Source organism: Triticum urartu, chromosome 3A, assembly GCF_056163025.1.
Source record: "Triticum urartu cultivar PI428250 chromosome 3A, HENAU_Tu73, whole genome shotgun sequence".
NCBI lineage: Eukaryota > Viridiplantae > Streptophyta > Magnoliopsida > Poales > Poaceae > Triticum > Triticum urartu.
In genome coordinates this window covers 280,891,530-280,963,618 of record NC_141875.1, presented here as the reverse complement: position 1 = coordinate 280,963,618, position 72,089 = coordinate 280,891,530, and the positions used below count along the sequence as shown (strand labels likewise).

The following is a 72,089-nucleotide window of genomic DNA, read 5'->3' as shown; positions in this document are numbered from 1 at the left end:
GACTCCGGATGTCACCGCGTGACATTTCCTCGAAGGGACAGACACAGGAACGAAGTGAATCACATGCCGGCCAGTCAAGTGTTCCGGATCAGTAGTGCTGGGCTAGCAGGACTCCAGTGAACCGGGCTGTAGCGGACTATTATGGCTCATGGAAGCACAAGACTACATTTCTCCATAAGAGAGGCTACCAAGGATAAACAACTAGGTTGTCGGATCCCACACATATCAAGCATTTCAATCATACACACAATATGCTTGATATGTGTAAATACAACATGGCATCACAACATAACTCTATGACTCAAAGTATTTATTCATTAGGCTCCGAGGAGCCAAGTATTACAAGCATGGTCTCATGACCCAACATACAGAGCATACAAGCAACAAGCACATGCGGAAGCTTAAGTTGTCTGAGTACAAATAACTACAAAAGAAGAAGGCTAAGAAGCCTGACTATCTACAAGACCCTGCCAAGGGCACAAGATCGTAGCTGAGGTAACAAGCTAAATGTCGAAGTCCAGGTGGAACTACTAGCGAGACTGAAGTCTCTCTGCAAAACATAAATTAAGCAAACATGAGTACAAATGTACCCAGCAAGACTTACATCAGAACTAGCTATATATGCATCGGTATCAACAAAGGGGGGTGGTGGAGTTTGACTGCAGCAAGCCAGCTTTGACTCAGTGGCTAACCTGAACTACGACTGCAAGCAACTCTTTTGAGGTGGCGCACACGAGTCCACATATTCACCATATCAATAAACCACTATGGATCCGCTCCCGTCTCCCTACAAGAACGCCATCCATTGCACTCACGCCTATCTTGCGCATTTTAGAGTATCCACTTTCACTTGTCTATGAACTGTTATAGGAAACCCAGAAGTCCTTTACCACAGACACGGCTATTCGAATAGATGATGTTAACCCTGCAGGGGTGTACTTCTTCACACATGCTCTTGCCACTTACCACCATGTACACGTCGTGTATCTCGGCAACCTTCAAGCGGGAGCCTGGCGAGGGAGTCGGCCAGGACCTGACTAACCACACAAGTCTCTAGTCCAGGTTTATCACCTATTCGGGTTCCATCCGCGAGGAGATCCGGCCGGAGTTTCGCTCACATCCCCAAACGATGTGTGCAAGGTTCCTGAGACACCAAACGGGAACCTGGTACACCATGCCACGGTGTATCTACCGCATCATAGCCCACCCCTAGGGTCAGCTGTCACGCCCTCGATGCGGCTATATCTCCCACGTGTCGAAGCACGACTTAGAGGCATAACCGCATTGAAAGCAATGTCGCAAGTGAGGTAATCTTCACACAACCCATGTAATACATAAGGGGCAGAGATACATAGTTGGCTTACACTCGCCACTTCACACAATTACATGAATAAAGCATTACAACATCCAAATACAATCAAGGTCCGACTACGGAACCAAAATAAAAGAAGAACCCCAAATGCGACAAAGGTCCCCGATCGACCCCAACTGGGCTCCACTACTGATCAACTAGAACGAAACAACACAAAGGACAAGGTCTTCATCGAGCTCCTCCTGAGCTTGGTTGCGTCATCTGCACGGACTCATCGGCACCTGCAAGCTGGTTTTGGAAGTATCTGTGAGCCACAGGGACTCAGCAATCTCGCACCCTCGCGATCAAGACTATTTAAGCTTATGGGTAAGGTAAAAGGTATGAGGTGGAGCTGCAGCAAGCGACTAGCATATATGGTGGCTAACATATGCAAATGAGAGCGAGAAGAGAAGGCAAAGCACGGTCGATACAACTATGATCAAGAAGTGATCCTAAAACAACCTACGTCAAGCATAACTCCAACACCGTGTTCACTTCCCGGACTCCGCCGGAAAGAGACCATCACGGTAACACACGCGGTTGATTCATTTTAATTAAGGTCAACTTCAGGTTTTTACAACCGGACATTAACAAATTCCCATCTGCCCATAACCACGAGCACAGCTTTCGAAAGTTCAAATCCCTGCAGGGGTGTCCCAACTTAGCCCATCGCAAGCTCTCACGATCTACGAAGGAATAGACCTCCTCCCGAGACATTCCGATCAGACTCGCTATCCCGGTACAACAAGACATTTCGACAGGGTAAAACTAAACCAGCAACACCGCCCGAATGTGCCGACAAATCCCGATAGGAGCTGCACATATCTCTTTCTCAGGGCACACCGGATCGTCCAAACTTCCGGTAGGTCAGCCCAGAGTTGCCCCTGGTGGCCACCGGCGGCTGACAAGTTGGACCAACACTCAGAGGAGCACTGGCCCGGGGGGGTAAAATAATGATGACCCTTGGGCGCGCGACCCCCAAGGGAAAAGAAAAAGGCTGGGTGGCGAATGGTAAAACCAATGTTGGGCATTGCTGGAAGAGTTTTACTCAAGGCGAACTGTCAAGGGGTTCCCATTATAGCCCAACCGCGTAAGGGACGCAAAATCTGGGAACATAACACCGATATGACGGAAACTAGGGCGGCAAGAGTGGAACAAAACACCAGGCATAAGGCCGAGCCTTCCACCCTTTACCAAGTATATAGATGCATTAATTAAATAAGATATATTGTGATATCCCAACAAGTAAACATGTTCCAACCAGGAACAACATCTCCATGTTCCAACAAGGAACAAAACTTCAATATTCACCTGCAACTAACAACGCTGTAAGAGGGGCTGAGCAAAGCAGTAACATAGCCAATCAACGGTTTGCTAGGACAAGGTGGGTTAGAGGCTTGACATGGCAATTTGGGAGGCTTGAAAGCAAGTGGTAGGCATCGTAGCATTGGCATAGCAAAAGAGCGAGCAAAACTAGCATAGCAAATATAGTAGTGATTTCGAGGGTATGATCATCTTGCCTGAAATCCCGCAAGGAAGAAGAACGAGTCAATGAAGAAGACAAACGGATGTAGACGAACGGGTCCTCACAAACGCGACATTATCGGAACCAACCCGAAGAAGCAACATCGGAAAGAAGCACACAACATAGTAAACAACCACCACAAAATCATGGCATGATGCACAACCAAGTATGATGCATGACCGGTTTAAAGAAGCATGGCATGGCAAAGTGCACAAACAATCCTACAAATTAAGTGGAGCACAATATGCAACGGAGTTGCATATTGAAGAAAACACCACATGACTTATTTAGTTCTCTCTCGTTTAGGTAACCAACAAGATTAAATGTTGTTAACATGGCAAGAGGGTGAAGCAAAGTAAAACTACCTATCTAGTCAAGTTTAAATGAGGCCGGAAGCAACGAACAACAATTCCGGTAAATCCCCATAGCATATTTTTGATTTGGTGCGGTTCTGCCCTAAATGCAATTTTAGAGTTAATAAACATGCAAAACAAGTAGACCATGTTAAACTAGGCAAAATTCCACCCCATTTACATATAAAGTTTGTTACAAACGGAGCTACGGTTATATAGTTATGAATTAAACCATTTTAGCATGGCATAGGAGCAAATTTAAACAAACATCATTTTAGACATTTTAAACATGGATGAAAGTGACATATTATTAAACTAGACAAAATTCTGAGCAAGTTTCATATATAAATTATTTACATGCGATGCACGGATTGTGAGTTGTTATATGCATGAACATGAGGGTCTTTTCTGTAAAACTGCAGTCTCAGGATAAATAACTAAATTCGCAGAGAGGGAAAAAGATAAACATGGGCTGAAACGGAACCGAGTTGGGCTGGGGAAGTTCCTCACATTGGGCCTCGGCCCGGAACTGTGGAGAGGGGAGGCCTGCAGGGGCGCGCAACTGGGCCTGGAAGAGGAGACCGGTGGAGGCAGACCCAGGCCTTGAGGTGCTGCAGTGGCCACGCGGTCAACGCGACCGTGACGAGCAGCGCTCGTCTCGGTTGCAGAGGCGGGTCAATGAATTCCCCCAGAGCAGGAGCAGCGGCGAGGCTCTCGCCGGGAAGAATCAGGGCGGCGGCAGCGGGCGTGCAGGGAAAGGCCGGCGAGGACCAGACTCCGGTGGAGGCGCGAGGGACTTGGCGTGCGGGCACCACGATGGAGAAGGGAACATGCCTCCTGTCCTCACCGTTCGAAGCAGAGGAGGCGCTCGGAGGAGCTCTGGTGGCCGACCGGTGCTCGTCTGCAGGAGGTGGACGAGGCCGGGACCTGGACAAGGGCGTCGTGGATGTGGCGGCCGGTGGCAGAGATCCATGCGACAGCAGCAGTAGTGGAGAAGCTTCGGGCGGCCATGGCGTCGAGGTGAAGTAGGCCATGGCGACGGCGGCAGTCGCTGCGAGGGGCGGCACCATTACTGGAGTTCGAGAGGGGCTCATCTCCCTGCGCCGACGAGGAGAGCAAGGAGGCTACGAGGACAAGGACGACGGCGCGAGGCTTGATGCGGGACTGCTGCGGGATGCGTCCGGTGAGGCGTCCGTGCTCAGGCACGAGCAGAGGCGTATGGGAGGCGGCGAAGGGCACGGGGCTCATGCGGGGATGGATGGATCCACCTGTTTCCAGGCCGGATCCGGCCAACGGGGCGTCGACGGAGCTCTGGCGAGGGTCGGCCAAGGCGGCAGCGACCCGCAGCTGATGAAAAACAGAGAGAGAGGGAGATCATGAGAGAGAGATCGAGAGGAACGACGGAGCACCGGGAAAGAGAAGAAGAAGGGAGGCGGTGGTGCTCATCTCAGATGACTTCGAATCCAAGGGCTCGGGCTCGAGTTCTGGTTGGTGGGAGGAGGAATGGGAGGATCCCGATGAGCGAAGGGAGTTGGTCTGGTGGCGGCGGGGGAAAGGAAGGATGGGACATGGCGCCTAGGATCTAGGGTTGGATAATGTATATATATACATCACGTGGGTAAGGTTAGGGGCTATCTGGCCCCTCCGATCATAACCGGACGGACGAGAAAAATATGCTAAAGAGTCCAATAAATAAAACGAGGATATTTTGCAGATGTTTGGGGATGTTCCGGACCCAACGGTGACGACTATCCGGGTCGGGTCCGGTACAGCTTTCGGACGCGGCGAGGGGGGCCGCGGGCTGACGAGAGAGGTTAGGAAGGGCCTGGCGGTGAGTAGTGGACTGTATAGAGGGTCTCGAGCTGAGAGAAGAGAAGAGAGAGAGAGAGAGAGAGAGAGAGAGAGAGAGAGAGAGAGATAGAGAGAGAGAGAGAGAGAGGCCTGACGACTGTTTCCGGAGACCGAAAACATCCGACGTTAGACCGACTATATCGTCACTATAGTTTAACGGTTGGGCTATCAAACGAACTCTGAATGCGATGAAACTTGACAGGCGGTCTATCTACACTATAATAAGACCACAGGCCAACTTTCATCCCATTCTGAGAACATTTTCCGGCCACTTATAAAATAATATTTCGGACATGCCGCGGGCGCGTGCAAGTGTGTCTGGGCTCAGAACGGACAACGGAGAGAACGAGGAGGCCGGGACGGATGCAAGTTTTGAAAACATGATGATGCAATGCACATGATGACATGATAAGATGCAACACGCAAGCAAATGACATGGCAACGACGGCGAATAACTGGAAGACACCTGGCACATCGGTCTCGGGGCGTCACAACACTCCACCACTACGAGAGGATCTCGTCCCGAGATCTAGAATGGCACCAGAGGGAAAAACGGAAGATAAAGAGAAGAGGTAAAACTAATTTGCTTCTTTGACAAACGAGTGAAACCAAGGAACCTTGCAAGATAGAACAAATTCGAGAAAGAACACATCGAAGGTGAATAAGGTCGAAAACACTCCTTTAGAAAAGAGAAACAAAGAACATTGCGAAAAACCTTGAGGTTGAAGGGCAAGATAAATATTGAAACCACTCCGGTTAAAACAAGATAGAATAGGACTAAGAATGATATAATTTGGACAGCACTCCGACTGCAAATGAAAACCAACAACGAAAAAGAATAATCTTAATATGGTCTTATGAAATACATCTCAAAATTATGAGGTGACAACCTGCCACTCACGGGAAAGAATTGTATTGATATGAACAAGGAGATAAGAAAGTATTTCACCGGGAGGATAAAGAAGAACTTGGGTCCTTTATGAGCACCCTAAATAGCATGATCCTTAGGGAAGAGCTTTAGGTGAAATATAACCCAAGGTAACTCCAATGACGAGATTGATGGATTTAAAATACCTCATTCTTAATAACATGTGAATTATGAAACATGAACTCAAATTATCAAGAATGGCATAATACCACCTCCAAAGATACGGTAGAAAGAAATGCACTCCGGATTACAAGAAGAAGAATGCTTGAACTCCACTGAAAAGAATGTTGATGAACGCTTCGAGAAAGAAATAAAACCTCGATGAACCATCATGTAGGACATCCATGAGGAACTCCGGTAAACAAAATGACGATAAATGCAAAAGAAGTTGAAAACACAAGGTGAAACCTTGTAATGATTTAGAAGGATCTTCGTGGTGAAATAAATGAGAGAACTTGGAACTCCAGGAAAAGAAAGATGAACCAAGTGAAACCGCGAATTTGATGAACCTCCGGAATAAGGAATTGAATTCGCTCGATGAAATAAGAATAAGAATTACATTATGCTTATCCTTCACCAATTAAATTGATGACAATCAACGGATTTGACATATTACTTATTCTCGTAAAAAAAGATTAAGAGAGATATAGCGTCAAACTTGGGAAGGTCTTTAACGAACCACCTGTAGAATTGAAACAACCAATAAATTGATATGATACACGAAGGAAGAAGAATCTTGAACAAACCACCATAGGAATTGCAAATGAACGAATAAAAGATAACGAATCACCGGAAAGGAATTAGAGAACGAATGAAAATACTTGATGGAAATTAGATCCACGAGAACAAAAGATCATGAGATGATTAGAGAATATCGAATGATGCACCGGTGAGATTTGGGGAACGAGAGCTGAAAGCTGAGAATAAACAAGTCCTATGAAATGATGGACTCCGGATAATCGAACTGAAAATACCCTTGAAATGCTCCGGATGGGTGAAAAGAATTCTCACGATCAAAACAATTACGAGAGGATGGCAACAAGCTAGAATCACGAATCTTGAAGAGAATGGAGCAAGATTGAGAGAAAATCTTCTTCGGTCTCCAAAATCTGAGAATTACGATGAGAAACACCACCATGAATTGTTGAGGCACCGGAATAAAGAAGAATATAAAAGTTGAATCAACGATGAAATGAATTTGAAAGATCTTGGAGAAGGACATTTGACTTATGATAATTCATTCTTGCGTCAAACTTTAAAAGGAATTTAGGATATCTCCGGGAAATAAGAAGAGTCAGGTAAGATCCTGGGAATAGACCTGTGGGTTAGGGCCCACTCAAAAGAAACACCGTTGAACGATTTAAAAGAGAGGTTGCACCGGTTGAATTAAATGACTTGAATGAGATAACAACCTGGAAAGATCTTGAACGAATGCAGAGTGGAAAACACGAATCTTCGAGATATCTTTAGCACTGCAGAACAAATGAATAACGAAAAGTTAATGATTGAGAGGTGCACCGGCAAGAGAAGACATTTGAAAAAAGGAAAAGAATATGATCAAATACCGAGAGCTTGAATAGAATCCACCGGAGAAGAAAACGAGTGAAAAGTGACAAACTTGAAGCTCCGTTAGAATTTTCATGAGAATCACCGGATAAGAACATGAAGGGAGAAGAATGGAGAGACTTCCATAATAAAATGGATACTTGATTAAAACATCTGAGTCCTCGAAGAAACAAGGGAGGGAGGGTGGGAAAAACAAAGGCAACTTGGTATGGAAGAAAACGACACCGTTGAGAAGACTTGAGTTGATCTTGCGAATGTTGAAGTGATCGGGTCCACTTGAAGAGAAGCACACCGATTAAAAGGATTGACAAAAACAATCTTGATGATCAAGAAGGATTGGTATTCACATAGAAATATGAGAACAACATTTAGGAAAAGGTATGGAATCAACATTTGACTTTGAAGCAACTCGAATACCACAACTCAAAACAAAACAAGGATTGGCTTGCAGAATAAGCCAGAACAAACATATGATAGAGAATTCGTCCGAAGTTTTCGTGGTGGGGCCTACACGGGCTCGATCGTACAGCACCATCATGTACAAGGCAGTGCACATGACATACGAAGCGTCCCCGAGTCGGCATAGCCAAGGACTCTTTAAGACACAACGAGACCACTGTAAAACCGACAGTGAATAGGCGGACCACTAGACGTCGAACCCCAATTTCATATCATACATCTGTCGGAAAGATATCCTAAGAACTACTTGAATTCCCACCTATGAAACTCCCGAACCTTTCCAGTTATGCAATCAGGTGTTGGGGATACAGGGGAAGCATAATATCTCACCCAAACTAACAAATCCTACATCCAGCTGTATCCATCCTTCAACACATAACCAAGAAACCTTCGGAAATCATCTACCTCAACCTTCGAAAAGCATCCGTTATACAAGTTATGGCGATGCTCCCGAACTCCCGCCCCAGTACTGGGTGGCGTTGAGGTTATCTCACCAACGAACTGCATAAAAGAGATTTTCGATGTCGGCGTACTAAACTCAGGTATTCCAGAACTGCAACGATAAAATTATGACGACAACACCTCAGAGCTCAACTCCCCGGGACACTTCCACAAAACACCTGACAGGAGGCACCAAGACAATGTTCTCATCATAAAACCATCGGAACGATTCCAAGATACCCGCGTGATCCTAAAAAAATTTAGTGAAATTTGAGAAGAGAAAAGTCAAAACTCTACGTCAGGATGCCTTACCAGAGCGATGAGGAGACTGGGAAGTAAAAGAATTCCTAAACTCTCCGATATATAATTCCTAAATGACTCAAAACATTTTTCTAGACACAACTCGGCCGCTAAAAACGATCAAGCAATGGGGCTCCTAAGGTCGGGGAAGGCTCTGATTACCAACTTGTCACGCCCTCGATGCGGCTATATCTCCCATGTGTCGAAGCACGACTTAGAGGCATAACCGCATTGAAAGCAATGTCGCAAGTGAGGTAATCTTCACACAACCCATGTAATACATAAGGGGCAGAGATACATAGTTGGCTTACACTTGCCACTTCACACAATTACATGAATAAAGCATTGCAACATCCAAATACAATCAAGGTCCGACTACGGAACCAAAATAAAAGAAGAACCCCAAATGCGACAAAGGTCCCCGATCGACCCCAATTGGGCTCCACTACTAATCAACTAGAACAAAACAACACAAAGGACAAGGTCTTCATCGAGCTCCTCCTGAGCTTGGTTGCGTCATCTGCACGGACTCATCGGCACCTGCAAGCTGGTTTTGGAAGTATCTGTGAGCCACAGGGACTCAGCAATCTCGCACCCTCGCGATCAAGACTATTTAAGCTTATGGGTAAGGTAAAAGGTATGAGATGGAGCTGCAGCAAGCGACTAGCATATATGGTGGCTAACATACACAAATGAGAGCGAGAAGAGAAGGCAAAGCACGGTCGATACAAGTATGATCAAGAAGTGATCCTAAAACAACCTAAGTCAAGCATAACTCCAACACCGTGTTCACTTCCCGGACTCCGCCGGAAAGAGACCATCACGGTAACACACGCGGTTGATTCATTTTAATTAAGGTCAACTTCAGGTTTTCTACAACCGGACATTAACAAATTCCCATCTGCCCATAACCGTGGGCACGGCTTTCGAAAGTTCAAATCCCTGCAGGGGTGTCCCAACTTAGCCCATCACAAGCCCTCATGGTCAACGAAGGAATAGACCTCCTCCCGAGACATTTCGATCAGACTCGGTATCCCGGTACAACAAGACATTTCGACATGGTAAAACTAAACCAGCAACACCGCCCGAATGTGCCGACAAATCCCGATAGGAGCTGCACATATCTCTTTCTCAGGGCACACCGGATCGTCCAAACTTCCGGTAGGCCAGCCCAGAGTTGCCCCTGGTGGCCACCGGCGGCTGACAAGTTGGACCAACACTCAGAGGAGCACTGGCCCGGGGGGGTAAAATAATGATGACCCTTGGGCGCGCGACCCCCAAGGGAAAAGAAAAAGGCTGGGTGGCGAATGGTAAAACCAATGTTGGGCGTTGCTGGAAGAGTTTTACTCAAGGCGAACTGTCAAGGGGTTCCCATTATAGCCCAACCGCGTAAGGGACGCAAAATCCGGGAACATAACACCGATATGACGGAAACTAGGACGGCAAGAGTGGAACAAAACACCAGGCATAAGGCCGACCCTTCCACCCTTTACCAAGTATATAGATGCATTAATTAAATAAGATATATTGTGATATCCCAACAAGTAAACATGTTCCAACCAGGAACAACATCTCCATGTTCCAACAAGGAACAAAACTTCAGTCTTCACCTGCAACTAACAATGCTATAAGAAGGGCTGAGCAAAGCGGTAACATAGCCAATCAACGGTTTGCTAGGACAAGGTGGGTTAGAGGCTTGACATGGCAATTTGGGAGGCTTGAAAGCAAGTGGTAGGCATTGTAGCATTGGCATAGCAAAAGAGCGAGCAAAACTAGCATAGCAAAGATAGTAGTGATTTCGAGGGTATGATCATCTTGCCTGAAATCCCGCAAGGAAGAAGAACGAGTCCATGAAGAAGACAAACGGATGTAGACGAACGGGTCCTCACAAACGCGACGTTATCGGAACCAACCCGAAGAAGCAACACCAGAAAGAAGCACACAACATAGTAAACAACCACCACAAAATCATGGCATGATGCACAACCAAGTATGATGCATGACCGGTTTAAAGAAGCATGGCATGGCAAAGTGCACAAACAATCCTACAAATTAAGTGGAGCACAATATGCAACGGAGTTGCATATTGAAGAAAACACCACATGACTTATTTAGTTCTCTCTCGTTTAGGTAACCAACAAGATTAAATGTTGTTAACATGGCAATAGGGTGAAGCAAAGTAAAACTACCTATCTAGTCAAGTTTAAATGAGGCCAGAAGCAACGAACAACAATTCTGGTAAATCCCCATAGCATATTTTTGATTTGGTGCGGTTCTGCCCTAAATGAAATTTTAGAGTTAATAAACATGCAAAACAAGTAGACCATGTTAAACTAGGCAAAATTCCACCCCATTTACATATAAAGTTTGTTAAAAACGGAGCTACGGTTATATAGTTATGAATTAAACCATTTTAGCATGGCATAGGAGCAAATTTAAACAAACATCATTTTAGACATTTTAAACATGGATGAAAGTGACATATTATTAAACTAGACAAAATTCTGAGCAAGTTTCATATATAAATTATTTACATGCGATGCACGGATTGTGAGTTATTATATGCATGAACATGAGGGTCTTTTCTGTAAAACTGCAGTCTCAGGATAAATAACTAAATTCGCAGAGAGGGAAAAAAATAAACATGGGCTGAAACGGAACTTAGTTGGGCTAGGGAAGTTCCTCACATTGGGCCTCGGCCCGGAACTGTGGAGAGGGGAGGCCTGCAGGGGCGCGCAACTGGGCCTGGAAGAGGAGACCGGTGGAGGCAGACCCAGGCCTTGAGGTGCTGCGGTGGCCACGCGGTCAACGCGACCATGACGAGCAGCGCTCGTCTCGGTTGCAGAGGCGGGTCAATGAATTCCCCTAGAGCAGAAGCAGCGGCGAGGCTCTCGCCAGGAAGAATCAGGGCGGCGGCAGCGGGCGTGCAGGGAAAGTCCGGTGAGGACCAGACTCCGGTGGAGGCGCGAGGGACTTGGCGTGCGGGCACCGCGATGGAGAAGGGAACATGCCTCTCGTCCTCGCCGTTCGAAGCAGAGGAGGCGCTCGGAGGAGCTCTGGTGGCCGACCAGTGCTCGTCTGCAGGAGGTGGACGAGGCCAGGACCTGGACAAGAGCGTCGTGGATGTGGCGGCCAGTGGCAGAGATCCATGCGACAGCAGCAGTAGTGGAGAAGCTTCGGGCGGCCATGGCGTCGAGGCGAAGTAGGCCATGGCGACGGCGGCAGTCGCTGCGAGGGGCGGCGCCGTTGCTGGAGTTCGAGAGGGGCTCATCTCCCTGCGCCGACGAGGAGAGCGGGGAGGCTACGAGGACAAGGACGACGGCGCGAGGCTTGATGCGGGACTGCTGCGGGATGTGTCCGGTGAGGCGTCCGTGCTCAGGCACGAGCAGAGGCGTATGGGAGGTGGCGAAGGGCACGGGGCTCGGGCGGGGATGGATGGATCCACCTGTTTCTGGGCCGGATCCGGCCAACGGGGCGTCGACGGAGCTCCGGCGAGGGTCGACCAAGGCGGCGGCGACCTGCAGCTGATGAAAAACAGAGAGAGAGGGAGATCGTGAGAGAGATCGAGAGGAATGATAGAGCACCGGGAAAGAGAAGAAGAAGGGAGGCGGCGGTGCTCATCTCAGATGACTTCGAATCCAAGGGCTCGGGCTCGAGTTCTGGTTGGTGGGAGGAGGAATGGGAGGATCCCGATGAGCGAAGGGAGTTGGTCTGGTGGCGGCGGGGGAAAGGAATGATGGGACAAGGCGCCTAGGATCTAGGGTTGGATAATGTATATATATACATCACGTGGGTAAGGTTAGGGGCTATCTGGCCCCTCCGATCATAACCGGACGGACGAGAAAAATATGCTAAAGAGTCCAATAAATAAAACGAGGATATTTTGCAGATGTTTGGGGATGTTCCGGACCCAACGCTGACGACTATCCGGGTCGGGTCCGGTATAGCTTTCGGACGCGGCGAGGGGGGCCGCGGGCTGACGAGAGACGTTGGGAAGGCCTGGCGGTGAGTAGTGGACTGTATAGACGGTCTCGAGCTGAGAGAAGAGAGAGAGAGAGAGAGAGAGAGAGAGAGAGAGGCCCGGCGACTGTTTCCGGAGACCGAAAACATCCGACGTTAGACCAACTATATCGTCGCTATAGTTTAACGGTTGGGCTATCAAACGAACTCTGAATGCGATGAAACTTGACAGGCGGTCTATCTACACTATAATAAGACCACACGCCAACTTTCATCCCATTCCGAGAACATTTTCCGGCCACTTATAAAATAATATTTCGGACATGCCGCGGGCGCGTGCAAGTGTGTCTGGGCTCAGAACGGACAACGGAGAGAACGGGGAGGCCGGGACGGATTCAAGTTTTGAAAACATGATGATGCAATGCACATGATGACATGATAATATGCAACACGCAAGCAAATGACATGGCAACGACGGTGAATAACTGGAAGACACCTGGCACATCGGTCTCGGGGCGTCACATCAGCGCTATGCACGGCCGCCAACACATATCCTATAAACACGAGAAACTAGTTGCAACTCCTAGGCAGAGGACTAGGGCAGTTAATAACTCGAGAGGGTCAATTAAGGATCCCAATGAGTGGTAGTAGCTGTTCATGGATCACAAACACAGAACTCAGTTCCTGAGAACGGTTTCAATGAGACAACCCACCATGTACTCATACATGGCCTCTCACCGATACCTTTACCAAATCGTGTTCACACACTTAGCTCACACACAGTAGGACATGTTCATCACCGTTCCAATTCATCCCCGATGAATCAGACCTGACTCAACTCTAAGCAGTAGAAGGCATGACAAACAAACATGAATGAGTAGGCACATATGGGCTCAAACAACTCCTACTCATGCTAGTGGGTTTCATCTATTTACTGTGGCAATGACAGGTCATGCAGAGGAAAGGGGTCCAACTACCGCAGCATGTAACAGTTGAATCGTTGTTGTCCTAATGCAGTAAAAGAGACCAGGAGCGAGAGAGTGGGATTGTATCAAAATGAACAAGGGGGTTTTGCTTGCCTGGCACTTCTGAAGATAATATAGCTCTTCATCAGTGTCATCGATCACGTCATCGGAAACACCGTCTATTGAGAGGGGATGGTTACCGGCAAACAGAGAAGGACACAATCAATGCAATGCAACAATATGATCCATGATCATGACATGGCAATATGCTTGTGTTTGAGCTAATGCAACTAGAGTCCAGATTAGATGAAGTTGGTTTGAACCCAAGGTTCAAATTCAAACTTCATATGTGAATAAACAAATCCCACTTACATTGTTTGTCCTACACAATGATGTTAACTTGCTCAAACATGCATGAACATGGCATAAACAGATTCTTCATATTTTTCTGATCATTTTTCATATATAACTTATTTCCATTGGAGTTATAGATTATTTTATATGATTTTTCAAAGTTTTTGATATTTTCTGAAATAAATAAATCATTTAAGATTTATTTAAATTCCAGAAAAGGATTACTGCGTCAGCCTGACATCGTCATGACGTCAGCAGGTCAACAGGGCATGGTCCAGGTCAAACCTGACCAGTGGGTCCCGCGTGTCGGTGTCTTACTAAACTAACCTAGTTTAATTAGCACTAACCTAGGTTAAACTAATTAAATTTAAACCTAGAGTAGATTAATTAGCCAGGCGGGGCCCGCATGTCATAGACCCAGGGGGGTCAAATCCCCTGGTCAACCGGGGCTAAACCACCAGCGGTCAAAGCGGTCAACCCGCCGGGATTTAGCCGACGGCGACCAACCAGAGCGGCGGCGGCTCGCCGGAGTGGTGCTAGGGGCAGCAGTTGGGAGCTCGTGCTCCCGCGCATCCAGGGGAGGCAGCAGCAGGTCGTGGGGAGCCTGGAGTCGACAACGGCGAGCACTTGGGCGGCGGTCGGAGCTCGGCTGTGCACGGGGGCGCGGCTGCAACGGGCAAAAGCGCGAACTAAAGCGCGGGCAAGGCACTACACGGTGCGGCGGGCGTGTTTGGCACATTGGTGCAACCAAATGGTCGCCGGAGCAACGCTAGCGACGAGCTCTTGCGGCGGAGCGTCTCGGCTCCGGTGGAGGAGGCTGTTGGAGGGTGCAAACAAAGCACAGAAGAGGGGGAGGCGGTGTAGAAGCTCACGGCGGTTGCGACGGCCATCGAAGCGGGCTCGGGGGAGGTCGGAGCTGAGCAGGGCAGCGAGGTCGATCTCGGCGGACCGAGGTTGAAGAAGACGGCATGGTCGGCGTTCGAGGGCGTCCGGCGGGGCATGGCTCGGTGAGCGGGTCTAGGACGACGTCGCGGAGCTCGTGGACCAGTCGGGGAAGCGAGGGAGGGCCGGTGGCTACGAGTGCGACGAAGGGCAGCTACGGTGCCGCTCGGCCAGTGAGAGAGAGGGAGCCAGGGGAGGGGAGAGGTTGCGGTGCGAGAGAGAGAGAGAGAGAGAGAGAGAGAGAGGTCAGGGGGGTGCATGGCGTCGTCTAGACCTGTGCAGAGCGAGCAGGCAGGCTGGAGGTGGCATGCGGTGGCTGTGCACGCGTCGGGCACGTGCTGTGCGTGCGACTGGCGGGAGGAAGAAGACCTCCCTGCCCCTGGTGGGCTGGGCCAGCCAGATGGGCTGCCAGGTGAGCGCCAGGTAAGTGCGTGTAGGTATTCTGTCCTTTTTCTTTTGTTTCAGTTTTCTATTTATTTCTTCTCTGTTTTGATTTAGTTTTAGAACTAAATCATTTTATTAAATTCTGAACATGAATATGGGCACTAACTGAATTAATCCAGAGGCCCTCAAGTGATTTCAGAATATTTGGAGCATTTAAAATGTTTATAAAATTCAAATGCCCCAATTCAAATATAATATGGGTTAATTCAAAAATCCCTAAATGGCCAACAATTATGCTCATGATTTTTGGTAGAGGTTTTCACCTTTAAAGAAAATCATGAACATTTTTAAAGGGCATTTTGGGTTCTTGAAAAAGATTTTATTTCATCCTATTGAATTCTTTCTGGTGCTAGGGTTTAATCGATCCCCATTTCAAGGTTTCATAAAATTTAAACATCATGCATGGATGCTTATGCAAAGACAAACAAGGTCTAAGCTAGGGCTGTGACATCTGGGCCACTTCATCCAACAATACCGCCGAATCAAAATAAGACGTTGGTGGTAAGCAGTATGACTATCATCGCCCAAAACACTTTGTGTTCCACTCGTGCGTATCATCTACGGATAGACCTGGCTCGGACGCCACTGTTGGAGACGTAGCATGCAATTTCAAAAAAAATTCCTACGATCACGCAAGATCTATCTAGGAGATGCATAGCAACGAGAGGGGGAGAGTGTGTCCATGTACCCTCGTAGACCGAAAGCAGAAGCGTTACGTTAACGTGGTTGATGTAGTCGAACATCTTCATGATCCAACCGATCTAGTACCGAACGTACAGCACCTGCAATTTCAGCTCACGTTCAGCTCGATGACGTCCCTCGAACTCTTGATCTAGCAGAGGCTCGAGGGAGAGTTTCGTTAGCATGACGGCGTGGTGATGGTGATGGTGATGTGATCCACGCAGGGCACCCCTTGTTGACACGCCAACTGTTCCAAGCCATCTGCGGTGTCTCCCTCCACGGTTTACTCCTCCGGTCATATTCACGTCCTAGTAGCTCCACCAGGGGCGCACCAGGGGCGCACCAAGGTGAGGGGAGTCCTACTAGGACTCCAAGTCCTAGTAGCATTCGGCCCCCCCTCTTTTACTTCTCATGGAGGGGGGAAGGGGAAGGGAGAGTGTCGTGGAATTGTCACGGCAGATATCCTTAGTGTCAGGACTTAGTCGTGAGGCCAACGCATCTATGTGGTAGCTTGAGAGGGGTTGAGCGGGACGAGAGACGCGATGTTTTACCCAGGTTCGGCCCCTCACGGTGGAGGTAAAAGCCTACATCCTGCTTCATTGATATTGATGATGATGATCACGATTACAAAAGTGCTCTATCTCAAGAGCTATTGTCTAAACCTAACTTGTCCCACTTGTGGAACTTGTGAATCTTGTCCCTTTTGGGGAGCCCTGCCCCTCCTTATATATGTTGGAGGGGCGGATTACATGTAGAGTCCTATTAGGATTAGGACTAGTCTATCTTAATACAAACCGGATACAAGTCCAGGTCTTAGCTCCTTGTAAGATAATGTTCCCCATGCCTTTCCTCTTAAACCGGCCCACCATTAAACGTGAACCGGCCTTCTAGGCCTTGGGCCTTGTCATCCGTCTGTCCCACACACCGGATCACCAGTGAGTCATAAGACCAGGTGGGTTGCTTGTAAACCGCCAGGTCAGGGCGGGTCGCCGGTAACTCGCCAAGTGTCAGCGGGGTCTTCAGATAAACCGCCAAGTCTTGGCCGGGTTAACTTCCAGCCGGTTTACACCGCGGGGTATATCCCCGACATTAGCCCCCAAGTTTAGCTTGGATTTATTCATGGTAAACTTATGCTGCAAAATAAACACAAGAACAAATTTGACAGGTTATGCTCTGGGTTAAGAATTTTTGTAAACCGGTATCTGATCATCCTTAAGTCCTTGCTATTTCCTCCTTCTAAGAAATCCGGGTCAACAGATCAGCTTCATAATCAATTTGCCGACCTTGATTTGTCAGCGAGAAATATCGTGAAGAATAACTCCTTTGACTCAGCTCCCAAAGCGCCGGTTTAAGAAACATGGGTCTGAAAATACTTATATGATATTCAACCGGTTTGAAGATGTAAAACTTGCCGGTTTAATATTACCAAAATAGCCGGTTTATAAATATTGATGGCGCCGGGTCATAATTGTTGTCGACACCGGGTCATGTAATTGATCTTCCTGATTTACTCAAACCTGATAAAATGAAGATGTTCCTCCTTTATATGCATAATACCTGTAGCCCCCAAGTCTTAAGAGGAGAACATAGTGATAAGTTAAGACTTGCTCCAATAAGTGTTTCAACCTTGAAGAAATCTGGTTTGTTTATCTCAAAACTGAATACTCCATATATGTAGCCCCCAAGTGTCGGGTTGTCATGTTTGCAGCAACCTGGGACTTGTAATTGCTTGATGCTCATAAAAACTTCAACCAGTGTAGCCCCCAAGGGCCGGGTCATTATGCAATAATGAGCAGGGACTTTGTAAATATAATCTTGTAAACTTTGAACAGCAACGTGTAGCCCCCAAGGGTCGGCTTAGTAAGATAATACTGAACAGGGACTTGATATATATACTTTAATGAAAATAACATATTATAATGTAGCTTCCATCGTAGGGCTTGAACCCACGTCCACAAGGTTAAGAGCTTTGTGCTTTACCAACTAAGCGGTGGATCCTTCAATAATAGATGAAAACGTGTGTACCTTGAATTGTTGACAGGAGCAATTGGTAGCCCCCAAGGGCCGACTCATTATAATATGATGAGTCGGGTCTTCAATAAGGTGAGAAAAAAATGTCTTCGCATTAGCCCCCAAGTGTCATGGTGCATGCTTGCAGCGACATGAGACTTGTGTATTTGATGTAACTTCAACTGAAATAGTATAGCCCTCAAGTGCCGGGTCGTAAGCCTGCAACAACTCGGGACTATTCCTTCAATTGTAGAATAAATCATATCTATTGATAATATGATAGCCATTGCGCTAAAGCGACTTTTGAAAACCTTAATCATAATACTGGTTATTGATAACCATAATAAAAAATCCAGCCATGTTGGCTATTTGAATAATATACCCAATGATTTATAAGCGCATAATTCCAATGGCGCAATCCAAATATATACTGGCGACTTATAGTCCAAAGCCAGCCGGTTTAATAAACACCGGATAATTTCTCATCATACTGGCGACTTATAGTCAAAAGCCAGGCCGGTTTAACAAACATGTTTCTACATACAACAAGTTTAAAGTGTCCTAGCGGTTTACCGCCGGACGGGTCATAATGCCCAACACATAACCCGGGTTTATAACCAAGGCTGCACTTAAGAATAATCAAATATGAAATATATCATACCTGTGACATTGAATCATATTGTTGGTTTTACCAACTTTTTGTAGTAAGGGTGATAACCAAAATCTTGAGTACTGATAACTCCTTCCATATTGTGCCGGTTTATGATAAAACCGTGCCGGGTTGTGATAAACACCGTGCTACTCCATAAGAGGATGTTAACAGCAAGGATCAAACCGGGCAAATAGTCTTCGGATTGACGTGAACTGTGTTCCGTCAATTGATTGGTTGAAAACTTTGTCAGTTTAGAAAGAACGCAATAAAAAGGAAAAAGTATCTCGCAAAGAAAAGTGCGAAGCAAAAGCAATGAGAAAACCGTTTGCAAAAAAGATTTATTTTAGCTGATCAAATGGTGTTACCATGGCCGAACACGACCAAGCTCCCGTTAGGTGTAACTATGGTTCTAGTCAGCCAGGTCCCCAAATGAAACCGTGGCATTTATGCCGACCAAGTGGCATGGCGATGGTTCGGGTTCGACCAAGCCCCCAAGTGATTCTGTGGCCTTCGGTCGATCAAGAGGCATGAGTGGTTCAGACATGACCAAGTCCCCAAGTGATCTGGTGGCTCTCGCCTATCAAGAGGTATGGTATTGGTTCGGACACGACCAATCCTCCAAGTGATATAACACGATGCTTTTAGCAAAGCGAACTCAAGGGGTAAACTGGAAGCCGCTTTAGAACAACTCCGTGTAACCACACATGATGTAAAAGAACAGAGACCCCGCTTTATGAAGCAGAAGCCCCCATGTGATCAATAATATGTCAGGCTAATAAGGCGGGATACCCATGTTTGAACCGCACATCATGGCAGTAAGTCCTCTTCGACAACTTTTAACTTTTTGCAAGAGATAAATTCTTCTTGAACCGGATATTGAGAGCTTCAAAGCTTTGTGGGAAACATCTTTCCCTTGAACCGGATTTTAAACCGGAATCTTCATTTTCAACCGGAAAATTTTCTGATGGCCTTTAAACTTGAACTTGCGAGAAATTAATTCCTTTTTGAACCGGACATTGTTAAACCAGATTTGAGCGCTTCAGAGCTTTGTGGGAGAACAGATTTCCCTTGAACCGGACTGTAAACCGGATATTTGAGAGCTTCAGTCAGACTGACTTCCCTTGAGCCGGATTTTAACCCGGAATCCTTTCTGATGACCCGGATCTTCTTCATCAAGCCGGGATCTTATAATTGTCATATACTTTCTAAGCCAGAAATTTTCTGACGGCCTTTAAACTTTCATCAATATAATAGTAGCCTCCGGGACCGGGTTATCCTTCCCTCCATCGTCCTGGGGTTCTTAAACCGGCTGAAACTGGCAAGATTTGTTGAGTCATGTCATCGTAGCCCCCGAGTCTCAGAGGTGACTCAAGGAGTTGGCTTGAGACTCTCCATATTTGACCGTGATATAAACCGGCATAATTTCTATATCATTGGCGTTGATAGCACGATGTAAAACCATAGAAGGTTGAGGTGACTGCAGCGGGTTGTAAATGATCCCATATGAGCTGTGTCAGCAACTCGGCCAATGGTTCCTTCCAACTGGCAATTTGAAGTTAATCAAAACTGTAGTGGCAGCGACTTGTGCGCCTGCCCATTGAACCATCCGGTGCAAATGGCGGTTGATGGTAATTTGTCTCCAATTTGAAAGAAAACCGGGCTACCCAAGCTGTGACTTGCTCATACCAAATAAACAGCTAATGCAGACAGGTGCGGCCCGGTATGTTGATGTAGACCAGGCCGCGAGAGATGGATGACAAAAGTGACCGCAACATCAGAGGCAGCTCGGATAGATGAACCGACCGTGGCTTTGTAAACCGGTGCGGACGGGGAAGATCGGCACCAGTGTCGTAAACCGGCGCGGACGAGCGAGTCAACCACGTCGTGTTGATGTAGTGAACAATTGTCCTGCATCAAAAACATCGCAAGCCGGAGTAATTTGTTCTTTGACAAAAACAATATGTGTCAAAAATAGACTTAGATAGATTTCACCTGATATGTTAGGCCGGAAATTATCCACCGCTGAATTGATGATCACCTCGGTGACGGTTTTAAGCCTGGTGCGGATGGGCAAGTTGTCCTCCTTGTTGTAAGCCGGTGCAGACGCCTGAACCGGGCGCGAGAGCGGACGGGCGTGTCGTCCGTGGCGTTGTAAGGCGGTGTGGACGGGGAGAATCGGCCGCAAGTGCGGATGGATGTAAACCGGCAGCGTGGGCGGTGGTTTGTGCGCGTCTGTCCGCAGTGCATAAGAGCAGGCGCGGCACCAGCGTGTTGAGGTAGTCCTCCGTTGATTCAGGGGTGCGGCGGCTCAGCGCAGCTTCAAAGGCAAAGGTGTTGCCGCTGGGCCACTCAGGGATGCAGATACAGCCCAGAGCAGAGGCCGGCGCGGGCGACGGTACTGGAGGGCCGCTGCATGGATGGCGGTTTTGAAGTGGATGTAGCACACGAAGTAGATCTGAAGCGCGAGCCGGGGCGGCTGCATGCGGAGTGGAGAAGAAGCGCAACTGAGACGTCAGCGAGTTGGAGAGGTGCTGGTCCAGTAGGGCCACGCGGACATGCGGCAGTCAGACACGCCCGGCGATGGCGGTTTAGAGATAAAATGGAAACCGAGCTTCAGCCCGTGGCCTCGTCCAAACTTGATGTTTGACTTTGTCAATCCGTCCCGGTGTTGGAATCCTGTATCTTCACGTAAGGCAAATCATGCTATTTTTCTTCTCTTAATTCTCGACTGAACCTCCTGGTAGATTCCTTGTAGCAATCAGAATTGACTAATAGAAAACTGATTTGGTTTCAGGTGATATACTAGTCAAGAAGTACACCACACTTTGAAACCATTAGGCTGTGACGCTTGATGTGATGGAAACAATTTGGCCGTGTCGGCGAATCTTGTACGCGGCGCCGGCGGTGACATCCTGGCGAATCAGACCAAAAACAAACACAACTTAATGATTTTCCATCCGTACGGATCGACTTCCTTTTTGCACCTTGGCCTCTTGCAGCGGTACTCTCAAAATTTGGCTCCGGACTGACGGAACGCCAGGTCGCATGCGGGGACGCACAGATTCAAACCTAATTTTTAACTCAAATCTTATGGATTATCAATCTGAACCGATGAACTTGAAGTTGGTACAGATTATTCCAATCAGGCTCTTCTTTATCCAGAAAATCACAAACTCCCGATCTCTAGGAGAGATCCCTTCAAGAACTCAACACCACCGTGCGCAGGCCCCACGGTGGGCGCCAACTGTCGTGGAATTGTCACGGCAGATGTCCTTAGTGTCAGGACTTAGTCGTGAGGCCAACGCATCTATGTGGTAGCTTGAGAGGGGTTGAGCGGGACGAGAGACGCGATGTTTTACCCAGGTTCGGCCCCTCACGGTGGAGGTAAAAGCCTACATCCTGCTTCATTGATATTGATGATGATGATCACGATTACAAGAGTGCTCTATCTCGAGAGCTATTGTCTAAACCTAACTTGTCCCACTTGTGGAACTTGTGAATCTTGTCCCTTTTGGGGAGCCCTACCCCTCCTTATATATGTTGGAGGGGCTGATTACATGTGGAGTCCTATTAGGATTAGGACTAGTCTATCTTAATACAAACCGGATACAAGTCCAGGTCTTAGCTCCTTGTAAGATAATGTTCCCCATGCCTTTCCTATTAAACCGGCCCACCATTAAACGTGAACCAGCAGTCTAGGCCTTGGGCCTTGTCATCCGTCTGTCCCGCACGCCGGATCACCAGTGAGTCATAAGACCAGGTGGGTTGCTTGTAAACTGCCAGGTCAGGGCGGGTCGCCAGTAACTCGCCAAGTGTCAGCGGGGTCTTCAGATAAACCGCCAAGTCCTGGCCGGGTTAACTTCCGGCCGGTTTACACCGCGGGGTATATCCCCGACAGAGAGGGAAGAGGAGAAGGAAAGGGGGGCGCCCCCCTCCCCTTAGTCCAATTCGGACTCCCCATGGGAGGGGGGCGCGACCACCCCTTGTGGGCTGCCTCCCCTCTCCCCTATGGCCCATGTAGGCCCAATGTTTCCCCGAGGGGTCCGGTAACCCCTCGATACTCCGATAAATATTCGAAACATCCCAAAACCATTCCGGTGTCCGAATACCTTCGTACAATATATCACTCGTCACCTCTCGACCATTTCGAGACTCCTCGTCATGTCCGTGATCTCATCCGGGACTCCGAACAAACTTCGGTCACCAAAACACATAACTCATAATACAAATCGTCATCGAACGTTAAGCATGCTGACCCTACGGGTTCGAGAACTATGTAGACAAGACCGAGACACATCTCCAATCAATAACCAACAGCGGAGCCTGGATGCTCATATTGGTTCCTACATACTCTACGAAGATCTTTATCAGTCAAACCGTAATGACAACATACGCCATTCTCTTTGTCATCGGTATGTTACTTGCCCGAGATTGGATCATCGGTATCCTCATACCTAGTTCAATCTTGTTACCGGTAAGTATCTTTACTCGTTCCATAATGCATAATCCCGCAACTAACTCATTAGTCACATTACTTGCAAGGCTTTATCGTGATGTGCATTACCGAGAGGTCCCAGAGATACCTCTCCGATACTCGGAGTGAAAAATCCTAATCTCGATCTATGCCAACCCAACAAACACCTTCGGAGACACCTGTAGAGCATCTTTAAAATCACCCAGTTATGTTGTGACGTTTGATAGAACACAAGGTGTTCCTATGGTATTCGGGAGTTGCATAATCTCATAGTCAAAGGAATATGTATAAGTCACGAAGAAAGCAATAGCAATAAAACTTAATGATCATTATGCTAAGCTAACGGATGGGTCTTGTCCATCACATCATTCTCCTAATGATTTGATCCCGTTCATCAAATGACAACACATGTCTATGGTCAGGAAACTTAACCATCTTTGATTAACGAGCTAGTCAAGTAGAGGCATACTAGGGACACTTTGTTTTGTCTATGTATTCACACATGTATCAAGTTTCCTGTTAAGACAATTCGAGCATGAATAATAAACATTTATTATAATATAAGGAAATATAAATAACAACTTTATTATTGCCTCTAGGGCATATTTCCTTCATATGATCATTGCAGCTGGATTTTCTCCCAGTGATCATGATCCCAACGTTGTTTGTCCACATTTCTACTCATGGTCGCACTCTTCTTCTATATGTTGGTGACATGAACATCACTGGCGACGATGCTTAGTACATTGCCTTTGTCAAGGATCGTCTTAATGAGAAGTTCATTATGTTTGATCTTGGTCCTTTCCGTTACTTTCTTGGGATTGAGGTTTCCTCCACCTATATGATGGCTTTTCTATTTCTCAAAAAAAGTATATTCATGATCTTCTTGCTCGTGCGACTCTTAGTGATGAGCGCACTGTTGAGACTACTGTGGTGATCAATGTCCACCTTCGCGATTTTGATGGTAAGCCCTTATCTAATCTAATGTGTTACCGTCATCTTGTTGGGATTCTTGTCTATCTTGCTGTCACTCGTCCAGATATCTCCTATCATGTCCATATTCTGAGTTAGTTTGTTTTTGCACCCACTTTAGTTCACTATGGTCATCTTCTTCGTGTTCTATGATATCTTCGTGGCACGATCTCTCATCGTCTATTTTTTCCCATTCTAGCTCATTACAGCTCCAGGACTATTTGGATACTACTTGGGCTAGTGATCCTATGGATCGCTGTGCACTTTTTGCTTACTGTGGTTTTTTGGGTGGTTCGCTCATTGCGTGGAAAACAAAGAAACAGACTGCAATTTCCCGTCCGAATGTAGAGGCTAAGTTGTGAGCTATGACTCTTGCGACGGCAGAGGCAGGGGTGCGAGCAGGGGTCAGACACCCCCAGCGCTTCGCCCCCCCCCTATGGATTTACAGCAGCGAATACTGTGCGTACAAATTGGCAGCGCACATATAATTAGCACTAATTAGGGATTTAGCCCAATAGATTTACATGGCCCAACGAAAAGCGAAGACCAATTTGGCCATCTAGCCATGTACATACCTACGAGGCCCTAGGCCATCTGGATTGGATGAGGGTACAAGGATGATTTCTATCTTCTCTTCGTTCCCATCTACTGAAAGATAATCTTCTCTTAGTTCCCTAGCGTCGCCATTGTCTCGCTGCCGCTAGTCCACGAAGAAAGGAAAACTACCGCGTGAATTCGATCGCTGGTTCGTTCCAGTCTGAAACTTGAAGGTACGAAATATACAACACCTGAAGCCTAAAAGGTAGTCTAATGCAACTATCTCTTCTCAATTTCAGTGGCCCTTCAAAGAATGATGGTTGCGACTTGCCATGACGGATTTCATACTAACTGGCTTGTTGACGCTCTTGAAGCAACACTCTGCCGTCCCACGGCATCTGGGCATCTTATTGTTGTTTGTTAATTGAGCCTACTCATCTTGACCTAATCAAAGTAAAGTTGTATACAATCTCTACTTTTTAGATTGATTACTGGTTACTACATTTACATTTTTTGATAAGACATGCACAATTTACTTATGTAAAGATCATATATTTATCAAAAGAGGCAAGATTAACAACATGGTGATTCGGTGCTCGAGCTCATATGCTCCTGAAATCGCTGGCGTCCATTTCTGGCTCGGGATGTGAACAAATAATTCCGACGCGTTTGAGCAGAAATAGAAGAAAAGAGGTGAACGGCGCTATACAGTATCGTTTTCGTGGGCCCATATCGTATGGGAGAAACGGCCACGCGCGGCGACCTGGTCTGTGGACCAGAACGTTGTATTTTAGGCTGAGCCACGGATCAGATAAGTGGCAACAGCATACCCTACCCCCAACTCCCTTCTGATCTAAAAAAACCAACTCCCTTCCCCTCCTTCTCCGATACTGCAGTGGCTTTCGGTCTGCGCCGGTGACTATGGAATGGAAGATGCTGGGTTGGAGTTTTTGCTCGGTGCCATCGACAGCTTGGTCAACCGTTCATTGCTAGAGATCAATTAGTTCCTGCAATTTGTTTGGCCAGTGGGAGGTTCAGGAGAAGAAAGAAGGTTGACGCCAAGTTTGGATGTCTACCATTGTCGTGTGTTACGGGTTCCCCACTTCGGCAGGAGTTTGCTGACAGCCTTGAGCACCCAGATCCGGGTCCTTTGGCCCTATTGCCGGCTAGGCAAGCCAGCCTTGCCTTCCCGGCGGACTGAAACGCTAGGTCTGGGTGCGGGCAACAAGTTGGCTGCGGTGCCCGGAGATACCACAGGGAGGGTGGGGGGTTACTCCGGCGTCTGGATGCATCCCCGACTAGGTCTGCCCTGTCAATCGAGGCCCGGGGATGGTCAAAGAGGTATGCACCAAATTCCTTTTTCAGTGTCTTACTGTATTTGTTCAAAGTGACTACACGTTTATCTGTTTAGTAGTGTTTGATATAATGTAGTCTTAGTATGAAACGGTTGCAACCTAACTGTAATTTTTTGATACATAGTGTCTAGAGATGCAACTTGATGACTAGTAGGCATGTTTGCAAAATTCAGGTTGTTCGTAAGCGCTGCTAGTTTTAACAGATTGGCCGTCATTTTTTTTATTACTGGTTATCTTGAGCCGAAAGTTGATGACTAATATATACATTTGGAAAATTCAAGTTGCCCCTTGGGAGTGCACCACCCAACCGGACGCCATGTCCCTCTAGTCTGGGTGCACTAGGGCAGTTGATTCACAATTACGCAGAGGAACCTACAAAAAGTGTAATAAGACCTGAACTTGGCCTAAGTTTCAATTCACTAGGCAAGGCTATATTGAAGGAAATATGCCCTAGAGGCAATAATAAAGTTGTTATTTATATTTCCCTATATCATGATAAATGTGTATTATTCATGCTAGAATTGTATTAACCAGAAACTTGGTACATGTGTGAATACATAGACAAAACAAAGTGTCCCTAGTATGCCTCTACTAGAATAGCTCGTTAATCAAAGATGGTTAAGTTTCCTAACCATAGACATGTGTTGTCATTTGATGATTGGGATCACATCATTAGGAGAATGATGTGATGGACACGACCCATCCGTTAGCTTAGCATAATGATCGTTAATTTTTATTGCTATTGCTTTCTTCATGACTTATACATATTCCTTTGACTATGAGATTATGCAACTCCCGAATCCCGGAGGAATACCGTGTGTTCTATCAAATGTCACAATGTAATTGGGTGATTATAAAGATGCTCTACAGGTATCTCCAAAGGTGTTTGTTGGGTTGGCATAGATCAAGATTAGGATTTGTCACTCTAAGTATCGGAGAGGTATCTCTGGGCCCTCTCGGTAATGCACATCATGATAAGCCTTGCAAGCAATGTGACTAATGAGTTAGTTACGGGGATGATGCATTACAGAACGAGTAAAGATACTTTCCTGTAACGAGATTGAACTAGGTATGAACATACCGACAATCGAATCTCGGGCAAGTAACATACCGATGACAAAGGGAATGACGTATATTATCATTATGGTTTGACCGATAAAGATCTTCATAGAATGTGTAGGAACCAATATGAGCATCCAGGTTCCGCTATTGGTTATTGACCGGAGAGGTGTCTCAGTCATGTCTACATAGTTCTTGAACCCGTAGGGTCTGCATGCTTAACATTCGATGACGATTTGTATTATGAGTTATGTGTTTTGGTGACTGAAGATTGTTCGGAGTCCCGGATGAGATCACGGACATGACGATGATTATTGAAATGGTCGAGAGGTAAAGATTGATATATTGGACGATAGTATTCGGACACCGGAAGTGTTTCGGAAAGTATCGGGTATGTATCAGAGTACCGGGTGGGTTACCGGAACCCCCGGGGAAAGATATGTGTAACACCCTCGATGCGACTATATCTCCCACGTGTCGAGGCACGACTTAGAGGCATAATCGCATTGAAGGCATATGTCGCAAGTTAGGCAATCTTCACAACATCCCATGTAATATGATAATAAAAGGGGAGATAACATAGTTGGCTTACACTCGCCACGTCAATCAAGTACATAAATAACATTACATCATCCAAACACTCATGGCCCGACTACGGCGCCAAAATAAAAGAGAACCCAACATGCGACACGGTCCCAATCACCCCCAACTAGGCACCACTACTGATCATCGGGAAAGGAAACATAGTAACGTTGAGAGTCTTCGTCAAACTCCCACTTGAGCTCGTACGCGTCTCCTGGAGCGGAATCATCAGGCCCTGCATCTGGTGTAATAGTAATCTGTGAGCCACAGGGACTCAGCAATCTCGCACCCTCACGATCAAGACTATTTAAGCTTATAGGTAAGGCAAGGTAAAATATGACTGGAGCTGTAGCAAGCGACTAGCAATTATGGTGGCTAACTTATTCGCAAAAGAGAGCGAGAAGAGGAGGCAAAGCGCGAGCGAGAAACTAGAGAACAACCTACGCAAACATTACTCCAACACCGTGTCCACTTCCCGGACTCCGCCGAGAAGAGGCCATCACGGTAACACACTCGGTTGATTCATTTTAATTAAGTTAAGGTTCAAGTTATCTACAACCGGACATTAACAAATTCCCATCTGCTCATAACTGCGGGCACGGCTTTCGAAAGTTCAAATCCCTGCAGGGGAGTCCCAACTTAGCCCATGACAAGCTCTCATGGTCAACGAAGGAATAGACCTCCACCCAAGACGTTCCGATCAGACTCGGTATCTCGGTAATTCAAGACACTTCGACAGGTTAAAACAAGACCAGCAACACCGCCCGAATGTGCCGACAAATCCCGATAGGAGCTGCACATATCTCGTTCTCAGGGCACACTCAGATGAGACATCCTACGAGTAAAACCAACCCTCAAGTTGCCCCGAGGTGGCCCCGCGGTCTACTCGGTCGGACCAACACTCAGAGGAGCACTGGCCCGGGGGGGTTTAAAATAAGATGACCCTCGGGCTCCGGAAACCCAAGGGAAAAAGAGGCTAGGTGGCAAATGGTAAAACCAAGGTTGGGCATTGCTGGAAAATCTTTAATCAAGGCGAACTATCAAGGGGTTCCCATTATAACCCAACCGCGTAAGGAACGAAAAATCCGGGAACATAACACCGATATGACGGAAACTAGGGCGGCAAGAGTGGAACAAAACACTAGGCGAGAGGCCGAGCCTTCCACCCTTTACCAAGTATATAGATGCATTAAGATAACAAGATAATATAATGATATCCCAACAAGTAAATAAATGTTCCAACAAGGAACGGACTTCAATCTTCACCTGCAACTAGCAACGCTATAAGAGGGGCTAAGCATAGTGGTAACATAGCCAATCAACGGTTTGCTAGGACAATGGTGGGTTAGAGGTTTGACATGGCAATTTGGGATGCTTGAAAGCAAATGGTAGGCATCGTAGCATTGGCATAGCAAAAGAGCGAGCAAACTAGCATAGCAAAGATAGTAGTGATTTCAAGGGTATGATCATCTTGCCTGCACAGTTGTCAGAATTGACTGGATCCTCGAAAGCAAACTCAACGGGCTCCTCGTTAGTGGACTCGTCTCCCGTCTCTACCCAAACAAGACAAACAAGAAACAAGGATACATTCAACCACATGCAAACTCAAACAAGACGATGCAAAGATGGTATGCTATGCGGGATGCGATGCGGGATGCATAATGCAAGATATGACAGGAAATGCAAGAACCTGGCCTCAACTTGGAAATCCAAGTGTGCCACTGGAAAGATGAGATGAAATCGCTTGAAAACGATATAAAGAACGCCGGAATCGGAGTTACGGTTTGGAAATGGCAAGCGTTTCAAAAATGACACCGGTCTGCGATTTACAGCAAGTAGCCATCTAAATGCAATGAGATGAACATGCTACAGCAACCAAACATGACAATAAAATACATGGCAGGGATGCACACAAGATTCTTAACAAAAGTCTAGCACTGAGCTATGGCCAATTCATCCATTAACAGGTTCAAACAAGCATGGCAAAAATGCATATGGAAAACAGATCTCAGACTTGGTGAAATTATCACTTGTCTAGAATTTCAGATCAGGTAGCCCTCTTCGGAGCAACAAAACTACATGCTACAGGACCTGAACATGGTAAAGTAAAGCATGGCATGGAGCTACTCAAAGAGCTTAACAAAAGTCCCTTAGTGACCTTGAGCCAAAAGGGATCAGAAAATACAATTGCAAGCATGTGAACATAGCAAAAACATAATCAGTTTTCAGACTTAGTGAAAACTGGCACATGCTGAAATATAACTCAAGTAGGCATGTTTACGAGCTTGATGCACTCACTACGGTGCAAGTCATGGCAAGTCAAGCATACATCCAACAAGAAGGCACAAAATTCAAGCTATACATGGCAATAAAAATAACATAGCATGCACGGATCAACTACAACAACACCGGCAAAATTGCAAACAAGTTGACAATCTGCCCAGATTCACAAAGTAGTAAAAGTAGAGCTCGATTGATTCAAGCTAGTGTGCTCCATAATTGCAAACAAAGACATGGATGGATAGAGCACTACAATATTAACAAAACATCCTTACTGATCATCCTCAAAAGAGGCACGGATCACTAGGAAACAACAAGAACATATGGCATCATGAGATAAACAGCTCCAGGACTTAGTGAAATTACTAAGTCCCTGAAAACAGAATTAGCAAGTGCACCACTTTGCAAGCTTGCACAAGTCACCACACACATCACAAAAATACATGGGTTGCACCTCTGGAAAGATGACAAAACCCTTAACAAAACACATGTAGAGCACATGGGCATAGCATGCACACAATAATCATGGCAAAAATGACAAAAAGCTAAATGGAGTAGCAGATCTGATAATTAACTCAAGTAGCCCTCTTCTAACAGCATTCGGGCATCAAGATGAGCTCAAATGAAAATGATGCAATGGAATGAAATGATGTACTCTCTGAGATGAACATTTTTATATGCTATATGCATGAATCGGAGCTACGGATGCAAAGTTACGGAGCTAGGAAGAAGGGCACATGGATCTGGAATTCTGGGACTTAGAAGAAAAAAACAACCTCTAGGGTTACTGTTCACGGATCTTAGATCTGCACGCAAAACGAGGTCGGCCGGTTCCCTCGCCGGAGTCTTTGCCGGAGTTCGTCGGAGAGGGAGAAGATGGCAGGGGGCGGCCGGATCCGTACGGGAGGCGAGGCCGGGAGGAGGCGGAGGAGCTGGCCGGCTCGGGGCGGCGCTTTGCCCGGCGGCGGCGGGGGGACCCGCGGGCGAGGCGGCGGCGGCGGACGGCGGGCGGGGCGGCGGCGGCCGGCGCGCGCGGCGGGCGAGGCGAAGGGCGGCGGCGCGTGGGGCGGCCCGGTGAGGCGCGGGAGAGGGCCCGCCTCGGGCTTGGGCGGGCCGCGGCGGCGGCGGTGGCCGGGTGCCACGTGGCGGGGCGTGGGTGGCTGGAGGCGGCGGGGCGGACACGTCCGTCGGCAGGGAAAAATTTCCGGCGGGCGCGATGATGAGATCTAGGGTTTCGGGGGGAAGAAGAAGAAGAAAACGGAGGGGTCTTTAAATAGACATAGAGGGAGCTAGGAGAGTCCAAATGAGGTGCAGTTTTCGGCCACGCGATCGTGATCGAACGCTCTAGATGATGGAGCAGAGTTAGGTGGGTTTTGGGCCAAATTGGTGGGGTGTTGGGCTGCAACACACACAAGGCCTTTTCGGTCCCTCGGTTAACCGTTGGAGTATAAAACGAAGTCCAAATGATACGAAACTTGACAGGCGGTCTACCGGTAGTAAACCAAGGCCGCTTGGCAAGTCTCGGTCCAATCCGGAAATGTTTAATCCCCACACACGAAAGAAAGCTAGATCTGACCACCGGAGGAGAACGAAGCGCCGGAATGCAAAACGGACAACGGGGAAAATGCTCGAATGCATGAGACGAACACGTATGCAAATGCAATGCACATGATGACATGATATGAGATGCATGACAACGATAACAACACACGGCGACAAAGACCCGAACCCGAGAAAATAAAATAACTTAACGCCGGAAACGGCAAGAGTTGAAGTACAAATTGGGAAAGTTACATCCGGGGTGTTACAACACTCCACCACTACGAAAGGATCTCGTCCCGAGATCTAGGACTGAAAGAACGCCGGGTACTCAGAATGGAGGTGATCCTCGCGTTCCCAGGTAGCTTCACGGTCGGAATGGTGTGACCACTTGACTTTGAGAAATTTAATTGACTTGTTACGAGTCTTGCGTTCAGTCTCTTCAAGAATAGCAACTGGGTGCTCACGATAGGAGAGATCTTCTTGGAGCTCAATGTCCTCGAAGTTGACGGTGCGGTCAGGAGTCTTGAAGCACATTCGAAGCTGAGAGACATGGAAGACATCATGAACATTTGCAAAGTTTGACGGAAGCTCGAGTTGATAGGCGAGGTCGCCTCTCTTGCTGACAATCTTGAAAGGTCCCACGTATCTGGGAGAAACCTTCCCTTTGATACCGAAGCGACGAGTACCTTTCATAGGAGAGACGCGGAGGTAAACATGATCTCCGATCTCGAAAGCCAAATCATGGTGCTTACTATCATAGTAGCTCTTCTGACGGGATTGGGCTGCTTTGAGGTTATCTCGAATGACTTTGCACATTTCCTCTGCCTCTGTGATTAAGTCATTACCCAAAAGCTGACGTTCACCAGTTTCAGACCAGTTGAGAGGGGTACAACACTTCCTGCCATACAGAATTTCAAAAGGGGCCTTGCCCGAACTTGCTTGAAAACTGTTGTTGTAGGAGAACTCAGCATAAGGAAGACAATCCTCCCACTTCATGCCGAAGGAGATCACACAAGCCCTGAGCATATCTTTAAGAATCTGGTTGACACGCTCGACTTGACCGCTAGTTTGAGGATGGAAAGTTGTGCTGAAGCGGATGTTCGTGCCCACGGCCTTCTGAAAAGAATCCCAAAACTTGGATGTAAAGATGCTGCCACGGTCTGAAGAGATCACTTGAGGAATACCGTGCAGAGAGACAATCCAAGAGGTATAGAGTTCCGCCAATTGAGCTGCAGTGATCGACTCTTTGATAGGCAGAAAGTGAGCCACTTTGGTGAGTTTGTCGATGACAATGGATATAGCATCATTGCCACGCTTGGACTTTGGAAACCCAGTCACAAAGTCCATTTCAATGTGGTCAAACTTCCATTCTGGAATGGCAAGAGGTTGGAGGAGACCAGCTGGTCTTTGGTGTTCTGCCTTCACTCTTCTGCAGACATCACATTCATTCACGAATTGAGCGATCTCGCGCTTCATTCGAGTCCACCAATAAGCTTGCTTGAGGTCCTGCTACATCTTCGTGCTCCCAGGGTGGATGGAGAGGAGAGAATTGTGAGCCTCATTCATGATCACTTTACGAAGTTCACCTTTAGGCACAACAATACGATCCTCGAAGAAGAGAGTGTCCTTGTCATCAAGGCGGTAGCACTTGTACTTTGATTGACTCTTGGCAATCCCAATCTTCACCTTTTTCACCATAGCATCAAGAAGCTGGGCTTGGCGAATCTGGTCTTCCAAGGTAGGAGAGACTAGAAGGTTGGCGAGGAAACCTTGAGGAACAACTTGCAGATTAAGTTTGCGGAAAGCTTCACAAAGCTCGGGTTGATAAGGCTTGAGAATCAGACTGTTACAATAAGCTTTCCTGCTCAAAGCGTCAGCAATCACATTGGCCTTGCCTAGAGTATACTCAATACTCGGATTATACTCTTGAATCATTTCGACCCATCGAGTTTGCCTGAGGTTGAGATTAGGCTGAGTGAAGATGTACTTGAGACTCTTGTGATCAGTGAAAATGTCCACTTTTCTTCCCAATAGAAGATGTCTCCAAGTCAAAAAAGCATGCACAACTGCCGCCAACTCGAGATCATGAGTGGGGTAGTTCTTCTCATTAGGCTTCAACTGGCGAGATGTATAAGCAACAACTTTCTTCTCTTGCATCAAAACTGCGCCAAGACCTTGGAGAGAGGCATCACAAAAGACCTCGTACGGCTTGGATTCATCAGGCGGAGTCAGAACTGGAGCAGTGATCAATTTCTCTTTCAAAGTGTTGAAAGCAATGTCACACTCCGGAGACCAAACGTACTTGACGTGCTTCTGGAGAAGATTTGAGAGAGGCTTCGCGATCTTAGAAAAGTTTTCAATGAATTTTCGGCAATAGCTTGCGAGACCGAGAAAACTGCGGAGTTGCTTCACGTTCTGAGGAGGTTCCCAATTCACAATTGCAGACACCTTCTCAGGATTCACGGCAATGCCCTTGGCAAAGATTATATGACCAAGATAAAGAACCTCATCGAGCCAAAATTCACACTTGGAGAACTTGGCATAGAACTGATGTTCTCTGAGCTTATCAAGAACCAAACGCAAGTGCTTGGCATGATCTTCCTTGTTCTTCGAGAAAACCAGAATGTCGTCGAGATAGACCAAAACGAAGTCATTGGTGTAGGCGTTGAAGATGAAGTTCATCATGCGAGAGAACGTCGGAGGAGCGTTGACGAGGCCAAAAGACATGACAGTGTATTCATATGAACCAAAGCTTGTCCTGAAAGCCGTCTTGGGAATATCTTGCTCACGGATTCGAATCTGATGATAACCCATACGGAGATCAAGCTTGGAGAATACTTGGGCACCTTTGAGTTGTTCGAACAGCTCATTGATGTTAGGAAGTGGGTATTTGTTCTTGATGGTCTTCTTGTTCACTGGACGGTAATCAACACAAAGTCGGTCCGTTCCATCCATCTTCTTCACAAAAAGAACACCACAACCCCACGGAGAAGAACTAGACCGGATGAGACCCATTTTCTCTTGAATATCGAGTTGCTTCTTCAGCTCCTTCAACTCTTCAGGTCCGAGCTTGTAAGGACGTTTGCACACAGGTTCCGTGCTAGGCTCAAGATCAATAACGAATTCAACTGGCCGGTGCGGAGGCATTCCTGGAAGCTCTTCTGGAAAGACGTCTTGATATTCGCAAACGACTGGAATTTGAGAGATAGCATCCAATTCACCCTTCTCATTGAGAGAAAACAGACGGATAGAATTATCCCGAGCGGCAAAGACAATTACATCCTCAGACGAATGAGTCAACTGAATCTGTCTGGCTGCACAATCAAGCTGAGCTTTGTGCTTAGAAAGCCAATCCATTCCGAGAATAAGATCAATATCCGAGTTACCAAGAACCACCGGAGAAGAGAGAAACTTGTAATCACCCAATGTGATAGAGATATCGGGAGCAACCAAACTAGAAGTCAAAAGCTTGCCGGGAGAAACAACTTGCATGACTTTGGGCATGATCTTGGTATCAACATTGTGCTTCGATGCAAAAGGGCATGACAAAAAGGAATGCGATGCACCAGTGTCAAAAAGAACTTTTGCAGGTATATCATTAACAGGAAGGTTACCCATGATGACATCTGACGAGTCCTCTGCCTGAGCTGCATTCATCAAATTGACCTTGGCATGCTTGGGGTTATGCTTGACCACAGCTGTACTTGCCGATCTGACAGGAGGAGGAGGAGGAAGACGCCTTTGGTTAAAACACTTGTTGGCATAGTGACCCTTCTGTTGACACTTGTTGCACGTGACCTCTGAAAGCGGACGGTGATACGGAGCACTCAATCTTGGAGCTTGAGACGAAGTCTTGTTCTGAAAGCCAGGGTTGGGTGGGTGGGAAGAACCACTGCCACCTTTGCTCTTCTGCTGATACGGCTGACGGAACAGAGGAGGAGGAAGCCAATACTTCTGCTGCTTGGCCACTTGAGTAGAGGAAGAAGGAGTAGCATCCCTGACTAGCTTCTTGGAAGCATCACACCTCAGCTGAGAAGCCTCTTGCTTCAGTGCCATGTTGTAGAACTCATCGTATCTCAAGGGCTCAAAGAGAACAAGAGCTAGCTGAATTTCTTCTCTGAGACCACCCCTGAACTGATATATCATGCTTTTCTCATCAGGGACGTCCTGCTTGGCAAAGCGGGCGAGCTTCTGAAACAACTTGTTGTAGTCATAGACAGACAAAGAGCCTTACTTCAGGTTGCGGAATTCCTCACGCTTGCTTTCAACCACGCTTTGTGGAATATGATGAGCTCAGAAATCTCGACGAAAATCATCCCAAGTGATAACACGTCCACCTCTGGAGTCCTTGTACTGCTGGAACCATTCTGCAACTTGATCTTTGAGTTGGAAGGAAGCGAACTTGACAAAGTCCTCAGGCCTGACGTTACTGCACTCGAAATGCTTACACAGATCCACAAGCCAATCGTCAGCATCGGTTGCCTCAACACAATTGCTGAAAGTCTTTGGCCCGTTAGCAAGGAACTGGTTGAGTGTAGCAAAGTGATTCTGATTGCTGCCTTGATTTTCTTGGTTGCCTTGATTGCGCTCTTGAAGAATTTGCATGATCAACTGTGTGTTTGCATTGGTTGCGGCCATCACAGCTTGCCATGCCTCCGGAGGAGGTGGAGGTGGTGGCGGATCGGGATTCGGAGTCGTGCGCGTTGGAGGAGCCATCCTGAAGAGGTTGACGTTCATTAGCACATTGATAGAGAAATATTGAAGCTGAATCCAACGGAATGAAAATTACAACATATAGTCTTCACATCCGAACAAAATGAAGGAATGCATTCCTCTTGAAATGGTCACATATCCATAAATTGAGAAGCCACGTAGAATTAAGGTAGAGAAATAAATCAACAAGGTACGGATCAAGAACGAATAATCGGTAAGAAATCCCAATCTCAAACCAATATCCGTGGAAGAAGAACTAGAGCTACTAGAATTCCCACCTATGAAATTCCCGAACCTTTCCGGTTATGCAATCAGGTATTGGGGATACAGGGGAAGCATAATATCTCACCCAAACTAGCAAATCCTACATCCAGCTGTATCCATCCTTCAACACATAACCAAGAAACCTTCGGAAACCATCTACCTCAACCTTCTAAAAGCATCCGTTATACAAGTTATGGCGATACTCCCGAACTCCTGCCCCAGTACTGGGTGGCGTTGAGGTTATCTCACCAACGAACTGCATAAAAGAGATTTTCGATGTCGGCGTACTAAACTCAGGTATTCCAGAACTGCAACGATAAAATTATGATGACAACACCTCAGAGCTCAACTCCCCGGGACACTTCCACTAAACCCCTGACAGGAGGCACCAAGACAATGTTCTCATCACAAAACCATTGGAACGATTCCAAGATACCCGCGTGATCCTAAAAAAGATTAATGAAATTTGAGAAGAGAAGAGTCAAAACTCTACGTCAGGATGCCTTACCAGAGCGATGAGGAGACTGGGAAGTAAAAAAGAATTCTTAAACTCTCCGATATATAATTCCTAAATGACTCAAAACATTTTTTCTAGACACAACTCGGCCGCTAAAAACGATCAAGCAATGGGGCTCCTAAGGTCGGGGAAGGCTCTGATTACCAACTTGTAACACCTTCAATGCGATTATGCCTCTAAGTCGTGCCTCGACACGTGGGAGATATAGTCGCATCGAGGGTGTTACAATATGGGCCTCATGGGCCATAGGAGGGAGGCAAGGCAGCCCACAAGGGGTGCCCCCCCCCAGGGAAGGAGTCCGAATTGGACTAGGGGAGGGGGCGCGGCCCCCCTTTCCTTCTCCTACTCCCTCTCCTTCCCCCTTTCCCTTTCCGGTAAAAGGAAAGCGGGGCCGAATTGGACTAGGAGTCCAAGTGGGACTCCCCTCACTTGGTGCGCCCCCTAGACCGGCCTCCTCCCCTCTCCCTCCTTTATATACGGGGGCGGGGGGCACCTCTAAGGCACATCAATTGTTCTTAACCGTGTGCGGTGCCCTCCTCCACCGTTTACTCCTCCGGTCATATTGCCATAGTGCTTAGGGAAAGCCCTGCGCGGATCACTTCACCATCATCATCACCATGCCGCCGTGCCGACGAAACTCCACCTCGACAACTTTGCTAGATCAAGAGTTCGAGGGACGTCATCGAGTTAAACGTGTGCAGAACTCGGATGTGTCGTACGTTCGGTACTTGATCGGTTGAATCGAGAAGACGTTCGACTACATCAAACGTGTTAAACTAACGCTTCCGCTTTCGGTCTACGAGGGTACGTGGAAACACTCTCCCCCTCTCGTTGTTATGCATTTCCTAGATAGATCTTGCGCGATTGTTGGAAAAAATTTAAATTGCATGCTATGTCCCCAACATATATGACTTCTACATTCTGTATTCTTGAGAAATCAGTTTCGGAATTAGGTATGGCAAGATCAAACTGAACGCCATGAGGACAAAGTTTAATGCAGGAGATCCTTTGTGGGTGCTCTGTGCGCTCCGATTTTTGCGACCATCCCAATTTGTCATTTGTGTAGGTAGGTTGCCCTCAGTTTGAACTCCTCAATTTCTAAAATCTGATTGACTGCATGTCATGAACGTGAGGGGCTGTCTAGTCATCAATAAATGCTTTGGAGTATGGAGAACTGGAGTAACAAGAGTCGACTTGCGATCAACTATGCCACCCATGACTTATCATTTTTGTTTTGTGAAACGGGACTATGAAATGGAACTAGGAGTTAGTATTAAAAAACAAAAAACATGGAGGATCAAAATTGCAGTATGATGCAAATCAACTATTTCTTCAATGGCAATTCCTCACTCTAATTTCTTCCTACTTCCTACATAAGTAAAATTAGTAGTGAAGGACTGTAGGCATGTCAAATTTGTTGTAAAAAAATCTTCCTGCAATAGATACTCCATGCCATTGATCAAAGGCATGTCATATCAGTTTTGCTATAACATTTTTTAAGGTGGATCATCGTGTTTCAAAATCTTAGATCCGCCACTGGTCAACGGCAAGCGCGTGGAGCACGACTGAGCCGCCGGCGCAAGAAGGGGGAGACTAGTATAGGATCTCGCATTAGGTGATATCAATGATACGGACACCCTTGCACAAGGAGGCCAATGTGATCAACAATGATAGTGCTATTTTTTTATATGTGTGTCTCCAATCGGTTTGTCTGAAACAAGAACTCGTTGCATTTTCAAGGGGAGGTGATACAACTGGAATCCCGTCGGCTATGATCTTCAAGCGGGAGCTGGATGACAAGATAGAAGATGCATCCCTAGAAGAAGGTTTCAGTGAGCATGATCTAGGCACCAGAGTGTTGGCTGACAAAGATGATGGCGACTCGGGTGTGGAGGACGGATCTGATATAATGTATACTATCGAGGAAGTTGAATCCGCTGAGGAAAATGATGTTAGCAGCAGAGGAGCAACGCGACGGCGTATGACATAAGTTTGCTAGATTTGCAGGAATTCTATTTTCAGAGCAGCACATGGCGCCCAATGTTCGTCCTAGTCTGCTAGTTAGGCAGAGCACTCTTGTTTCAGATTTTTGTAGTGTTCGTCCTGACACAAGCAAGAAGTCGAGAGTGTGTTAAAAAGTGTGATGCCTGTGTGTACGTGATGTTTTCCGATTGTCAACTTGAGTTCCTTATGTATTTAAGCTTAAAAGGTTTTTCTGATTTGCCATCCCGAATTAGAATACACAACACTCGTAATGTAGAATATAGAATCTGTTTGGATGAGGAACGTTCTACCTCTAGCTGACGGCCAATGGTTTCTTTGCAATTAGAAAAAACTGTTAGGCCAGGTCATTAAGATATAACAAACGGCTATAGGATGATGGGGTTAATTAAGAGGAGTTGCATCAAATTCATGGTTGGCCGGGCGCGCGTGCACGCGACGCAGCCGGCTCAGTCTGGCTCACGAAATTGGCTGAGCCATGGGCGGATTAACTGTTCCGCCTGTACAGTACCAGCTGCCATCATATTAAATGCGTGTGCGACCTGGTCATTTTTATTACAATATCTATGCTGAGCGAAAATACCGCTGGCAGCACAGATCCCCATGCTATTGGGCAATGCTGATTTCGGGACCATCTGAGCCTGGGCTAAGAAACGAATATCCCCAAGATTAATAACTAATTACCCCCTTTTATTGACTATTTTCCCTACAATGACAAAGAAATCATGACCCTTATTTATACATCCTTCATGTTATCTTCATTTTCATTCTACCTTTTTGTTTAAAATCCACTATACTCAGCAGACTATGTATATTATATAGAATAATCTATCATGTCTACTTCGCCCCCCCCCCTTCCAAATCCTGGCCCCGCCCCTGGGCAGAGGTGACTTGGTTACGATGCTATCAGTATTGCGCTGGATCCCTTGAAGCGTGAGCTCACAAGCATATTGGTGTTGATACTTCTTATGTGCGCACTGATGTGCAAGATCATGTTCTTGCTCTTCAGTATATGCCTTCTGAGTTACAGCTAGCAGACTCCTTCACGAAGGCGCAGACTAAAGCGCAACATGGATTTCACCTCTCTAAACTCAGTGTCGTAGACCCACCATGAATTTGAGGGGTTTTAAGAGTTATATTAGTGATGTATTTTGGCCTTTTATATTGTAGTCTCTTGGTATCCTCTTGTACATATACAGGTTGCTTTGGCCTTTTAATAAAATCAAGTTGCTATTCTCCTTACATCAATAGTGGGATGCTTGCACACATCAGATCAGATCTGTGCAACGGAAGGCATCCAGCTAGCAGCGCCGGCTGGATACAAACACGACTACCGCAGCCCGGAGGGCCGGAAGGAGTAGCAGCAGCACTGGCTGGCGGCTGCTGACCTAGTTCGCTTTTCTCTCGCCTTTCTTTTCATTCACGCATCTTAATGGCCGAGTTGATTGAGTGCTTTTTTCCATCTTGCTCCTTCCGTTTCTAAATATAATACATTTTATATAAACTACATACGAATGTATATAGACGTACTCTATTTTTAAATATAAGACATTTTAGATGTTTCCAGAACAGAGCTTCGCATCGGAGGAGGAAAAATACCATTAGAGCGCTGAGACGCCAAGATGGGACAAAGTGCACTGTTGACGAGGAAATGAGGGAAATGGCTGCCTCTTTTTATGAAAATCTTTTTGCTTCAAAAGGTTCGGGTGGAGCAAATTCAGTGCTAGATAATATTGTGCAGTCTGTTTCAACTGAGATGAATGCCAAACTTACTGCTGCTGTCATGGATGATGAAATTGAAAGGGCTTTATTTCAAATGGGACCTACTAAGTCTCCAGGACCCGATGGATTACCGGCACTGTTCTATCAGCGACACTGGTCGCTGGTACGTACTGATGTCTGCAAGGCAGTTCGGGATTTTTTGGGTGGAGCTGCGGCACCGGATTCTTTTAACGCAACTGTTATTGTGATGATTCCGAAAGTAAACTCATCGGAGTTGCTTTCGCAGTTCCCCCTATTAGCCTCTGTAATGTCCTCTACAAAATTGCTACAAAAGTTCTTGCAAACAGGCTTAAGAGTTTTCTTCCTCTCCTTATTTCGGAGAAACAGAGTGCTTTCATCCCTGGAAAGCTAATTTCAGATAACGTTCTTGTGGCGTAGAGTGTGTGCATGCCATACGGACTAGGAAAAGAAGGAAAAGTCGATGTGCGGTAAAATTAGACATGATGAAGGCTTACGATCGTGTTGAGTGGATTTTTTTGGAGTAGATTCTGGCAAGATTTGGTTTTGCTGCTGACTGGATAGCTATGGTGATGAGATGTGTGACTTCAGCAAGGTTTGTCGTAAAGCTAAATGGGGATGTCTCGAGGTGTTTTCTTCCATCACGAGGGCTACGACAGGGCGACCCTTTATCTCCCTATCTTTTCCTATTTTGTGTGGAGGGGTTCCCTATCTTGCTGAAAAAGGCGCAAGAGGAAAAGAAAATAAGGGGTGTGTCTTTTGGGGGGCACTGGCCCGCATGTGACTCACCTGCTTTTCGCCGATGACAACATTTTTTTTCTCGAGGGTACAAGGTCGAATGGAAGCGTTAAAGAACATCTTGGTGAAGTATGAGGAAGCCTCGGGGCAGCGAGTTAATTTGCAAAAATCTTCTATCTTTTTTGGCAAAGGTAGTACGGATACAACAAAAGCAGAGGTAAAGCAAGTGGTGGGCATTGACTCTAAGGCTCTTAGTGAGCGTTACTTGGGGCTCCCGACACTGGTTGGGAGGTCAAAAGATGGTACGTTTAAATACGTTACAGAATCAGCTAAAGGCAAAGTAAGTGGCTGGAAGGGTCAAGGACTATCCAAGGCGGCTAGAGAGGTACTTGTAAAATCTGGACTCCAGGCGATGCTGACTTTCACTATGAGTTGTTTTCACCTCACAAAGAAGATGTGCCGGAACCTGACTTCAATCTCGTCAAAATTCTGGTGGGGTGCGATGAATGGTGAAAGAAAGGTCCATTGGATATCTTGGGAGAAAATGTGTGCTGCCAAACGTGAGGGGGGGATGGGCTTCTGAGACCCGGAGGCTTTCAACCAAGCACTCCTCGCGAAACAGGCATGGAGAATTCTTATGTATCCGGGTTCTCTTTGTGCTAGTGTTCTAAAAGCTAGATACTTTAAGGAAGGGTCGATCTTATCAGCAGTCTGCCCGTCCTCTGGCTCCTTCACGTTTCGAAGCATTCTTTTTGGGCGTGATCTGTTGAGGGAGGGCCTGATATGGCGCATTGGTGATGGCTCTCGAATCAATATACATCACGATAACTGGATCCCTCGGAAGGGTAGTCTCAAACCTCTTGGCCAAGTGTTCATCGCAGGTGTAACCAAAGTGCAACATCTACTAGCAGCGGGGGGACGAAGTTGGAACAATGCGATGGTTGATACCATGTTCTCTATTGATGATGCGAAGGATATTAAGCAAATTGCTATATGTGGTCCGGACACAGAGGACTATCTAGCTTGGAACTACACGACGCATGGCGAGTTCACGGTCAGGTCGGTGTATCATCTTAGGATGTCCATGAACAGGGTAAGATCCGGACAGCCAGAGTCTTCCTTTTCTGCAATCAAACACCGTGGGTTCATGGCTCTGTGGGACACTGCAGCTCCAAACAAGGCAAAAATACATATGTGGCGGCTGGTCCGGAACGGTTTAGCTGTTGGCTTGGAGCTTCACCGACGGTGGATTAGGACGGGTGTCTTCTGTGTTGCGTGTGGAAGACAAGAATCAAACATGCATAGGTTCTGGACATGTAATCAGTCAGTACACTTTTGGTAGCTGTTGCGCTCACAAAAGGGAGTCTTGGTGGCAAGTCCACTAGCGGAGATAGCCTCCCAGAGCGAGTTGTCGAGCTGGTTGTTGGAGTGGTTCGCCAATGCAGGGGAGAAGAAAGAGAAGCAATGATACAAGCTGTGTATGCTCTATGGCTGGCACGTAACAATGCTAGAGATGGAAAACGTATTGCTCACCCGCATGAAATCATAGCAACACTGGTTGCGCATATGGAGGAGTGGAGATTGGCGCATACTGAATCTTCTAAGGCGCCAGAGACCAAGGAGCTTCAGCGATGGCGACCGCCCGACGAGGGCTGGATAAGAGCGGTTTGTAAATATGGTGACAAGGGAGGTGGTGGTCTAGTCTTGCGGGATCACAATGGAGCTTTTGTGGCTGGAGCAAGTCACTTCTTTCCTTCTAACGTAGACCCAGAGGCTGTGGAGATATTGGCGTGCAGAAGGGCGGCCCAGGTTGCAAGGGAGATGAATGTTCAGAAACTTCACATGGAGCTGGACAACCAAAAGGTGGTGCAGATGCTTAATCGTGGGTCTAAAAATTTGAGCGCTACAGGCCGTGGATTGAGGAGATAAAAGAGATGCTTCGAGGCTTCGACGAGTTCAAGGTTTCGTGGGTTCGATGTTCCGCTAATGTTGCCGCGCATAAGTTTGCTAGAGTAGGTGTGGGTGATGAACTATGTAAGGTCTGGCTATCAGTTCCTCCAGACTTTGTGTTGGGTGTAATTTCGAACGAGATTCCAAACTTTTAGGTCTTTAAGTTTTCAATAAAGCGGCAACTTTACACTCAAAAAAATATGTACTACAAGTTGGAAATACAAAGATATTATTTCCATGGTTAACACCAGCCGGCCACTTGCCTATTTATATAGGAGCAGCCTTTTACATCACGTACATAGGCTTGTACAATATGTACACAACAATCAGGTGAATCTCTGATTGATACAAGTGATCCTAGGATCTCCTATACAAGACAACTAGTGATTACATCAGATCATATAGTGGATATGCTAGAAGACATTATCGTTAACACTACATATGGATGTATATAAATATATTTTAGAGTGTAAATTCACTCCGATTCGTCTTGTCTGTAGCTAGTGATTACATCAGAACAGAACATATACTAGATATGCTAGGACATATTATCGCTAGCACTATATATGAATGTATATAAACGTATTTTAAAGTGTAAATTCACTCTGATATGTTTTATTTATAATGCGTGTAGTGGCATTATTTTAATTCTGAAAATAGAATAGTTATTTGGATCACGGCGTGCCTGTTCCCGAACTCCCGAAGACCCCACCGAACCAATTACAGAAAAAAAAAAACACCACCCCACCCGCACCTCCTCCCGCCGGCCGACCCTACCCAAGGCGCGCGCGCCCCCCCCCCCCCCCCCCCCCCCCCCGCGACATGCTCCTCCGCGCCCCAATCGTCACCGCCGACGGGGATCCTCGAACACCATCAACCTACCACGCAGTCCATGGCCGCCTCCCCACGCAGTCCCCTTCTTGCTGCCGACGCGAATCCGGTCAACCCCTTCCTCCTCTCCTTCTCTTCCTCCAGTGATCTCCGCTGGATCCTGCCGCCGTCAACACCAAGCATCGGAGCCACGGACCTGCACTCCATCGCCGCGCCTATCTTCTTCTCGCTGCGGCTGCTCCACATCGCATCCGCCCACCGTCGTGACGCCCCCAACCCTTCTGCTTTCCCCAACCCCTGCTGGTTGACCTTCTCGCAAAGGCCACCTCGACCTTCTCGAGGAAGGTTACTTCCGAGGATCCGGCTCGCGAGGTGCACACCATCTCATCCTAGTTGTTGTTGTGTGAAGATCTGCCGGCCTGAATACGCAAGAGGTAGCCTTTCTAGCTAATGCTACTGCTATTCTGCCAATGCTATTTTTTCCTCCTAATGAAGTCGATGCCTTGATTTTGATGGATAAGCAAGAACAGAGGGAAATACGGAGCATGAGTATAACATGGACTGCTCTCACCCGCCGCCATGGACTGCTCCGCTGCCATCCCCATCGTGATGTGTCCACGGGGCTCCCTGACCCATCGACGGGGACAGCTGCATGTAGCCCCCTGCTCCTCAACTCTTTTTTTTTTGAAGGGAACAATTGCTATTCCATTACAGAGACCTGCTGGTTAAATCCCCAGCTACAGAGTTCATTACAAGTTCAGGAAACTGGCCTAACCAGATTTCATACATGCTATTCCATTAAGAGTTCATTACAAGTTCATTACAAGTGCATGTGCTTCTCTGTGTGTATGCTCATCCATGATTAAATATGGAGTATTCTCCGTCTGTGATTAGCTACTCTGGTTCATGCGTACATCTTATATTTGATGCTAACATGTGCCTAATGCAGACCACTAAAAAAGACAGATCATTCAGTTATAAACATCATTATTCTAGGATAGTTAACTAACCAAAATAAGACATGCACAATTCACTCTAAAAACGACAATTCATTTTACTGATGAGCATCAGTTCACTACCAAAAAGAGAATTTTTTTTGTAACTATGTCAATCCACCTTTTTCATCAGTTGCAGAAATAATAGTATTTGTGCATGTTCCACTAGTAGAAAAAAAAACCCCATTCATCCCTGTTGATAAGGGCCTTTTGTCCCGGTTTGTGAACCGGGACTAAAGGATCGTTACTAATGCCCTAACCCTTTAGTCCCGGTTCTTACACGAACTGGGACAGATGGGCCTCCATGTGGCCGGTGCGCCGAGCCCAGGCAGGAGGGCCTTTGGTCCCAGTTGGTGGCACCAACCGGGATCAATAGGCATCCACGCGTCAGCATTTCAGGGGCTAGGGTTTTTTTTTTGAAAGGGGGGGTTGTGGGTTTAATTTAGGTGTTTCATATATTGTGTTAGCTAGCTAATTAATAGAGAGAAGTGTCCTCTCTTATGTCTGTGCTTGGACGACGCTATATATATGTGTATATAGAGAGGACTAGACACGCTAGCTAGTAAGCAAATAAAGGAAACAGAAGATCGTCATGAACATACGCATACAGAGAGAAGTGGTATCGACCACCTCTCCTTCTCCAAGAGATTGGTCGAACAACAAGTTCTCGTATATCTATCCGACACTACCGGCTACATATATACAATAATTATCTCTTACAATATAATCTCCTAATTATATATGAACACAGGGTCCACATAATATTCTCCGTCTTCAGCAATCATGTGGTCAAGGAAGAATGCCGCCAATTCCTCTTGAATTGCTCGCATACGATCTGGTGCTAGGAGTTCATCCCGCATCTGAAACATCTAATTTGAACAAGGGGGTCAATACATATATATATATATATATATATATGAATAAATGAAACTCAACACAAATGATGGTAATAAAATAAAATTGTGAATATTATTGCTTACGCACTTCATATTGTTCGTCAGAGTATCCTCGTTCACAGGTCGTGTGGCGGATGGACTCGCAAACGTAGTATCCACAGAAATCATTCCCTTGTTCCTGCCACAACCACTTTACAAGAAATAAAGGTCAATCAAACTGATAAGCAAGCATGCTATAAATTGTATTGATGAAACTAGCGCTTGAATCACTAGGAGATGCGTGGAACATGTTACTATAGTACTTACTTTCGGGTGTCTAAATTGCAGCTTCTTCGGCAGTCCCGGAGCTTTTTTGGTGAATTTTCTCCAAACCCTGGCAGACAAAGAAAACAATTACTTGATATATCAGGAAATGAACAAAGTTGCTGATATGGTGGATAATGATCGATTTAACATACTTCTCGAGCATTTGAGTCATGTCCGCATAGTCCTGGGGATCTTTTCGTCTCGAATCTAAGACGGTTACTAGTCCCTGCTCAAGCTTAATCTCTAGGAAAATATAGTGGAAGCTGCGCACGCATGCATAACTCATCAATTACATTACTATAACCTGGACTAATAAGGGAAACCGAATATGCACAACACAGTAACACTCACTTGAAGTTGTGAGGAAAGAGTATTATATCTTTGTTTTCATTTATTACCAACGATCGTAGCAAGTTGGCCTCGGTATTTTCGGCACGATATTTAACCTCAGTTGCATCTATGAGATTTGTGTTAATGAACCCAATATCACCGATTTGTCTTTTCTTCAATTCGGCGATCTTCAATCTGCATAATATAGTGAGGATAATTATAAATACATGCAATGAAAGAGCTGACCTATATAGAGAGACTTAATGACAGAAGTAGTACTACTTACAGACAGTAGCAAGTGACCGTTGCTTTATCGAGGGCCTTTTGATTGAAAAACTAGAAGAACTCCTCAAATGAAACATTCAACAGTTCAATTCCAACGAGGTCATGCTCCTCTCTAACTCTCAGCGTCAAAGTATTCCTCCCCCCAGACCCTCTGCAGGTTTTCATGTACCAATCATGGAATCTTCGCATCATCGTTGTTAGAGATCTTTCATCTTTGACGAGAGGCTTCCCGTACTCGTATTTGTGTTCCTCCACCTCCAAGAACTCATAATGTACATTGTCGGGCAGGTAATCTCCAAGATTGCTATAACCGGGCACCATCCTCGGATCATTAGTAGGCACCTTGAGCGGGGGGCACGATTGGTTCGCTTGTTTGCCGAACTAGGGAATTTTTTTCCCAGCTTGTCGTTCTTTTAACCTTTGATCACTGACAGTACTTCCCGACCGCTCCGCTTTGACAAATGACTTCGCAATAATGCGGTCATAGTTGCCTTTTGGCGGAGACTTTGCTGGTTTTTCCAGGGCAGCTAGAGTGCGCTTCGCTTTCACCGGATCTACCTTCTCCTCCGGAGGTGGATTTTTCTTTGCTTTCACCCCTTCAAAGAAGTTCCTCACTTCGGCTCGCGCGATCTTGGCGTTCTCCTCCGGGGTCCTCTCGTATGGTAACTTCTCTGGAGTCTTTAGAGAAGGACTGAATCGGTATTGCCTCCCGCCTCTGGCTGTACTGCTAGACGCCGGCAGAGCAGACGGAGCGGCTGCGGTTGTCTTCTTTCCTTGCTTACGAGGCGGAGGAGAAGGACTACGACGCGCCGGAGCAGCCGGAGCGGCGGCGGGTCTCTTCCGCCCTTGCTGATGAGGCGGAGAAGGAGGAGGATGGCTGCTCGGGCGCGCCGGCGCAGGCGGAAAAGGAGGTGGAGTGCCGCCACGCACCGGAGAAGGAGGCTGAGTGCCCTGATCACTCGCCGGAGGAGGAGGCGGAGTGCCGTGACTCGCCGGAGGAGGAGGAGGAGGCGGAGGCGTCCAGTTCAGAAGCTTGATGAGCTCCTTTCGCCATAGGCATGGAGTCAATAGACAAGAACCCAGCCGAGTCTCCCCTTCACCGGTAGGGTAGTCAAGATGGAGGTCCTCAAATCCCTCCGTTATTTTGTCCACCGTCACCCTGGCATATCCTTCTGAAGTCGGACTACAGTGAAAAGTTGCGCCGGGTTCAGTAGGTCAAATAGAGCCGACAGCTGCCTTGACTTTGAAGTTCTGCCATTGCGTCATAAGGTGGCAATGTTGAGACTCCGTGATAGCATCCATGGGGTAGCTAGCAGGAGCCGTCAAGACATGCTCCGGCTGAAGTAGCTCGGTGGAAGCCACGCTGCTTCTCTGCTGAGATGGCGGGGTAGTTTCGGCAGGTCGCTTGCTGCGAGCTGCTTCTCGTTCCTCTAGCGCTTGAACCCTTTCGTGCAGCGTCTGAATTTGGGCATGCTCCACTTTTTTCCTCCTCTCCTGGAATTTGTAACCGCCTGCGTCCGGAAAACCAGCATTCTACGGAATGGAGCCTGGCGTGCCTCGTGTCCGTCCAGGTTGCTCAGGATTCCCAAGGGCCATTGTGAGCTCGTCGTTCTCTCTGTCTGGAACGAACGTCCCTTGCTGCGCTGCATCGATATAGTGCTTTAGCTTTTTGACTGGTATGTTCATTTGCTCGTCCGTCCAAACGCATTTCCCTGATACAGGGTCCAAGGTTCTGCCAGCCCCGAAGAACCAAGTCCAGCAACGGTCTGGCCAGTTCACTGTCTCTGGTTCGATCCCTTTATCAAGCAAATCATTCTCAGCCTTGGCCCACTTAGGCCGGGCTTTGAGGTAGCCACCTGACCCCGTGCGATGGTGAAGCTTCTTCTTTGCAGCATTTTTCTTGTTTGTCACCGACATCTTCTTACTCTTTTTTGATGTTTTGTAGGCCACAAATGCGGGCCAGTGATCTCTGATCTTCTCATATCTGCCGATGAATTCTGGTTTCTCTTCTTTGTCGACAAAAGTTTTCAACTAATTCTTCCACCTCCTGAATAGGTCTACCATCTTCTTAAGAGCATGAGACTTGATTAATTACTCTTTAACTGGCTTCTCCGGATCCTCCTTTGGCGGTAGGGTGAAATTTTCCTTCAGCTCAGTCCAAAGATCATCTTTTTGCATATCATTGACATAAGACACCTCAGGGTCTTCATTCTTAGGCTTACACCATTGCTGGATGCTGATCGAGATCTTGTCCCTAACAAGAACCCCACACTGAGCAGCAAATGCTTCCTTTGTCCGGATAGGTTCAATCGGCATGACATCGCGCGCGATTTCTGTGATCTCAAACCTTTCATCTGAGCACAACTTTTTCTTCGGGCTCGTCTCTTTACCGAAGTTGTGCTTGATCCGGAGGGCTAGAAAAAACAAGAATTAGACGAGAGTTAATTAATATGTGTACATACCAAAACAATGAATGCATCAATTAGATAGTCATCACAGGCTTAACTAATATATTTACCTGGTCGGACTCTGTTCGGTCACCGGAGCCGTCACCACGGGCTCCGTCTTGCACCAGCATTGGGTCACCGGAGCCATCATAATCATGTCTTTCCTCCTCCACTCTTCGATCACCGTAGCCTGCTTCTTCTTCACCCTGTTCTGCTTCCAGACCATCATTGTCGTTAAGATACGACATGACATCACCTCCGGCTAAGATTATGTCCCCCAACACCTGTTCTTGTTCCTCGTCTCGTCCGAACTCCATTGTTTCTGCAAATATTACAACATGGCAATTATTACACAAACATGACAGCATGTGGATATATTAGTGGCAAACGTAGACCTAGCTTATTCCGGGTTTGGGGTGGCCTCGGCAACGCTTCAAGGGTAGGGGCGCGACGGGAGGGGGTAGGAGACCGACATCGTTTTTTTCTAGGGTTTGGGTGTCCTCGAGAGTTTTGGTCGAGCGAGAGGGCCGGGGGTGCTCCCGTGGTATAAGTTATCACGGTCGAAGTTATCCGGGAGGGGGTTATATCGACAACGACGACATACATACATGGGAAAATAATGTTATCGGGGAGGGGGTAGGTCGAACCCCCACCCCCTCCTCGTGTTGAAGTTATCGGGACACGGGGTATATCGACAATGACATATCCGATAAAAAATAAGAAGACGAAGAAGAAATAAAAAGAGGAGAAGAAGATATTAATAGAGGAGAAGATTGAAGAAAAAAAGAAGAAAAAAAAGAGAAGAAGAAGAAAGGAATAGAGGAGAAGAAGAGAAAATAGAATAGAATATTCTATTTTCTCTTCTTCTCCTCTATTCCTTTCTTCTTCCCCTCTTCTTTTTCTTCCTTTTTCTTCTTCTTATTTATTTCTCCTTTTCTTCCTCTCCTCTTCTTCTCCTTTCTTCCTTTTCTCATTTTCCTTTTTCCTCTCATTCTTTTTCTTCTTCTTCCTTTCATAGCTAGATATATAAAACTTTTCTAAAAATGAAACTTTTGCATACATACATGGGGAAATAATATTATCGGGGAGGGGATAGGTCGAACCCCCCCCCCCCCTCGTGTTGAAGTTATCAGGACACGGGGTATATCGATGATGACAGACCCAATAAAAAATAAGAAGACGAAGAAGAAATAAAAGGAGGAGAAGAAGAAAGGAATAGATGAGAAGATCGAAGAGAAAAAGAGGAGAAGAAGAAAAAATAGAAAAAAATTCTATTTTTTCTTCTTCTCCTCATCTTCTTCTCCTCTATTCCTTTCTTCTTCTCCTCTTCCTTTTCTTCCTCTCCTCTTTCTTTTCTTCCTCTCCTCTTCTTCTCCTTTTTTTCCTCTTCTTATTTTCCTTTTTCCTCTCCTAAATATATAAAACTTTTCTAAAAATGAAACTAACCTAAAATGTACTAAATCAGAGAACATATATAGATAATCCTTTTCTAAATATATAAATCTAACTCTTTTGCATATATGAACATATATACACCGAGAACATACAAACATATATATATATATATATATGACTCATTTTCTGTACTCTTGGGAGTACGTACTCCCAGGAGTACACAACCATTTTCCTATATATATAGTGTTACTATTTATCACCCAGGGTGCAAAATAAGTTATTCTTCACCCGAGATAATCTTATGATCGCTTTTTAAATAAATTACGTTTAGAATATAAATAGTTACATGCATATTGATTCAATATGTAAAATTTTGTATAGAAAACCAAAAATGTACGTTATAAGACCAGAAAAATCACATTTTATGTATGTTTTACACTATGTTTTTATATTCATAATTTTACGTAACATAAAATATTTTTTACGGCGAGTACATATTTTCTTACGTTCTCTTTTTATGTATGAAATAAGACATAATTTACGAAACGTAAAAATAAGGTGCATTGATGTCAAAATAGAGAGGGGGTGAAGAATAATTATTCCTCAACCAGGGTGACGAATAGCGTGACCCCATATATATAAAGGCAAAATACAAATCATCATATATATGAAAAAAAATCTGAAAAGAAGCAACATACATAATACATATACTCACATATATACATATATATATATATATAATCTAAAAAAACAAGCATATAATATATGAAAAAAAGGAACATGGGAGGGGCGGCGCCGGCTGGACCAAGAGAGGGGCAGGGGCGCGGGTTCGGCGGCGAGGACGGCGACGGGGCAGGGGGCGCGCGTTCGGCGGCGAGGACGGCGACGGGGCAGGGGCGACGGCTGGCGAGGAAGGGGCGGGGCAGGGCGACGACGGGGGCGCGCGGGCAGGGGCGCGCGACGCGCGTCGGGGCAGGGCGGCGATCGGCGACGGCGTCGGGCGAGGGCACGGGCGACGGCGACCTCGGGCGGCTAGGGGAGGCGACGGCGACGGCGGGGCAGGGGACGGTGTCGAGGAGTAGCGCAGTAGCCTGGCGGCGTTGGAGAGAAGAATGGCGGGTGGGGGAAATTTTGTAAGTGTTTGGTTATATAGAAAAGGCTTTGGTCCCGGTTCGTGGCATCAACCGGGACCAATGCCCCCCTTTAGTCCCGGTTGGTGCCACCAACCGGAACCAAAGGCCTATTTTCAGCAGCCCAAAGGGCGGGAAGCGGCGGCCTTTGGTCCCGGTTGGTAGCACCAACCGGGACTAAAGGGTGGCATTGGTCCCGGTTGATGCCACGAACCGGTACCAATGCACCCCTTTAGTCCCGGTTGGTGGCACCAACCGGGACTAAAGGCCTTGTGCTGGAACTGGCGCGGTGCGGTGGGATGTTTAGTCCCACCTCGCTAGCCGAGAGGCTTCGATAGTGGTTTATAAGTGCTGCTGCGCTGACCACTTCGAGCTCCTCTCAAATGCAGGCTTACGGGCCTAAAGTCACTTTATCTGCCTGTGGGCCTACTGGGCCTCCTGCGGGCCTGAATCCTGGCCCATGCTAGGGTTTCTAGTCGTATTCAGGCCGTGGGGGCCCAGTAGGTGGCACTTTTTTTTGTTTTTTTGTTTTCTTTGTTGCTTTATTTATTTTATTTTGTTTCTACTTACAACAAAATACTTAATGTTGCTATTTTTATTTTTTTTCCAGTTTTTTGTTTTGTCTTTTGCATTATTTATTTTCTTTTGTTTTTTGCTTTTTTAATTCTTTTTGCTTTTAGGTCGGCAAAATTATAAACTTTCTGTTAGTGCCATTAGTTTTAGAAAAATTATAAACTTTCTTTTAGTGCCATTAGTTTTCAAATTTGAATAGTTAAAATTTGAATTGTTTGAAATTTGTGTGAATCACAAGTTTGTGATTAACTTTACTATAAAAATAGTTTTTTTCCTGTTTTTTGTTTTGTTTTTTGCATTATTTATTTTCTTTTGTTTTTTGCTTTAATTTTTAATTATTTTTGCTTTTAGGTTAGCAAAATTATAAACTTTCTGTTAGTTCCATTAGTTTTAGAAAAATTATAAACTTTCTGTTAGTGCCATTAGTTTTCAAATTTGAATAGTTAAAATTTGAATTCTTTGAAATTTGTGTGAATCACAAGTTTGTGATTAACTTACTAAAAAATGAGCATAGATGCGCTTATAGAGAAAATTCAACCTAAATTCATAGTAAATTTCTATGAATTTCAGAGAAATTCACTCTGAATTTTGGTTAAACTTTTCTCTATAAGGGCATCTATTTTCACTTTGAGAGGAGCTCAACAAGGCAGAGACGGAAGGGCTTATAAACCGGTGTGAGCCCCCTTCGGTTGGTGAGGTGGGACTAAACTCTGCCCGCAACGAGGACCAACCCTTTAGTCCCGGTTTGTGGCACAAACCGGGACTAATGATCATGGGCCAGGGGCGAGGAGCATTGGTCCCGGTTGGTGCCACGAACCGGGACCAATGCCCCCTTTAGTCCCGGTTGGTGGTACCAACCGGGACCAAAGGCCTTGTGCTGCCCCGCGTCAACAGTTTAGTACCACCTCGCTAGCTGAGAGAGCTCGAGAGTGGTTTATAAGCGCTACTGCGCCCACTGTCGGGGATATACCCCGCGGTGTAAACCGGCCAGAAGTTAACCCGGCCAGGACTTGGCGGTTTATCTGAAGACCCCGCTGAAACTTGGCGAGTTACTGGCGACCCGCCCTGACCTGGCGGTTTACAAGAAACCCACCTGGTCTTATGACTCACTGGTGATCCGGCGTGCGCGATAGACGGATGACAAGGCCCAAGGCCTAGAAGGCCGGTTCACGTTTAATGGTGGGCCGGTTTAAGAGGAAAGGCATGGGGAACATTATCTTACAAGGAGCTAAGACCTGGACTTGTATCCGGTTTGTATTAAGATAGACTAGTCCTAATCCTAATAGGAGTCTACATGTAATCCGCCCCTCCAACATATATAAGGAGGGGCAGGGCTCCCCAAAAGGGACAAGATTCACAAGTTCCACAAGTGGGACAAGTTAGGTTTAGACAATAGCTCTCGAGATAGAGCACTCTTGTAATCATGATCATCATCATCAATATCAATGAAGCAGGATGTAGGATTTTACCTCCACCGTGAGGGGCCGAACCTGGGTAAAACATCGCGTCTCTCGTCCCGCTCAACCCCTCTCAAGCTACCACATAGATGCGTTGGCCTCACGACTAAGTCCTGACACTAAGGACATCTGCCGTGACAATTCCACGACAGTTGGCGCCCACCCTCTCGAGCTCCTCTCAATTGTAGGATTTCGGGCCTAACCATACGCTGTGTGCCTGTGGGTCTACTGGGCCACCTGCGGGCTAGAATCCTGGCCCATGGTAGGGTTTCTAGTCGTATTCAGGCCGTGGGGGCCCAGTAGGTGGCACTTTTTTTGTTTTCTTTGTTGCTTTATTTATTTTATTTTGTTTCTACTTACAACAAAATACTTATTGTTTTTATTTTTATTTATTTTATTATAGTTTATTTTCAATTATTTTTCTTTTAGGTCACAAAAATTATAAACTTTCTGTTAGTGCCATTAGTTTTCAAATTTGAATTCTTTGATATTTGTGTGAATCACAAGTTTGTGATTAACTTTACTATAAAAATAGTTTTTTTCCAGTTTTTTTGTTTTGTTTTTTGCATTATTTATTTTTTGCTTTATTTTTTAATACTTTTTGCTTTTAGGTCAGAAAAATTATAAACTTTCTTAGTGCCATTAGTTTTAGAAAAATTATAAACTTTCTGTTAGTGCCATTAGTTTTCAAATTTAAGTAGTTAAAATTTGAATTCTTTGAAATTTGTGTGAATCACAAGTTTGTGATTAACTTTACTATAAAAATAGTTTTTTTCCAGTTTTTTGTTTTGTTTTTTGCATTATTATTTTCTTTTGTTTTTTGTTTTATTTTTTAATTCTTTTTGCTTTTAGGTTAGAAAAATTATAAACTTTCTGTTAGTGCCATTAGTTTTAGAAAAATTATAAACTTTTTGTTAGTGACATTAGTTTTCAATTTTGAATAGTTAAAATTTGAATAATGGTATTACGAGGGCCGAACCATAAGACATTAAAGCATTTCAAATGAACTCTGAAAAAGTTGAAAGTTGGCATGGTATCATAATTTCACCCACATAGCATGTGCATGTACAAAACGGACAATGGTATCATATTCGTCTGTTACAAAGTTGGCATGGTATCATCATAATAGTTGCGAAGAAAGTCTTCACTTTTTCTTCGCTTGTGTCATTTGCTTATCGCGCCGTAACCATGGATAATCTTCATCGTTTATCAAGATGCTTGGGTCAGCCTTGACTTTGAAGGGAGAAATTTCATGAAACTTTTCATAACCTTCAGACATGTCTGTCTTGCCCTCCACTCCCACGATGTCCCTTTTTCCTAAAAGAACTATGTGGCGCTTTGGCTCATTGTATGATGTATTCGCTTCCTTATCTTTTCTTTTTCTCGGTTTGGTAGACATGTCCTTCACATAGATAACCTGTGCCACATCATTGGCTAGGACGAATGGTTCGTCTGCATACGCAAGATTGTTGAGATCCATTGTTGTCATTCCGTACTGTGGGTCTACCTGTATCCCGCCTCCTGACAGATTAACCCATTTGCACTTAAACAAAGGGACCTTAAAATCATGTCTGTAGTCAAGTTCCCATATGTCCACTATGTAACCATAATATGTGTCCTTTCCCCTCTCGGTTGTTGCATCAAAGCGGACACCGCTGTTTTGGTTGGTGCTCTTTTGATCTTGGGCGATCGTGTAAAATGTATTCCCATTTATCTTGTATCCTTTGTAAGTCAATACAGTCAAAGATGGTCCCCTAGACAACAAGTACAGCTCATCACAAACAGTGTTGTCACCTTTGAGACGTGTTTCCAACCAACTGCTGAAAGTCCTGATGTGTTCACATGTAATCCAGTCGTCGCACTGCTCCGGGTGTTTGGAGCGCAGACTGTTCTTGTGTTCATCGACATACGGGGTCACCAAAGTAGAGTTCTGTAGAACTGTGTAGTGTGCTTGAGACCAAGAATATCCGTCCCTGCATATTATTGAGGCCCCTCCCAGCGTGCCTTTTCCAGTCAGTCTCCCCTCATACCGCGATTTAGGGGGACCTATCCTCTTAAGGCCAGGAATGAAGTCAACACAAAACCCAATGACATCCTCGGTTTGATGGCCCATGGAGATGCTTCCTTCTGGCCTAGCGCGGTTACGGACATATTTCTTTAGGACTCCCATGAACCTCTCAAAGGGGAACATATTGTGTAGAAATGCGGGCCCCAGAATGACAATATCGTCGACTAGATGAACTAGGACGTGCGTCATGATATTGAAGAAGGATGGTGGGAACACCAGCTCGAAACTGACAAGACATTGCGCCACATCACTCCTTAGCCTTGGTACGATTTCTGGATCGATCACCTTCTGAGAGATTGCATTGAGGAATGCACATAGCTTCACAATGGCTAATCAGACGTTTTCCGGTAGAAGCCCCCTCAATGCAACCGGAAGCAATTGCGTCATAATCACGTGGCAGTCATGAGACTTTAGGTTCTGGAACATTTTCTCTGGCATATTTATTATTCCCTTTATATTCGATGAGAAGCCAGTCGTGACCTTCATACTGAGCGGGCATTTAAAGAAGATTTCTTTCTCTTCTTTTGTAAGAGCGTAGCTGGCAGGACCTTTATACTGCTTCGGAGGCATGTCGTCTTTTTCGTGCAAACGTTGCAGGTCCTCCCGTGCCTTAGGTGTATCGTTTGTCTTCCCATCCATGCCCAAGAAGCCTAGCAGGTTCACACAAAGGTTCTTCGTCACGTGCATCACGTCGATTGAAGAGCGGACCTCTAGGTCTTTCCAGCAGGGTAGGTCCCAAAATATAGATTTCTTCTTCCACATGGGTGTGTGTCCCTCAGCGTCATTCGGAACAGCTAGTCCACCGGGACCCTTTCCAAAGATTACGTGTAAATCATTGACCATAGCAAGTACGTGATCACCGGTACGCATGGCGGGCTTCTTCCGGTGATCTGCCTCGCCTTTGAAATGCTTGCCTTTCTTTCGACATTGATGGTTGGTCGGAAGAAATCGACGATGGCCCAGGTACACATTCTTCCTGCATTTGTCCAGGTATATACTTTCAGTTTCTTCTAAACAGTGCGTGCATGCGTGGTATCCCTTGTTTGTCTGTCCTGAAAGGTTACTGAGAGCGGGCCAATTGTTGATGGTTACAAACAGCAATGCGTGCAGGTTAAATTCCTCCTGTTTGTGCTCATCCCACGTACGTACACCATTTCCATTCCACGGCTATAAAAGTTCTTCAACTAATGGCCTTAGGAATACATCAATGTCATTGCCGGGTTGCTTAGGACCTTGGATGAGAATTGGCATCATAATGAACTTCTGCTTCATGCACATCCAAGGAGGAAGGTTATACATACATAGAGTCACGGGCCAGGTGATGTGATTGCTGCTCTACTCCCCGAAAGGCTTAATGCCATCCGCGCTTAAACCAAACCATATGTTACTTGGGTCACTTGCAAACTCAGGCCAGTACTTTCTCTTGATTTTTCTCCACTGTGACCCGTCAGTGGGTGCTCTCAACTTCCCGTCTTTCTTACGGTCCTCACTGTGCCATCGCATCAACTTGGGATGCTCTTCGTTTCTGAACAGACGTTTCAACCATGGTATTATAGGAGCATACCACATCACCTTCGCAGGAACCCTCTTCCTGCGAGGCTCGCCGTCAACATCACCAGGGTCATCTCGTCTGATCTTATACCGCAATGCACCGCATACCGGGCATGCGTTTAGATCCTTGTACGCACCGCGGTAGAGTATGTAGTCATTAGGGCATGCATGTATCTTCTGCACCTCCAATCCTAGAGGGCATACAACCTTCTTTGCTACGTATGTACCGTCGGGCAATTCGTTATCCTTTGGAAGCTTCTTATTCAATATTTTCAGTAGCTTCTCAAATCCTTTGTCAGGCACAGCATTCTCTGCCTCCCACTGCAGCAATTCCAGTACGGTACCGAGCTTTGTGTTGCCATCTTCGCAATTGGGGTACAACCCTTTTTTTGTGATCCTCTAACATGCGATCGAACTTCAGCTTCTCCTTTTGACTTTCGCATTGCGTCCTTGCATCGACAATGACCCGACGGAGATCATCATCATCGGGCACATCGTCTGGTTCCTCATGATCTTCAACAGCTTCCCCCGTTGCAGCATCATTGGGCACATTGTCTGGTTCCTCTTGATCTTCAGCAGCTTCCCCCGTTGCAGCATCACCATATTCAGGGGGCACATAGTTGTCATCGTCCTCTTCTTCTTCGCCGTCTTCCATCATAACCCCTATTTCTCCATGACTCGTCCAAACATTATAGTGTGGCATGAAACCATTGTAAAGCAGGTGGGTGTGAAGGATTTTCCGGTCAGAGTAAGACTTCGTATTCCCACATTTAGGGCATGGACAACACATAAAACCATTCTGCTTGTTTGCCTCAGCCACTTCGAAAAAATCATGCACGCCCTTAATGTACTCGGAGGTGTGTCTTTCACCGTACATCCATTGCCGGTTCATCTGCGTGCATTATATATAATTAAGTGTGTCAAAAACCATTACAGAACATCATGAATAGATAATTAAGTGACCAAATTAATAGAAGTTCATCATCACATTAAAACCAAAGTACATACATAGTTCTCATCTAACAACATATAGCTCTCCAGAGCATCTAATTAATTAAACCATACCTTGAAACTATGTAAAACATTTCAATGCAAAAACAAATGCGATCATAATCGCAACCAAGGTAACAATTGATCCAACGGCATAATGATACCAAGCCTCGGTATGAATGGCATATTTTCTAATCTTTCTCATCTTCAACCGCATTGCATCCATCTTAATCTTGTGATCATCGACGACATCCGCAACATGCAACTCCAATATCATCTTCTCCTCCTCATTTTTTTTATTTTTTCCTTCAAGTAATTTTTTTCTTCTTCAACTAAATTTAACCTCTCGACAATAGGGTCGGTTGGAATTTCCGGTTCAACTACCTCCTAGATAAATAAAATCTATGTCACGTTGGTCGGCATAATTTTCATAAACAATAAATGAACCAAATAGTTATAAAAAGATAATATATACCACATCCGAATCATAGCCAGGACAAGGGCCGACGGGGGCAGATACCAAAACCATCGCACTATATAATAAATAGCAATAATAAAAGTAAGAAAATTAGACAAGTATCTATCTAAAGTAAGAATTTTTTTTCTTTCAGAAAGAAGATAAGAACAAGAGGCTCACCACGGTGGTGCCAGCGACGAGATCGGTGCGGGCGATCGACGGCGGTGAAGACGGAATGGGACGTGACGGGCCGCTAAACCTAGACAAATCTCAAGGAAAATGGAGTTTTGAGGTCGAGCTTCGAGAGGAGAAAGCTTAACTAGTGTGGCTCGGGCATTTCATCGAACACCTCATGTGCATAGCAGGTGAGCTAGAGCACCACAAAGCCCTCCCCTCACCGGCCAGAGAAAAACAGAGCACTGGGGTGCTCTGCTCGCGGGCAAGGGGTATATATAGGCACCTCATTAGTCCCGGTTCGTGGCATGAACCGGGACTAAAGGGAAGCCTGTGGTCCCAGTTCAAGCCAACAACCAGGACCAATGGTGGTGGGCCAGGAGCGAGGCCCATTGGTCCCGGTTCGTCCCACCAACCGGGACCAAAGGGGCATGACGAACCGGGACCTATGCCCCCACGAGGCCCGGCAGGCCCCTGGCCTCACGAACCGGGACCAATGCCCCCATGGGTCCCGGTTCTGGACTGAACCGGGACTAATGGGCTGACCCGGCCTGAACCAAAGCCCTCTTTTCTACTAGTGTTCCCAGTTGCTATGGCAACGCTGGATTTAGTCGTTCTGGGAGAGAACAAGCAAAAAGGCAATCGAAGTGTGAGACAGAACACATGTCGTCACTGTCAAAAAAACTGGGTGCTCCTTGGTCCATAGATGTTCTCTTGCGTACATGTGTTCCTATGGGACAAAAAAAGAGAGAAGTTGGTCCTAGCAGACGTGTGTCGTTCAATGTGTATAATAATAGAAGGAGAAAACAACATGTGAGCATCAGTGTGTGGGGTGTTGCTCTGTTTGTCTTGTACCATCGTGCAAAAAAATTACTTTAAATTTCTATTTGTGAAGGTTAAAATGTTGTGTTCGAGAAGGTCGAGTGTGTTATCTCAGCAAGTTCAAATAAAAAATAAACATGCAAGGTAAAACATCGGAGAGTAGCAATTTTTTAGAACTTCAAGTGATAGACAAATTTGAAAAGAGCACATAACAAAATTTAAGTCTAGAAAAATCACTTCAAATCAAAGAGTTAAATACATAACTTCAAATCAAAGAGTCAAACATTGAAATACTGGGTGCTCCTTGGTCGTGCGCTGTCTCGGTCCCCCATTGTTTCAAAAGGCGTATAACTTTATGTATAAAACATGTGCATTTTCCCCGTTTCTAAGTAACCTAGAGGTTCAAATTTAAATAACAGAGAAGTTCGATATTTATTACAAAACAAGGAAGTACAATTTTTTTTTAAATGATCAGGTCAAAAAAATTATATAACATGGATTTTCTCGGTTTGTAAAAACCTAGAAGTTCAAATTAAAATAGTGGAGCATTTGTTTATTACAAAACTAGGATTTTTTACGTTACTAAGAGAAATAAAATCAAGAAGTCCAAATTTAAAATTTTGAGCACTTCAACGTTTGTAAACAAAATGAGATTTTCCTAGTTACTCAAGAATAAAATCAAAAAGTTCAAATTTGAAAAATGGAGTACTTTGATGTAACAAATAACTCAAAATTCTTACCGTTTATAGGAAAAATAAAAGTATGTAATTCATTTTTAAAGGTTTTGATGCGAATTTAAAAAATATTTTTTTTCTAAGAATAAAGCTAAGAAGTTCAAATTAAAATAACAGGGAAGTTCGAAGTTTATAATAAATTAGAATGACAAAGCATTTCATTTTCACTGTTAAACCAAGAAGTTCTAATTAAACTAACAAAGAAGTTCAATCTTAATAAAAACTTGGAATTTTTTTGTTTCTAGATATATAACCAAGAAGTTCCAATTTAAAAAACAAAGCACCATAATATTTCTATACGAAAAATGAAACAAGACTCGCCTAGAATAATGTTAACTCTCGAAGTTCATATTTAATAAATTGGAGAGTTCGATAAAAAACGGGAAAACAAAAAAGAGACACATATGTTTGTACAAAAAAGCTCATGGATTTCTCCTTCTATTGGAAAATGGATTTTCCTCGTTTCTAAAATAACCTAGAAGTTCAAATTTAAAATTTTGATCATTCCGAAAATTATAAAGAACATGGATTTCCCCATTCTATAAAAAAAGACAAGAAAGTACAATGTTTATTACAAACCCCAAGAAGGCCAAACACAAAAAATAAAGCATCACAACACAAATTTATATAAAAGAGGATTTTATCTGTTAAAAAAACCCTAGAAGTTCAAATCTAAAAACTGGAATAGTTCGATGGTTATACAAAATTCAGATTTTCCTATTTATTAAAGAATGAAAACAAGAAGTTCATTTTTTTAAAATAGAGCTGTACAAAATTCATAAAAATGGTTTTCACCGCTTCTTACAAAAAAACTCTAGAAGTTCATATTTAAATAACGGTCCAGTTCAATATTTATTAGAATACTAGGATTTTTCCGTTTCTACCAGGAAATAAACCAAGAAGTCCAAATTACGAAAATAGAGAAGTTTGATATTTATAAAAAAAAACTCAGGTTTTCCTTGTAACTAAAGAATATAAATGACAAAGTTCAAACTAAAATAGAGGAGCAGTTCAATGTATACGGAAAACTCAAATTATTACCGTTTCTAAGAAAAATAAATAAACTTATGAAGCTCAATTTACAAAAAAAAAATTGACGCTTATTTAAAAACATATTTCATTTCTAAGAATATGACTTAGGAGTTGAAATTAAAATAATAGATAAGTTCGAAGTATATAAAAAACTCAGATTTGTTGCAAGAAGTTCACGTGCACATCCGTGCACGGTTCAGAATTTATATTGTGGGACATCCAACCTCCAATTACATGTTTTAAATGGAAAAAATGATGTACGGCCTTTAAGTGCACGTAATTCGACGTATACACAAAAATGTGACAGAAGTTAATAGTGAAAACAACGAGAAGTTCAAATGCTACAATGAATGCATTTCAGGTGAGAAATAAAAGTATAGAAAAATAAAAGTTTAAAAGGTTTGTTGAAATAAGTTCAAGTGCCCTGTCCAGAGAAGTTCAAAAATTCCTACGAGAGAGGTTCACCTTGTATTTTCATGTTCGAAAACACACAAACAATGTTCTTTTTGCATTTTAAAATAATTCTCTAAATCCACAAAGAAGTTCACTTATTATTTGGGAGCAATTTGATTTCAAAAAAGAAAAATAAAAAATTTAAATTATAAAATTGGAAAAAGTTCATGTACTACATGGTGTGTGTTTAATATTAGAAAAATGAACTAAAAGGCAAGGTCCAGTTTTTTTGTTGTTATAACTTCAAGTCCTTGGTCGGAGAATGTTAAAAAAATATTGTGAGAGAGGTTTGTACAAAAGGAATATAATTTGTCTAACACTGACCAATGGATGAGAAAATTACAAATGAAAATACGTCACAGAAGTTCAACGTGAAAACAGCAGGAAGTTCAACTACTATACTGAATGAATTTCAGATGAAAAACTTTTAAAACCACCGCGAGTATGAAAAAATGGTCAACACGGGAAAGTTGTGTGTTTACAGCAGCTTTCCATCGGTATATCACTTGCTCAATTTCGGAGAGTGGATTGAGAGCTACGAGCGAAAAAAGCACGTGAAAAATAGAGTGAAGTTTAAGTACGCATGCCAAGAAGTTCAAGTTCTTCACGCGGTGCATTTTCAAAGAATCTATTTCGCGATAAAGGTAGAACAAATGATCTCGCCATTTTCAAAATTACTTGTAAACGCCTAGGAATTAGAGAAAACCATCAACATGAAAATGTTTCGCATTTTCCATAGTTTTTCAACGGCATATTATTTGCCCCATTCCGATAAATTTTGTAGAAATTACGGCGAAAACACGTTTTTAGCCTATTTCAAAATTGACTTAAAACCGTAAAGAACTCGGAGAAACAATATATATCAAAAAGTTTCGCATTTGTTCAAGCTTTCCAACGCCACATCATTTGCTGCATTTGGAGATACGACTAAAAAATTAACTCAGAAATACGAACTCGGTGGAACTTATACCGTTTTCTAAGTTACTTTTAATCCTTTCAAAATTAGAAAAAACTTTCAAAATGTGGAAGTAGCGCATTTTCATAAGCTTTCCAATACCATATCATTTGCCTCAATTGGATTAGTCGTTTAGAAGTGGCATCGAAAATACGAACTTTCGTTTTTCCAAATTACTCTTTAACCATAGGGAATTAGAGAAAACTTTCAACATGTGGAAGGAGCGGTTTTGTAGCAGCTTTCCAACGCAATATTATTTGTCTCATTCCAATAAACGGTTTAGAAATGCGATCAAAAATACAATTCATGTTTTTTGTATGAAGAAAAAATGATTTTCAAAACTGCTCTTCAACCGCTTACATTTTGCCAAAAAATTAATTTGGGTCATGATACTCGTGTCCATAACTTTCCAACGGTATATCGCAAGCCCCATTTGGGCAATGTTGGCGGAAGTTCAACCTAGCACCGGGGGAAGTTCAGGTCGAACAACTCACACAGTAAAATTGCAAAAAAAACGCAAGTTCATCACGACCTGAGAGCAAAATCCGCCAACGAGCGAGATTCCTATTTAAAACAGGCATTTAGTTGCTAAAAACCGTTTCTATATTACACTTACATCATATAGAACACGACTAAGCAAAATAATTCGCGCGGGAAGACACGCTTGTGAAGATAGCCCGAAGGTCGGGTTCCTACTAAGGGAAGCTCAGGCGTGTAACTCAGGAAGTTCATGTTGTGATCAGAATAATATTATGATCCCGTGATCAGAATAATGTTTTAGAGCGTAGATTCACTCCGTTTGCCTTGTATGTAGTCCATATTAGAATCTCTGAAAGGAGGGCGTATATTCAGGAACAGAGGGAGTAGTTGTTAGCCAACAAGAGTAACATGAACTTTACTGGTCCAGAAGTTCAGGCTAGGACCACTAAGAGCAACTCTAACAGACCTCGCATCCCGCCCCGACCCGTAAAATAACCACCAAAATGCGGGTCAGGGCGAAAAAACCAGCCCGATCAAACCCCGCATCCCGCCCCAGCCCGCAAATTTTTTTGAGGAGCGCGGCAAAATCCCGACCCCAACCTGGGAAGACGCGGGTTTCCCCCGCGTGGCAGCGGTGCGCTGCATATAAGTGAAAGCGGTTGGTGGGAGACATTTCATCCCGCGCTTTCCCCCACCAACCACCTCTCCTCTCCCCCTCGCGCCGCCGGCGGCCGTTGCGCAAGATTCCAGCGAAAGCAGCCGGCAGGAGCACGCCGAAAGTCCGCCACGCGCACAAGGCCTCCCCTCCCTTCCCCCCTGCGTCGGCGGGCCGCCGGATTTGCGGATCTGTGGCACTTCATCGCGGGCCACCGGATTTGGCTTTTTCCGGCCGCCGGCTGCTGCCCTAAGCGATGGAGTGGGTCGGGAAGCCTCTCCCGCAGCCCAGGCAAGGGCGCATCGCCGCATGCAGGTACGGGTTCGTCCGCCCGCCGCCGCCGAAGGTTTGCGGGCATGGATTCGTTCAGCCGTCCACCAGGCTCGGCGCTCGCGAGTGTCTTTGTGGCTTGCCGATGCCGCTCATACAGTGCGACGACTGCACGCGAAAAGTGCTGCGGCTCACTTCGGGCACGTCGAAGCACCCTGGATGGGTGTTCTTCAAATGCGAAAACGACGGGGTACGTACACTTTCGGTAGCTCATTTGATAGCTCATTCTTTAGTTCAGTTACGGTAGCTCACTTCGAGCTTGCTCATTCTTTTGTGTAGGATGATGGATGCTCATTTTGGTTTTGGGAAGGCCAATACATTGATTTATTGATAGAAAGAAACTTAATAGATGTTGGTGCACTCCTTAGTACAATCGAAGGCAATGATGCGGTTGCATGTGCAGTTAGAGGGGAAGCAAAGTCTACTTCTTTCGAACCAAAGATGAAGAAAGAAGAATGCAAAATTAAGAATCCGCAGATCAACAATGAATGCATGAAGAAGATATTAGTCCAACTTGTGAGAGCAGTTGTGGAAGTTGGAAATCTTCTTAAATGCATACTTGTGGTTCTTGTTTTCTTTGGTTTTGCTATTCTAGCAAAGATTTGGTGATGTCTTTTGTATCTAATGTTGTTGCAAAAGCAAAGAAATGCATTGTGCTAGCTCAACTTAAGTTGCAAATTTAAGTTTTACGAGCCGGAAGGAGCTGTGCCAGAAGATCAGACGCCGCAAAGCCGACCCGTAAAAAAGCATATTCGAAAAATATCTTTTTTATGGGTCCATTATGCGGGGTCTGCAACTGTGGCCGGCCGCGCCGACCCGCAAAGGCGTTTTTGCGCAAACTGCAAACACATTTTGCAGGCCGGGGAGATGCGGGATCTGCTAGAGTTGCTCTAAGGGAGCAACACTGAAACCAATTCTGAGCATCTCAAGCATCCAGCAGAATCAAATGGAAAACGTATCATTATTCATGACAAGAACATGGTACAGAGTCTCAGTTTTGCAAATAATGCAACATACAGCTCAAATGCTGATAGAGATATACTCGTCAGGACTTGGCATCACTCCCGAGTCAGGAGAGGCAGGTGACCGATACAGGAACAAATTACTCTTTGGTGTGTAAATGAGAGCTCCAACATAAAATGGCGATGCTCTTCTAGACCACCGGTATCACCCAGGGCAGTTCCCATCAATGGCGGCTCAGCAAAAAAGAATGAGCGCACATTGAGGGAATGAATGAATGGATGGATATCTACCGTAAACCTATAATGTACATGGCTAGAGTGTATCCACTTCAGTTAATTCTCAGTCAATCGTACACTTGTGTGCGGAGTAGCAAGAGTAGAAGGGTTTCTGCTGTTTTACCCAATGATATCTGATTTGTACATGGCTAGAGTGTATCCACTTCAGTTAGTTCTCAGTCGATCGTATACTTGTGTGCGGAGTAGCAAGAGTAGAAGGGTTTCTGCTGTTTTACCCAATGATATCTGATTTGGCCGCACGCCGTGAGCATCTAGTCCTCTTCGAGAGGCAGCAAGCACAGCCTTCAAGGAGCTCAAGATCCTCATCACAGGTCAGGATAGAAGCCAGCTCTGGGTTTTCCAGCAACATCTTGGAGGTCAGAAAACCAGCAATAGTCCATGTCTGATATGACCGTGACTGCTTCCCAATGAATCTTCCAGACCGGGTGTCATAGTATTCTGGCCACTTGTCAGCTGAGAGCTTCTCCTCAGCCACTGCAATGGCCCTACGGGCCAACTCTGGTCTTCCCATTTTGATGCAGGCCAGTGTAAACTATAAGCAGCAACAATGGTTGGTCACTGATAATTTATAAGCATATAAGGGTACAAGAATTTTGGAGAAGTGCATTGATATATACATACCTGCCACAGTAGGGTTGGCCAAGATCCACCATTATGATATGACCATGGGCTGCACTTGCACAACATAGTTAGATGTCAAATAACTGTGGTGTTATGTTTAGAGAGCAGATGTTAAGTCTTCAAAAATAGAATAGGACACACCATAAAGATATGCTGCCACCAAAAGAAAGAGAAACACAGAATAAAATATCAGTTTTATCAGCGCGATGACTCACGTGTTCTTAGGGTCACTGCCTGTAATAATGCGCCATTCATCATATTCCATTGCAGGGTAACAGATCTTGACGGGCATATTTGCTACAAGATCATCCCATTTCTCTTCAATAAGGCTAAGTATTCCCTCGGCTTGTGTTGGAGTAGTTAGAGATGAAGATATGGCCCAAAGGTTGCCAAGTGAGAAGAACCTAAAATCCATGTGAGCTGGCTGCAGATTCCCAATAAGATAACCCCCTTTCTCAGGAATCCAATCAACAAGCCAGGAAGGAATTTGCTCGGGATAAATGTTAAATTTGTTAGTTGCGTCATGTGAGTATTCTTCTGTCTTGTATCTGTAGATCTCGTTTATCTTATTCATATCGACCCAGTAGTACTCCCTAATGTGAAAAGACAATGCACTGAGCCTGTTGTTGATGGCTCGGAGGAGGTGTTTTGAGCCTTCGTTCATAACAATCATTTCCCTTGAGCATCTCAGAGCAGAATAGAACAAAGCCTGAAAACAGGCCAAGCCTCATAAGTAAAGGGATTCTCTCTACTAACGACATGTTAGATAATACAGGTTTAAAGTAGCAGCATCATGTTCTTTCAAAATAGTATTGCATTCAGTAACACATTAGTTGCTTCATTGCAGCAGGCTAAAAGTCATAAGTCATTCTACCATTTAAGAACAGCATCAGTACCTACATGTAGACTTAGACTATTGAGATAATACAGTTGTTCAGGGAAGACCACACTGCAGAATTGAGTCTAAATTTCAGCTTACTTGAATCTCAAGAGGATGCCCGTGTATCCCCATCCTCCTGTCTATCATGCATGATCCGTCTGTGACCAGTAAAGTGGGGAACATGTCAAACCCATCAGACAAACACAAACTCAAGATCAGCTTAATCCCGGTTTGCACATCCACTCTTTCTTGCAATGAATAGTCTCCAGTAATCTTGCAGTATGCTCTCAGTAAGATAATCCACCAAAGTCCTGCAAATGGTTAGGTTAGATTAGGTTAAAGCTGCAGGACAGACATTTCACAATTGTTACAGATTAATATCAGTATGGCTGCATGAAAGAGAGGGGGGTCGATATACCAGAATCAACTGGAGCTACACGGCCAATAGCTGATTCACCAAAGTCAGGATCCAGAATCTCCTCAAATGCTTCATTGTTTTCATCAAGTGGAACGGTCCTAATCTTAAAACTAGCTGGCATCAAGCCTTGCCCAGGGCTGTAACAGTCAACAGTTTTCTCCCAGCTCTGACCATCAGATAAATGATGTACATCACTGAATAAAGATTCAAATTGATTGAAGTGCTAGATAAGAAGCTTCTGTTTACAGACATTAACTAGTAAGCCATTTTATTAAGTTTTCAGGGAAATTGTCACAAAAGATTTAAGTTATCATATTTTTGCCATCTGATCTAGCTTTCAGAAACTTCTACAAGCATATTTGGTTACATCACTGGTGGTATTGCTCACAGATGCCTAGAATAGGTTGAATTCGGCAGTAGATGTCTTTATAAGTTATGATATTGAGATTTGGCAAAGGATTTCCAAAGCATAATCCATCTGATAAATCACTCAACCGTAAACAGGATACCGCATATGGTTCATGTTGATAACTACTACCAATAAGTTTCCAAACTCTCTTCGAAGACAATATGTACGGAAGAGACATGTTAGCCGTCAAAAGGTAAATCTTATCTTTGTCTCGTCCACAGAATACAAGCCCATACAGAACAAGAATTCATCACAAAACTACAAAACCACATGCTGCAAGCGAACTCATTACAGAGGGAGAGGGTAATTACGATCTTTAAAGCCAGTAAAAAATCTCATATATATTCTAACCCTGCATACGAATTCGCTGATCTCTTATCCCAATTAGCACACACCGTGCACGCAAATAATACTAGTCACAGCGCTCTAATTATTTCGAATAAAAAAATAGCTCAACGAAATGATCCGGATCCGGATCCCAATATGCACAGACGCTCACCTGCAGCTGCAGGGTGTGGAGGAGGAAATTGCGGACGATCTCGGTCTCCCCGCGCATGAGGAAGGCAAGAGCGGAGGGCACAAAGTCCCTGATGAAGACCTGATCGTAGTTAAGCATCTCCGTACACTCGGGGTCCTCAGCCGCCACCGTGCCGACCGGCTCGCCGCAGTAGCTCACCACAGCCCTCCTCAGTAGCCTCCATGCCTCCCTCTCCGTCTCCGTCTCCTCTCTCACCGGTGAAGCAGACGCCGGGCGAAAATCAGCCGGCGGCGCCGGGTCCTCCACAGGCGGGGTCTCCGGAGGGAAGGAGCCCGGGAAGAGCACGCGGTCGAAGAAGGGGAGGTTGCCAGCGACGGCGGAACGGGGATCGGAGGTTACGGGGGTGGGGGTGGGGGTGGTGCTCGGGTCGGATTGCGAGGTATGCGACGCCGCCGACACGAGGAACGGGAGGCGTCGGCCGTGGTGATGGTGTTGCGGGTGGGGGCATCTTGGGAAGAGCCGGATCACAGAGGCCTTCGCGGCCGCGGCTGAGGCGGAGGTGAGGAGGCGCTGGCGGCATGGCCTCACGGCGGCGGCGAGCCCCATGGTGGTTTGACCATTCATATTGTAGCTCCGGCGAAAGTCACACGCGAGATGCTGGGGGCTACGCGTAAAAGGGCACAAGAGTGGGAAAGCTTTTCCAAATATGTGGTCGGTCAGGGGCTGATTGGAAAACTGCAGCGTTCAGTGCCGTTTGGTTTTTGGTGTGGCCGTGTGGGTGGGGGGTAGCGTAAATGGAAGGGCGGAGGTGACCTTTATAAACTGAGAAGGGGTAGGCTGGGACCCACCCGGTTTTAAAGTGCACGCTTTAAACGATTGTTTTTCCTCCATCTCTCCTTTTGGCCTTTTGGATCAGGTTATTTTCTTTATTGCCCTTTGGACACCCTGAGGGTTTTTTTCTCTAATTTTTGTTGCATCTTGCTTATATATACACAAACCCCATTGCCATTCATTAATTACCTACTTCCTCCAATTTGAAGTAAAACCATGTCAAGTATTTTTTTAACAGAGACATGAGTCCAGTCATTCCTCAATTGATGGTCGTATAATCACATCATTAACGAAAACCATCTCAATTCTTAATTCATGCCCGAACATGAGGCTTCTCAGCTCGTTCTGAATGATGGTCGTTCGATATGTGGGTCCAGTTTGAGGTGGCGTGATCCTGGCCATTCGGTTGCTCCGGTTCTGATTCGTTTTCGTCCTCCTCTCGTTCACGCTCGTCGCTTACAGGTGGGTCTACGCGCGGCCCTTCCTCTCTATGGGTGCACGCATTTGTGAGGGTGGTTCTCGCGTCGGGGCGGGGGGGGGGGGGAGGGGAGGGGGGGCACCTCGTCGATATGGCGGGGCATCGTTCTTCGTCACGTACGCGTTGTGGCCCGTGGGGTGAGTTGTCCATCTGTGATTCGTTCGAGCGGCCCAACACTGTTCGGTGGCGTGGGTGGTGGTGGGTGGGTGGCCTCCCTTATCCCGCGTCGTTGTCCGCCTCTTCTCCTTCCCTCTTCCTTTCATTTCGTTTCGTCTCGGTTCCACTTCCTGCGCTGCATCGTCCTACTTGCTGGCCTGCGAGTCGTCGCTGGGGTTGGTTGGTTGCTAGCGAAGAACGATGGCGTCGTGTAGCGGCAAGGCCGGTTAAGGTGGCTCTCATCCCGCTTCTTTCACCTTTTATGCGTTCGATTTGTGATGCCTAGCTGGTTTTGGATCTTGTGTGTCCATTGCTTACAGATTCGTTCTTCTCCTCGTCGCCGGGCCTGGATTGGTTGCGTCATTCGTCGATCTATGGGTAGGTCTTTCTTCTGGCCTAATTTTTCATCATTTGCTTGACCCGATTGAGCTTCTGACATTTTTGTGGCATGGGCCTTTCTTTGTAGCTGCTCCTGCTTGATCTTTTCGCCTATTCGTCGTTGGGACTATGCTGGTCTGCGCGTATTGCTCCAGGGATCTGGAGGTCGACCCTCTTTCATTTTTTCTTCGTTTTTAGGTTTCTTTGTGTGCTTTCGTTCACAGTCATGTGCCTGTGTGTATGGATTGTTGGGCTTCATATGGTGTGCATGTCGTTGGGGTAGGTGTGCACGGTGACAAAGCGACGCATTCCTTTGTTGTCTTCGTATGTTGTTGTGGCAGAACCAGGGCATGTCTTTGTCTCTGGTTGGATCTTTGTGGGTTTCGTTCCTTTTTTGTTTGTTTGTTTATGGGTGGCAGGCTTGTGTTTTTTCCTTCTTTTTTAGATTTTGCTGAGGCTGAGGTTTTCCCTTTCTGTGAGCATGAGTTGGTGGTGGTTGTGGTTAGGAAGGCGTGGATGCATGGGATGTTCCTTTTGGATTTGTCTGCTACATGATGCATCTTTTTGAATGCTCTACTACTTTTGGATTGGTCCAGTGACTTTGTGAGATATAATGGGAGGAATGGTCTGGTCATTGTCTTCTTTAGGGTGGTTTGATTTGCCTCGGTTGGTATGGTTTGGTCTTGGCTTGTTTTTAACTAATCATTGCTTGGGTTCATGTTGTTGTGTGGCTCGTGTGGTTGGCTAGGAAGAGAATGTTGTCTGTGGGCTCGCTAGAGTATGTTTGCTGTTGTTTTTGGGGTGGGGTGCTCCTGGATGTGCTTATGGGCTGTGTCATGTGTTTATACATGATGTGCATGTGCTTCTGGATGGATTTCATGCTTGTTGTGTCCGTCTGGTCTAGATGTTTTTGTTTGGCACTCTCGTATATGCTTATTCTGTTGCTTCTTTGTTTTTGTGATTATGTGCACTTGTCACTTACAGTTCTTTCAGTTTACAAGTGAGCTCTCCAAGTCTGTTGTGCTGCTGGTTCTTGCGGACTGGTTGCGTTGCCACTGGTTTCACATGGTGAGTCATGCATTGCTTATTGTTATGTTGCTTGTTATGCCCTTATCCTCGTTTTTCTATACTACATATGTTCATACTTTTCCTTTGTGCAGTGTGCTGATATGTCTCCAACGTATCTATAATTTATGAAGTATGCATGCCAGTTTACAACAATTTTATATGGTTTTGGTATGATTTGATTAGAAGTAACCCGGACTTACGTTGTTTTCAGCAGAACTACTGTGGTGTCATTTTTCGTGCAGAAATAAAAGTTCTCGGGAT

General features: G+C 45.5%; 2 protein-coding genes and 1 pseudogene across 2 annotated transcripts; 1 reads left to right on the top strand and 2 right to left on the bottom strand.

Annotated features, from left to right (window-relative positions):
- Positions 1-15,253: 15,253 nt before the first annotated feature.
- LOC125548354 (uncharacterized) lies at positions 15,254-45,222 on the top strand. The gene is made up of 3 exons (XM_048711976.2): positions 15,254-15,418; positions 44,141-44,771; positions 44,863-45,222. Exons 1-3 carry the CDS (start codon positions 15,254-15,256, stop codon positions 45,201-45,203), a joined length of 1,137 nt encoding a protein of 378 aa, XP_048567933.2. The 3' UTR covers positions 45,204-45,222.
- Positions 45,223-47,146: 1,924 nt separating this feature from the next.
- LOC147979460 (uncharacterized) lies at positions 47,147-49,327 on the bottom strand (annotated as a pseudogene).
- Positions 49,328-65,794: 16,467 nt separating this feature from the next.
- LOC125543939 (neutral/alkaline invertase 1, mitochondrial) lies at positions 65,795-69,712 on the bottom strand. The gene is made up of 6 exons (XM_048707445.2): positions 68,939-69,712; positions 68,031-68,196; positions 67,712-67,923; positions 66,948-67,441; positions 66,733-66,781; positions 65,795-66,643 (listed from the first exon to the last, which is right to left on the bottom strand). The coding sequence occupies exons 1-6, from the start codon at positions 69,539-69,541 to the stop codon at positions 66,323-66,325; spliced, it is 1,845 nt and encodes a 614-aa protein (XP_048563402.1). The 5' UTR covers positions 69,542-69,712; the 3' UTR covers positions 65,795-66,322.
- Between the last annotated feature and the right edge of the window lie 2,377 nt (positions 69,713-72,089).

Excerpts from the sequence above, each read along its gene's own strand:
- LOC125548354 (XM_048711976.2), top strand. The coding sequence starts at position 15,254 with ATGGCGTCGTCTAGACCTGTGCAGAGCGAGCAGGCAGGCTGGAGGTGG. Across the intron at positions 15,419-44,140 it reads GGCTGCCAGGTGAGCGCCAG|TGGCATTATTTTAATTCTGA; the intron begins GTAAGTGCGTGT and ends TAATGCGTGTAG. Across the intron at positions 44,772-44,862 it reads CCGGCCTGAATACGCAAGAG|AACAGAGGGAAATACGGAGC; the intron begins GTAGCCTTTCTA and ends TGGATAAGCAAG.
- LOC125543939 (XM_048707445.2), bottom strand. The coding sequence starts at position 69,541 with ATGAATGGTCAAACCACCATGGGGCTCGCCGCCGCCGTGAGGCCATGC. Across the intron at positions 67,924-68,030 it reads TGTAGCTCCAGTTGATTCTG|GACTTTGGTGGATTATCTTA; the intron begins GTATATCGACCC and ends AACCATTTGCAG. Across the intron at positions 67,442-67,711 it reads GGCATCCTCTTGAGATTCAA|GCTTTGTTCTATTCTGCTCT; the intron begins GTAAGCTGAAAT and ends GCCTGTTTTCAG.